The 72,089-nt window shown below is 40.9% G+C and overlaps 14 non-coding genes across 14 annotated transcripts; all 14 read right to left on the bottom strand.

Moving 5' to 3' along the window:
• Nucleotides 1-2,889: 2,889 nt before the first annotated feature.
• On the bottom strand, nucleotides 2,890-2,971 carry TRNAL-UAG (transfer RNA leucine (anticodon UAG)). Its single transcript has one exon. It is a non-coding gene; the product is annotated as a tRNA-Leu (tRNA).
• Nucleotides 2,972-5,811: 2,840 nt separating this feature from the next.
• On the bottom strand, nucleotides 5,812-5,893 carry TRNAL-UAG (transfer RNA leucine (anticodon UAG)). The gene has a single exon. It is a non-coding gene; the product is annotated as a tRNA-Leu (tRNA).
• Nucleotides 5,894-14,692: 8,799 nt separating this feature from the next.
• On the bottom strand, nucleotides 14,693-14,774 carry TRNAL-UAG (transfer RNA leucine (anticodon UAG)). The gene has a single exon. It is a non-coding gene; the product is annotated as a tRNA-Leu (tRNA).
• A 4,276-nt stretch (nucleotides 14,775-19,050) lies between these two features.
• On the bottom strand, nucleotides 19,051-19,132 carry TRNAL-AAG (transfer RNA leucine (anticodon AAG)). Its single transcript has one exon. It is a non-coding gene; the product is annotated as a tRNA-Leu (tRNA).
• A 7,218-nt stretch (nucleotides 19,133-26,350) lies between these two features.
• Nucleotides 26,351-26,432, bottom strand: TRNAL-UAG (transfer RNA leucine (anticodon UAG)). Its single transcript has one exon. It is a non-coding gene; the product is annotated as a tRNA-Leu (tRNA).
• Nucleotides 26,433-30,725: 4,293 nt separating this feature from the next.
• On the bottom strand, nucleotides 30,726-30,807 carry TRNAL-UAG (transfer RNA leucine (anticodon UAG)). Its single transcript has one exon. It is a non-coding gene; the product is annotated as a tRNA-Leu (tRNA).
• A 4,841-nt stretch (nucleotides 30,808-35,648) lies between these two features.
• TRNAL-AAG (transfer RNA leucine (anticodon AAG)) lies at nucleotides 35,649-35,730 on the bottom strand. Its single transcript has one exon. It is a non-coding gene; the product is annotated as a tRNA-Leu (tRNA).
• Nucleotides 35,731-38,567: 2,837 nt separating this feature from the next.
• TRNAL-UAG (transfer RNA leucine (anticodon UAG)) lies at nucleotides 38,568-38,649 on the bottom strand. The gene has a single exon. It is a non-coding gene; the product is annotated as a tRNA-Leu (tRNA).
• Nucleotides 38,650-44,409: 5,760 nt separating this feature from the next.
• TRNAL-UAG (transfer RNA leucine (anticodon UAG)) lies at nucleotides 44,410-44,491 on the bottom strand. The gene has a single exon. It is a non-coding gene; the product is annotated as a tRNA-Leu (tRNA).
• A 2,840-nt stretch (nucleotides 44,492-47,331) lies between these two features.
• Nucleotides 47,332-47,413, bottom strand: TRNAL-UAG (transfer RNA leucine (anticodon UAG)). Its single transcript has one exon. It is a non-coding gene; the product is annotated as a tRNA-Leu (tRNA).
• A 2,819-nt stretch (nucleotides 47,414-50,232) lies between these two features.
• TRNAL-UAG (transfer RNA leucine (anticodon UAG)) lies at nucleotides 50,233-50,314 on the bottom strand. Its single transcript has one exon. It is a non-coding gene; the product is annotated as a tRNA-Leu (tRNA).
• Nucleotides 50,315-63,443: 13,129 nt separating this feature from the next.
• Nucleotides 63,444-63,525, bottom strand: TRNAL-UAG (transfer RNA leucine (anticodon UAG)). Its single transcript has one exon. It is a non-coding gene; the product is annotated as a tRNA-Leu (tRNA).
• A 1,380-nt stretch (nucleotides 63,526-64,905) lies between these two features.
• Nucleotides 64,906-64,987, bottom strand: TRNAL-AAG (transfer RNA leucine (anticodon AAG)). The gene has a single exon. It is a non-coding gene; the product is annotated as a tRNA-Leu (tRNA).
• A 1,376-nt stretch (nucleotides 64,988-66,363) lies between these two features.
• On the bottom strand, nucleotides 66,364-66,445 carry TRNAL-AAG (transfer RNA leucine (anticodon AAG)). The gene has a single exon. It is a non-coding gene; the product is annotated as a tRNA-Leu (tRNA).
• Between the last annotated feature and the right edge of the window lie 5,644 nt (nucleotides 66,446-72,089).

The following is a 72,089-nucleotide window of genomic DNA, read 5'->3' on the forward strand; positions in this document are numbered from 1 at the left end:
CAGAGAGACTGGAGCCTAAATCTAGCACCTTGGACCGCTCAGCCACGCTACCTCTTACATATGTTTAAGGTTATTTATATCAAAAGTTTGCTTTTGATGTAAGTGGCAGAAAATATTTTATATCCAATAATACAAAAAGACAAATGTTATTATGCAACAGCAACGTAATTATCAGGGAATTGTTTGTACATTGACTCTGGGACACCATTTTACAAAACATATGACTTGTATCCAGATATTTAGCTAATCTTTCCTCTGTTGGCTCATCCGCTAATTTTTAGATATCACTGAATTAGATGGTATAGATTACTTGCTATGATCTCCCATATACAGGACCCTCAAACATGAAGGATTCCTACACCCCTGCCTGTACGTAACAGATAATCAGAAGCAGCAGCAAGGAGGACATTATACAGCAGTGCAGATCAGTGTAGCTATGAATCCATCACTAGGGTGACTTACTGGAAAGCAGCAGAAGCAGCATGGCTCTGTTTATGTTTGCTAATCACTCTACTCATCCTGTATTGATAATCCTAAAAAGGCAGCAGGGATATGAGCTAGCAGTTAGACTTCTTTTGACCAAGATTGATTTTGGCAAATTTTGAGAATGGTTGATCATTGATTGAACTGACATGGATGTAACATAGATGGTAAATTATGTAGTTAATTCTGATGCCTAAAGCCAACATGACTATTCATATGCCGTATTCATACGTATGACTTGCTCACATGTTCCTTTTCTTCTACAGCACAGTGAAGATCACTTGATGTTACATTTGATTTCTTAGAGAACACAGAAGCAAAATAGGAATTTAAAAGTTCAGTTTTCTCAACATCATTATTGACCACTTTACCCTTTTCATCCTTTAAAAATCCTATAGCATCTTTGGCTTTTCTTTAACTTTTGACTTACTTCCAAAAACCTTTCTTATTGCCTTTGGTCTCTCTTGCAAGCCTCACTTCATTACTGGCTCTAGCTCTTCTAATGCTAGCCCAGCTTTCCCTGCAGACAGCATTATATTCTTTAGATATGAACCCTTCTTTTCATTTGATATTCATATCTTTGCTCCTTTTTAGCAAGCTTTTAAGTTCAGTATTTAGCCATCCTTGTCTCCATAAATGCTTTCCATTCTTCCTTCTTTTCGGGATTGTTACTGATTGTGCAGTGAGAATTTAATTTAGCAAAATCTCCCATCCTTTCTGGACATTTCTTTCCTTTATAACATTCTACCTTTCCTTCCTTTTTACTGAGTCCATTAAAAACTGCCTTTCTACAGTCCAATCTTTAAATCTTAGTTTTCACAGGTTTTCCAACTTTTGCCGTTCAAAAGTAGAGGATAGAATTAACGCTGCCTCCTAAATTCTCAATCCCCTTTACTTCCTCAACTGTTTCCTAATTTTTGGTAAAAATTAGATCCAAATAAATAATGGCTGCGATGGGATTTGAACCCACGCCTCCACAGAGACTGGAGCCTTAATCCAGCGCATTAGACCGCTCAGCCACGATACCTCATACGGATGATCAAACTTATTTAAATCAGAAATTTGCTAATGATATAAGTGGCAGAAAACATTGTATATCTAATTAGACAAAAATACAAATGTTATTATGGATGAGCAACGTAGTTATCAGGGATTTGTTTTTACATTGACTCAGGGGCACCATTTTGCAAAACATATGACTTGTATCCAGATATTTACCTAATCTTTCCTCTGTTGGCTCATCCGCTAATTTTTAGATATAACTGAATTAGGTTGTATAGATTACTTGCTATGATTTCCCACATACAGGACACTCAAACATGAAGGATTCCTACACACCTGCCTGTACGTAACAGATAATCAGAAGCAGCAGCAAGTAAGACAATATACAGCAGTGCAGAGCAGTGTAGCTATGAGTTCATCACTAGGGTGACTTACTGGAAAGCAGCAGAAGCAGCATGGCTCTGTTTATGTTTGCTAATCGCTCTGCTCATCCTGTATTGATAATCCTATAAAGGCAGCAGGGATATGAGCTAGCAGTTAGACCTCATTTGACCAAGATTGATTTTGGCAAATTTTGAGAATGGTTGATCATTGATTGAACTGACATGGATGTAACATAGATGGTAAATTATGTAATTAATTCTGATGCCTAAAGCTAACATGAACACTCATATGCAATATTCATACGTATGACTTTTTCACGTGTTCCTTTTCTTCTACAGCACAGTGAAGATCACTTGATGCTACATTTGCTTCCTTAGAGAACAGAGAAGCCAAATAGGAATTTAAAAGTTCAGTCTTCTCAACATCATTATTGACCACATTACCCTTTTCATCTTTTAAAAATCCTATAGCATCTTTGGCTTTTCTTTAACTTTTGACTTACTTCCAAAATCCTTTCTTATTGCTTTTGGTCTCTCTTGCAAGCCTCAATTCATTACTGGCTTTAGCTCTTCTAACTCTAGCCCAGCTTTCCCTGTAGACAGCATTATATTCTTCTTTAGATATGAACCCTTCTTTCCATTTGATAATCATTTCTTTGCTCCTTTTCAGCAAGCTTTTAAGTTCAGTATTCAGCCATCCTGGTCTCAATAAATGCTTTCCATTCTTCCTTCTTTTCGGGATTGTTACTGATTGTGCAGTGAGAATTTAATTTAGCAAAATCTCCCATCTTTCCTGGACATTTCTTTCCTTTAGAACATCCTACCTTTCCTTACTTTTTACTGAGTCCATTAAAAACTGTCTTTCTACAGTCCAATCTTAAAATCTCAGTTTTCGCAGGTTTTCCTCCTTTTGTAGTTCAAAATTATAGGATACTATGATCGCTGCCTCCTAAGTTCTCAACCCCCTTTACTTCCTCAACCGTTTCCTAATTTTTGGTAAAAATTTGATCCAAATAAATAATGGCAGCGGGGGGATTTGAACCCACGCCTCCAGAGAGACTGGAACCTAAATCCAGCGCCTTAGACCGCTCGGCCACGCTACCTCTTACATATGTTTACAGTTATTTATATCAGTAGGTTGCTTTTGATGTAAGTGGCAGAAAATATTTTATATCCAATATGACAAAAAGACAAATGTTATTATGCAACAGCAACATAATTATCAGGGAATTGTTTGTACATTGACTCTGGGACACCATTTTACAAAACATATGACTTGTATCCAGATATTTAACTAATCTTTCCTCTGTTGGCTCATCCGCTAATTTTTAGATATCACTGAATTAGATGGTATAGATTACTTGCTATGATCTCCCATATACAGGACCCTCAAACATGAAGGATTCCTACACCCCTGCGTGTACGTAACAGATAATCAGAAGCAGCAGCAAGGAAGACATTATACAGCAGTGCAGAGCAGTGTAGCTATGAATCCATCACTAGGGTGACTTACTGGAAAGCAGCAGAAGCAGCATGGCTCTGTTTATGTTTGCTAATCACTCTACTCATCCTGTATTGATAATCCTAAAAAGGCAGCAGGGATATGAGCTAGCAGTTAGACTTCTTTTGACCAAGATTGATTTTGGCAAATTTTGAGAATGGTTGATCATTGATTGAACTGACATGGATGTAACATAGATGGTAAATTATGTAGTTAATTCTGATGCCTAAAGCCAACATGACTATTCATATGCCGTATTCATACGTATGACTTGCTCACATGTTCCTTTTCTTCTACAGCACAGTGAAGATCACTTGATGTTACATTTGCTTTCTTAGAGAACACAGAAGCAAAACAGGAATTTAAAAGTTCAGTCTTCTCAACATCATTATTGACCACTTTACCATTTTAATCCTTTAAAAATCCTATAGCATCTTTGGCTTTTCTTTAACTTTTGACTTACTTCCAAAATCCGTTCTTATTGCTTTTGGTCTCTCTTGCAATCCTCAATTCATTACTGGCTTTAGCTCTTTTAACGCTAGCCCAGCTTTCCATGCAGACAGCATTATATTCTTCTTTAGATATGAACCCTTCTTTTCACTTAATATTCATTTCTTTGTTCCTTTTTAGCAAGCTTTTTAGTTCAGTATTCAGCCATCCTGATCTCCATAAATACTTTCCATTCTTCCTTCTTTTCGGGATTGTTACTGATTGTGCAGTGAGAATTTTATTTAGCGAAATCTCCCATCCTTCCTGGACATTTCTTTCCTTTAGAACATTCTACCTTTCCTTCCTTTTTACTGAGTCCATTAAAAACTGCCTTTCTACAGTCCAATCTTAAAATCTCAGTTTTCGCAGGTTTTCCACCTTTTGTAGTTCAAAAGTATAGGATAGAATTATCGCTGCCTCCTAAATTCTCAATCCCCTTTACTTCCTCAACTGTTTCCTAATTTTTGGTAAAAATTAGATCCAAATAAATAATGGCTGCGATGGGATTTGAACCCACGTCTCCACAGAGACTGAAGCCTTAATCCAGCGCCTTAGACCGCTCGGCCACGGTACCTCATACGGATGATCAAACTTATTTAAATCAGAAATTTGCTATTGATATAAGTGGCAGAAAACATTGTATATCTAATTAGACAAAAATACAAATGTTATTATGCATGAGCAACGTAGTTATCAGGGATTTGTTTTTACATTGACTCAGGGGCACCATTTTGCAAAACATATGACTTGTATCCAGATATTTAACTAATCTTTCCTCTGTTGGCTCATCCGCTAATTTTTAGATATAACTGAATTAGGTGGTATAGATTACTTGCTATGATCTCCCACATACAGGACACTCAAACATGAAGGATTCCTACACACCTGCCTGTACGTAACAGATCATCAGAAGCAGCAGCAAGTAAGACAATATACAGCAGTGCAGAGCAGTGTAGCTATGAGTTCATCACTAGGGTGACTTACTGGAAAGCAGCAGAAGCAGCATGGCTCTGTTTATGTTTGCTAATCGCTCTGCTCATACTGTATTGATAATCCTAAAAAGGCAGCAGGGATATGAGCTAGCAGTTAGACCTCATTTGACCAAGATTGATTTTGGCAAATTTTGAGAATGGTTGATCAATGATTGAACTGACATGGATGTAACATAGATGGTAAATTATGTAATTAATTCTGATGCCTAAAGCTAACATGAACACTCATATGCAGTATTCAGACGTATGACTTTTTCACGTGTTCCTTTTCTTCTACAGCACAGTGAAGATCACTTGATGCTACATTTGCTTTCTTAGAGAACAGAGAAGCCAAATAGGAATTTAAAAGTTCAGTCTTCTCAACATCATTATTGACCACATTACCCTTTTCATCTTTTAAAAATCTTATAGCATCTTTGGCTTTTCTTTAACTTTTGACTTACTTCCAAAATCCTTTCTTATTGCTTTTGGTCTCTCTTGCAAGCCTCAATTCATTACTGGCTTTAGCTCTTCTAACTCTAGCCCAGCTTTCCCTGCAGACAGCATTATATTCTTCTTTAGATATGAACCCTTCTTTCTATTTGATAATCATTTCTTTGCTCCTTTTCAGCAAGCTTTTAAGTTCAGTATTCAGCCATCCTGGTCTCAATAAATGCTTTCCATTCTTCCTTCTTTTCGGGATTGTTACTGATTGTGCAGTGAGAATTTAATTTAGCAAAATCTCCCATCTTTCCTGGACATTTCTTTCCTTTAGAACGTCCTACCTTTCCTTACTTTTTACTGAGTCCATTAAAAACTGTCTTTCTACAGTCCAATCTTAAAATCTCAGTTTTCGCAGGTTTTCCTCCTTTTGTAGTTCAAAATTATAGGATACTATGATCGCTGCCTCCTAAGTTTTCAACCCCCTTTACTTCCTCAACCGTTTCCTAATTTTTGGTAAAAATTTGATCCAAATAAATAATAGCAGCGGTAGGATTTGAACCCACGCCTCCAGAGAGACTGGAGCCTAAATCCAGCGCCTTAGACCGCTCGGCCACGCTACCTGAAACATATGTTTACAGTTATTTATATCAGTAGTTTGCTTTTGATGTAAGTGGCAGAAAATATTTTATATCCAATATGACAAAAAGACAAATGTTATTATGCAACAGCAACGTAATTATCAGGGAATTGTTTGTACATTGACTTTGGGGCACCATTTTACAAAACATATAACTTGTATCCAGATATTTAACTAATCTTTCCTCTGTTGGCTCATCCGCCAATTTTTAGATATCACTGAATTAGGTGGTATAGATTACTTGCTATGATCTCCCATATACAGGACACTCAAACATGAAGGATTCCTACACCCCTGCCTCTACGTAACAGATAATCAGAAGCAGCAAGGAAGACATTATACAGCAGTGCAGAGCAGTGTAGCTATGAATTCATCACTAGGGTGACATACTGGAAAGCAGCAGAAGCAGCATGGCTCTGTTTATGTTTGCTAATCACTCTACTCATCCTGTATTGATAATCCTAAAAAGGCAGCAGGGATATGAGCTAGCAGTTAGACTTCTTTTGACCAAGATTGATTTTGGCACATTTTGAGAATGGTTGATCATTGATTGAACTGACATGGATGTAACATAGATGGTAAATTATGTAATTAATTCTGATGCCTAAAGCCAACATGACTATTCACATGCCGTATTCATACGTATGACTTGCTCACATGTTCCTTTTCTTCTACAGCACAGTGAAGATCACTTGATGTTACATTTACTTTCTTAGAGAACACAGAAGCCAAATAGGAATTTAAAAGTTCAGTCTTCTCAACATCATTATTGACCACTTTACCCTTTTCATCTTTTAAAAATCCTATAGCATCTTTGGCTTTTCTTTAACTTTTGACTTACTTCCAAAATCCTTTCTTATTGCTTTTGGTCTCTCTTGCAAGCCTCAATTCATTACTGGCTTTAGCTCTTCTAACGCTAGCCCAGCTTTCCCTGCAGACAGCATTATATTCTTCTTTCCATTTGATATTCATTTCTTTGTTCCTTTTTAGCAAGCTTTTCAGTTCAGTATTCAGCCATCCTGGTCTCCATATATGCTTTCAATTCTTCCTTCTTTTCGGGATTGTTACTGATTGTGCTGTGAGAATTTAATTTAGCAAAGTCTCCCATCCTTCCTGGACATTACTTTCCTTTAGAACATCCTACCTTTCCTTCCTTTTTACTGAGTCCATTAAAAACTGCCTTTCTACAGTCCAATCTTAAAATCTCAGTTTTCGCAGGTTTTCCTCCTCTTGTAGTTCAAAAGTATAGGATAGAATTACCGCTGCCTCCTAAAATCTCTATCCCCTTTACTTCCTCAACTGTTTCCTAATTTTTAGTTAAAATTAGATCCAAATAAATGATGGCAGTGGTGAGATTCGAAAGCATGCCTCCAGAGAGACTGAAGCCTAAATCCAGCACCTTAGACTGCTCGGCCACGCTACCTCTTACATATGTTTAATGTTATTTATATCAAAAGTTTGCATTTGATGTAAGTGGCAGAAAATATTTTATATCCAATAATGCAAAAAGACAAATGTTATTATGCAACAGCAACGTAATTATCAGGGAATTGTTTGTACATTGACTCTGGGGCACCATTTTACAAAACATATGACTTGTATCCAGATATTTAACTAATCTTTCCTCTGTTGGCTCATCCGCTAATTTTTAGATATCACTGAATTAGGTGGTATAGATTACTTGCTATGATCTCCCATATACAGGACCCTCAAATATGAAGGATTCCTACACCCCTGCCTGTACGTAACAGATAATCAGAAGCAGCAGCAAGGAAGACATTATACAGCAGTGCAGAGCAGTGTAGCTATGAGTTCATCAATAGGGTGACTTACTGGATAGCAGCAGAAGCAGCATGGCTATGTTTATGTTTGCTAATCACTCTACTCATCCTGTATTGATAATCCTAAAAAGGCAGCAGGGATATGAGCTAGCAGTTAGACTTCTTTTGACCAAGATTGATTTTGGCAAATTTTGAGAATGGTTGATCATTGATTGAACTGACATGGATGTAACATAGATGGTAAATTATGTAGTTAATTCTGATGCCTAAAGCCAACATGACTATTCATATGCCGTATTCATACGTATGACTTGCTCACATGTTCCTTTTCTTCTACAGCACAGTGAAGATCACTTGATGTTACATTTGCTTTCTTAGAGAACACAGAAGACAAATAGGAATTTAAAAGTTCAGTCTTCTCAACATCATTATTGACCACTTTACCCTTTTCATCTGTAACGGGTCCGGGAGGCGGAACCTCTGAGCTATTATACAAGGGGGCGGCCCTTGTAAGGGAGCGGGTGGCAGTCTCTGGGTGAACGGACAGGGAGTTACGGCAAGTGATCAGGGCAGTCTCTGGGTAAGGGGTAGGTACGACCTGTGATGGCAGAGCCTCCGGGTAGGCTAGCAGGCAGATGGTAGATGTGTGCTCCCAGGTGAGCAAGCGAGAGTCTCTGGAATAGCAGGTGGTCACGGCACGTGACGGCGGAACCTCCGGGCTGGCAGGCAGGTAGGTAACGGAGAAGCGCTCCCAGGTGAGCGGGCAAGAGTCTCTGGAATAGCTGGTGGTCACCGCACGTGACAACGGGACCTCCGGGCTGGCAAGTAGGCAGGTAACGGAGATGCGCTCCCAGGTGAGCGGGCAAGAGTCTCTGAGATAGCTGGTGGTCACAGCACGTGACAACGGAGCCTCCGGGCTGGCAAGCAGGCAGATAACGGAGAAGCGCTCCCAGGTGAGCGGGCAAGCTGGTCCATAGACAGACTGACCGGAGTAGTAAGGCAGACCGTCGGACCTCAGGCAAGCAGGCAGGTAGCTGATATGCGCTCCCAGGTGAGCGGGCAGGCTGGTCCTTTAGACAGACTGACAGGAGTAGTAAGGCAGACCGTCGGACCTCAGACTGGCAGACAGGTAACAAGTATTCAGGCAGGAATCAGGCAGGTAACTAGCAGGAAACTGGCAGGAAACTGGCAGGTAACTGGCAGGTAACTGGCAACGGGACCTGAGGGCTGAAGCACAGGTGAGACACAGGTGCAAACAACATTGCTCGGGCACCTCCATCTTGGAGGAGGTGCCTTATATATGATGAAGTCCTCCGGCCATTGGCCGGGGACTCCTTAGGACGACGCGCGCGGTCCCTTTAAGAGGAGGGGAGCGCGCGCGCACGCGCCCTAAGCACAGGGGCCGGGAAGGAGCGCGCGCTGAGAGCAGAGCGGGAGGAGGACGCCGGGAAGGAGCGCGCGCTGACAGCAGAGCAGGAGGAGGACGCCGGGACGGAGCGCGCGCTGACAGCAGAGCGGGGAGAGGACGCCGGGCACGGAGCAGAGCGGTGAGGGGAGCAGCGTCCCTGCCTAGCAGAGGGCAGGGACGCCAGCGCTACAGTACCCCCCCCTTTAGGCCCCCCCTTTTTTAGGCCAGACAGAAATTTAGCTAGGATGAGAGGGGCATGGATGTTCTCCCGGGGCTCCCACGTTCTCTCCTCAGGACCAAACCCCTTCCAATCTACCAGAAAAAAGGTCTTTCCTCTTACCCTTTTGGTGGCAAGAATGTTCTCTACCTCAAACTCATCCTCAGCAGAAACCGGAGCAGGAGGCGTACCTGTAGACTTGGAAAAAGAGTTAAGCACTACAGGTTTGAGGAGAGACACATGGAAGGAGTTAGGGATCCGTAAGTTGGCCGGGAGTTTCAATTTATAGGCCACCGGGTTGATCTGACTGATGACCTCCAGTGGGCCGATGAACCGAGGCCCTAACTTATAGGAAGGGATCTTGAGCCGGACATATTTGGACGAGAGCCAGACTTTATCCCCAGGGCGGAATTGAGGAGGGTCCAGACGTTTTTTGTCAGCGTGTCTTTTCATACGCTCGGATGACAGAAGGAGTGCGGACCGGGTACTCTCCCATATGGAGGAAAATTTGTTAACAAGAGATTCCGCAGCCGGATTGTCCGCCGAGGTGGAGACGGGAAACGGGATCCGAGGATGCTGACCGTAGACTATAAAAAACGGGGATTTGGAGGAAGACTCGCTCTCGTGATTGTTGTACGAGAATTCGGCCCATGGCAGGAGATCCACCCAGTCAGAATGGTGGGCATTAACGAAGTGCCGAAGGTAACTGGTCAGGTTCTGATTGATCCGCTCCACTTGACCATTAGACTGTGGGTGGTAAGCGGAGGAGAAGTCCAGGGTGACGTCCAGCAATTTACAAGTGGCTCTCCAGAAACGGGAAGTGAACTGTACCCCACGATCCGACACGATGTGACGGGGCAGGCCATGAAGACGGAAGATGTGGTGGATAAAGTCTTTAGCCAGCTCGGGTGCAGACGGAAGACCTGGCAGTGGAATGAAGTGAGCCATCTTGGAGAAGCGGTCAGCGACCACCCAAATGACCGTACAACCGGCAGAGACGGGTAGATCAGTAATGAAGTCCATCGCTATATGCTGCCAGGGGGCAGCAGGTACTGGCAGAGGTAGGAGGCGGCCGGCCGGCAGGTGTCTCGGAACTTTGTTGCGGGCGCAGGACACACAGGCAGAAACAAAGTCTATTACATCCTTGTGCAGGTTAGGCCACCAGTAGTGCCGGGTAATAAGCTGGAGGGTCTTTTTCTGACCGGCGTGGCCAGCTAGTTTAGACGAATGACCCCAGTGTAGGATCTTCTCCCGATCAGGTACTGGTACGAACGTCTTACCAGGAGGAAGACGATTTAGACTCACGGGAGCCACCTGCATTACTCTGGCGGGATCGATGATATGTTTCGGATCCTCCTCGAGATCAGACACCAGAAAGGACCGAGACAAGGCGTCCGCCTTGACGTTTTTGTCAGCCGGGCGAAAATGAAGGACAAAATCAAAACGAGCAAAAAACAAGGACCACCGGGCTTGGCGCGGGTTAAGTCTCTGGGCATGCTGGAGGTAAGCCAAGTTCTTGTGGTCAGTGTAAATTATTACCGGGTGAAGAGCCCCCTCGAGCAGGTAACGCCACTCCTCCAATGCCAGTTTGATGGCCAATAACTCTCGGTCTCCTATGGAATAGTTGCGCTCAGAGGAGGAGAAGAGTTTAGAGAAGAAGCCACAAGTTACCATCCTCCCGGAAGATGATTTTTGAGTAAGTACCGCTCCGGCTCCAGAGGAGGAGGCGTCAACTTCCAGGAAGAACTGTTTGTTGCCATCTGGGCGATGCAGCACCGGGGCGGAAGAGAAGGCCTGTTTAAGGGAAAGAAAGGCCTCCTCTGCTTCGGGTGGCCACTCTTTGGGATTAGTACCTTTACGGGTGAGCGCAGAAATTGGGGCCGTCCGGGAAGAGAAGTGTGGTATGAAGAGGCGGTAGTAGTTGGCGAAGCCCAGGAATCGCTGAATGGCCTTCAACCCCTCCGGTCGGGGCCATTTCTAGATGGCAGACAGTTTCTCAGGATCCATTTGTAGGCCGGTCTGAGAGATAATGTAGCCCAGAAACGGAAGCGAGGTCTGCTCAAAGAGGCACTTCTCAAATTTAGCGTAGAGATGGTTCTGCCTTAGCCTGAGCAGGACCTGACGAACGTCCCTCCGGTGAGTCTGGAGATCCGGAGAGAAGACCAAGATGTCGTCCAGGTACACCACTACGCAGGAGTAGAGAAGGTCCCGGAAGATGTCATTGACCAACTCTTGAAAGACGGCAGGAGCGTTACAGAGACCAAAGGGCATTACCAGGTATTCATAGTGGCCGTCCCGGGTGTTGAATGCCGTCTTCCATTCATCCCCCTGACGAATACGAACCAGGTTGTACGCCCCACGAAGGTCCAGTTTGGTGAAGATCCTAGCCCCCCTCAGGCGATCAAATAATTCTGGAATGAGCGGAAGGGGGTACTTATTCTTCACCGTGATCAGGTTTAGGCCTCTATAGTCTATACAGGGACGGAGAGAGCCGTCCTTCTTTTTGACGAAAAAGAAGCCTGCTCCCGCCGGGGAGGTAGATTTCCGGATGAATCCTCTGGCCAGATTCTCCTCAATATATTCGGACATTGACCGGGTCTCAGCAGCGGATAAAGGATAGATACGCCCACGGGGAGGAGTAGTACCGGGTAGCAGATCGATGGGACAGTCGTATGGTCTATGTGGTGGTAATGTCTCTGCCTCCTTTTTATTAAAGACATCTGCATAAGACCAATAAGGAATCGGAAGTCCAGGTAGATTAGCTGGGGTAGGAGAGGGACGGACGGGATGGACGGGAACCAGGCAGGTTTTATGACAGTCTTGTCCCCAGCGAAGGACCTCTCCGGTTTGCCAGTCTAGCACGGGTGCATGTCTCTGGAGCCAGGGCAGACCTAGCAAGAGGGCGTGAGAGAGTCCAGGCAGAACATGAAAGGAGATACTTTCAGAATGCAGCATTCCCACCTGCAGGGTAATGGATTCGGTGATGAGTTGAATGGGGCGAGGTAAGAGGCCCCCATCCACGGCAGCGACAGACAAGGGTACAGCCAGAGGTTTGGTAGGGATGCGGTATTTCTCAACCAGGGACTGTGAAATAAGGTTCCCGGCTGCTCCAGAGTCAAGTTGGGCTAGTTCGAAATAACGGTTCTCCCCGTAGATGATCGAAACTGACAACAGCAGGGATGGAGAGGATTTATTCTTGTCTAGGTGGACCTCTCTGAGCGAACCTAGACACAGGCGTTTCCCGACCTCTCCGGGCAGGCACGGATCCGGTGCTCCTTACTGCCACAGTAGAAGCAGCTCCCCTCGGCACGGCGTGAGTCCTGACGGGTTTTGACCATCTTGGTCTGGTCGACCTGCATAGGCTCAGGAGAGTGTACCTGGGGAGAGATGGAGGGAATGACGGGTTTCTGGAAAGTAGGAGCTAAACGTGGAATCCTTCTCTCACGGGTGACCTCTTTGGCACGCTCCTGGAACCGTAGGTCAATCCGGGTGGCAAGGGTTATTAGATCATCGAGAGAGGTAGGAATGTCCCGACCAGCAAGTTCATCTTTAATACGACCGGACAGACCCTCCCAGAAGACGGATACCAGAGCGTCGTTATCCCAGGCCAGCTCCGAGGCAAGGGTGCGGAACCGTATGGCATATTGGCCCGAGCAAACTGTAACGGGTCCGGGAGGCGGAACCTCTGAGCTATTATACAAGGGGGCGGCCCTTGTAAGGGAGCGGGTGGCAGTCTCTGGGTGAACGGACAGGGAGTTACGGCAAGTGATCAGGGCAGTCTCTGGGTAAGGGGTAGGTACGACCTGTGATGGCAGAGCCTCCGGGTAGGCTAGCAGGCAGATGGTAGATGTGTGCTCCCAGGTGAGCAAGCGAGAGTCTCTGGAATAGCAGGTGGTCACGGCACGTGACGGCGGAACCTCCGGGCTGGCAGGCAGGTAGGTAACGGAGAAGCGCTCCCAGGTGAGCGGGCAAGAGTCTCTGGAATAGCTGGTGGTCACCGCACGTGACAACGGGACCTCCGGGCTGGCAAGTAGGCAGGTAACGGAGATGCGCTCCCAGGTGAGCGGGCAAGAGTCTCTGAGATAGCTGGTGGTCACAGCACGTGACAACGGAGCCTCCGGGCTGGCAAGCAGGCAGATAACGGAGAAGCGCTCCCAGGTGAGCGGGCAAGCTGGTCCATAGACAGACTGACCGGAGTAGTAAGGCAGACCGTCGGACCTCAGGCAAGCAGGCAGGTAGCTGATATGCGCTCCCAGGTGAGCGGGCAGGCTGGTCCTTTAGACAGACTGACAGGAGTAGTAAGGCAGACCGTCGGACCTCAGACTGGCAGACAGGTAACAAGTATTCAGGCAGGAATCAGGCAGGTAACTAGCAGGAAACTGGCAGGAAACTGGCAGGTAACTGGCAGGTAACTGGCAACGGGACCTGAGGGCTGAAGCACAGGTGAGACACAGGTGCAAACAACATTGCTCGGGCACCTCCATCTTGGAGGAGGTGCCTTATATATGATGAAGTCCTCCGGCCATTGGCCGGGGACTCCTTAGGACGACGCGCGCGGTCCCTTTAAGAGGAGGGGAGCGCGCGCGCGCGCGCCCTAAGCACAGGGGCCGGGAAGGAGCGCGCGCTGAGAGCAGAGCGGGAGGAGGACGCCGGGAAGGAGCGCGCGCTGACAGCAGAGCAGGAGGAGGACGCCGGGACGGAGCGCGCGCTGACAGCAGAGCGGGGAGAGGACGCCGGGCACGGAGCAGAGCGGTGAGGGGAGCAGCGTCCCTGCCTAGCAGAGGGCAGGGACGCCAGCGCTACATCATCTTTTAAAAATCCTATAGCATCTTTGGCTTTTCTTTAACTTTTGACTTACTTCCAAAATCCTTTCTTATTGCTTTTGGTCTCTCTTGCAAGCCTCAATTCATTACTGGCTTTAGCTCTTCTAACTCTAGCCCAGCTTTCCCTGCAGACAGCATTATATTCTTCTTTAGATATGAACCCTTCTTTCCATTTGATACTCATTTCTTTGTTCCTTTTCAGCAAGCTTTTAAGTTCAGTATTCAGTCATCCTGGTCTCAATAAATGCTTTCCATTCTTCCTTCTTTTCGGGATTGTTACTGATTGTGCAGTGAGAATTTAATTTAGCAAAATCTCCCATCTTTCCTGGACATTTCTTTCCTTTAGAACATCCTACATTTCCTTACTTTTTACTGAGTCCATTAAAAACTGTCTTTCTACAGTCCAATCTTAAAATCTCAGTTTTCGCAGGTTTTCCTCCTTTTGTAGTTCAAAGTTATAGGATACTATGATCGCTGCCTCCTAAGTTCTCAACCCCCTTTACTTCCTCAACCGTTTCCTAATTTTTGGTAAAAATTTGATCCAAATAAAGAATGGAAGCAGTGGGATTTGAACCCACGCCTCCAGAGAGACTGGAGCCTAAATCCAGCGCCTTAGACCGCTCGGCCACACTACCTCTTACATACGTTTAAAGTTATTTATATCAGTAGTTTGATTTTGATGTAAGCGGCAGAAAATATTTTATATCCAATATGACAAAAATACAAATGTTATTATGCAACAGCAACGTAATTATCAGGGAATTGTTTGTACATTGACTTTGGGGCACCATTTTACAAAACATATGACTTGTATCCAGATATTTAACTAATCTTTCCTCTGTTGGCTCATCCGCTAATTTTTAGATATCACTGAATTAGGTGCTATAGATTACTTGCTATGATCTCCCATATACAGGACCATCAAACATGAAGGATTCCTACACCCCTGCCTGTACGTAACAGATAATCAGAAGCAGCAAGGAAGACATTACAGCAGTGCAGAGCAGTGTAGCTATGAATCCATCACTAGCGTGACATACTGGAAAGCAGCACAAGCAGCATGGCTCTGTTTATGTTTGCTAATCACTCTACTCATCCTGTATTGATAATCCTAAAAAGGCAGCAGGGATATGAGCTAGCAGTTAGACTTCTTTTGACCAAGATTGATTTTGGCACATTTTGAGAATGGTTGATCATTGATTGAACTGACATGGATGTAACATAGATGGTAAATTATGTAATTAATTCTGATGCCTAAAGCCAACATGACTATTCACATGCCGTATTCATACGTATGACTTGCTCACATGTTCCTTTTCTTCTACAGCACAGTGAAGATCACTTGATGTTACATTTACTTTCTTAGAGAACACAGAAGCCGAATAGGAATTTAAAAGTTCAGTCTTCTCTACATCATTATTGACCACTTTACCCTTTTCAACTTTTAAAAATCCTATAGCATCTTTGGCTTTTCTTTAACTTTTGACTTACTTCCAAAATCCTTTCTTATTGCTTTTGGTCTCTCTTGCAAGCCTCAATTCATTACTGGCTTTAGCTCTTCTAACGCTAGCCCAGCTTTCCCTGCAGACAGCATTATATTCTTCTTTCCATTTGATATTCATTTCTTTGTTCCGTTTTAGCAAGCTTTTCAGTTCAGTATTTAGCCATCCTGGTCTCCATATATGCTTTCAATTCTTCCTTCTTTTCGGGATTGTTACTGATTGTGCTGTGAGAATTTAATTTAGCAAAATCTCCCATCCTTCCTGGACATTACTTTCCTTTAGAACATCCTACCTTTCCTTCCTTTTTACTGAGTCCATTAAAAACTGCCTTTCTACAGTCCAATATTAAAATCTCAGTTTTCGCAGGTTTTCCTCCTTTTGTAGTTCAAAAGTATAGGATAGAATTACCGCTGCCTCCTAAAATCTCTATCCCCTTTACTTCCTCAACTCTTTCCTAATTTTTAGTAAAAATTAGATCCAAATAAATAATGGCAGTGGTGGGATTTGAACCCACACATCCAGAGAAACTGGAACCTTAATCCAGCGCCTTAGACTGCTCGGCCACGCTACCTCATACGGATGTTCAAACTTATTTAAATCAGAAATTTGCTAATGATATAAGTTGCGGAAAACATTGTATAACTAATTAGACAAAAATACAAATGTTATTACGCATGAGCAACGCAGTTATCAGGGATTTGTTTGTACATTGACTCTGGGGCACCATTTTACAAAACATATGACTTGTATCCAGATATTTAACTAATCTTTCCTCTGTTGGCTCATCCGCTAATTTTTAGATATCACTGAATTAGGTGCTATAGATTACTTGCTATGATCTCCCATATACAGGACCCTCAAACATGAAGGATTCCTACACCCCTGCCTGTACGTAACAGATAATCAGAAGGAGCAGCAAGGAAGACATTATACAGCAGTGCAGAGCAATGTAGCTATGAGTTCATCACTAGGGTGACTTACTGGAAAGCAGCAGAAGCAGCATGGCTCTGTGTATGTTTGCTAATCACTCTGCTCATCCTGTATTGATAATCCTAAAAAAGGCTGCAGGGATATGAGCTAGCAGTTAGACTTCATTTGACCAAGATTGATTTTGACAAATTTTGAGAATGGTTGATCATTGATTGAACTGACATGGATGTAACATAGATGGTAAATTATGTAATTAATTCTGATGCCTAAAGCTAACATGACCACTCATATGCAGTATTCATACGTATGACTTTTTCACATGTTCCTTTTCTTCTACAGCACAGTGAAGATCACTTGATATTACATTTGCTTTCTTAGAGAACAGAGAAGCTAAATAGGAATTTAAAAGTTCAGTCTTCTCAACATCATTATTGACCACATTACCCTTTTCATCTTTTAAAAATCCTATAGCATCTTTGGCTTTTCTTTAACTTTTGACTTACTTCCAAAATCCTTTCTTATTACTTTTGGTCTCTCTTGCAAGCCTCAATTCATTACTGGCTTTAGCTCTTCTAACGCTAGCCCAGCTTTCCCTGCAGACAGCATTATATTCTACTTTAGATATGAGCCCTTCTTTCTATTTGATACTAATTTCTTTGTTCCTTTTTAGCAAGCTTTTAAGTTCAGTATTCAGCCATCCTGGTCTCAATAAATGCTTTCCATTCTTCCTTCTTTTCGGGATTGTTACTGATTGAGCAGTGAGAATTAAATTTAGCAAAATCTCCCATCCTTCCTGGACATTTCTTTCCTTTAGAACATCCTACCTTTCCTTCCTTTTTACTGAGTCCATTAAAAACTGCCTTTCTACAGTCCAATCTTAAAATCTCAGTTTTCGCAGGTTTTCCTCCTTTTGTAGTTCAAAATTATAGGATAGCATTATCGCTGCCTCCTAAGTTCTCAACCCCCTTTACTTCCTCAACCGTTTCCTAATTTTTGGTAAAAATTAGATCCAAATAAATAATAGCAGTGTTTGGATTTGAACCCACACCTCCAGAGAGACTGGAGCCTAAATCTAGCACCTTGGACCGCTCAGCCACGCTACCTCTTACATATGTTTAAGGTTATTTATATCAAAAGTTTGCTTTTGATGTAAGTGGCAGAAAATATTTTATATCCAATAATACAAAAAGACAAATGTTATTATGCAACAGCAACGTAATTATCAGGGAATTGTTTGTACATTGACTCTGGGACACCATTTTACAAAACATATGACTTGTATCCAGATATTTAACTAATCTTTCCTCTGTTGGCTCATCCGCTAATTTTTAGATATCACTGAATTAGATGGTATAGATTACTTGCTATGATCTCCCATATACAGGACCCTCAAACATGAAGGATTCCTACACCCCTGCCTGTACGTAACAGATAATCAGAAGCAGCAGCAAGGAGGACATTATACAGCAGTGCAGAGCAGTGTAGCTATGAATCCATCACTAGGGTGACTTACTGGAAAGCAGCAGAAGCAGCATGGCTCTGTTTATGTTTGCTAATCACTCTACTCATCCTGTATTGATAATCCTAAAAAGGCAGCAGGGATATGAGCTAGCAGTTAGACTTCTTTTGACCAAGATTGATTTTGGCAAATTTTGAGAATGGTTGATCATTGATTGAACTGACATGGATGTAACATAGATGGTAAATTATGTAGTTAATTCTGATGCCTAAAGCCAACATGACTATTCATATGCCGTATTCATACGTATGACTTGCTCACATGTTCCTTTTCTTCTACAGCACAGTGAAGATCACTTGATGTTACATTTGATTTCTTAGAGAACACAGAAGCAAAATAGGAATTTAAAAGTTCAGTTTTCTCAACATCATTATTGACCACTTTACCCTTTTCATCCTTTTAAAAACCTATAGCATCATTGGCTTTTCTTTAACTTTTGACTTACTTCCAAAAACCTTTCTTATTGCCTTTGGTCTCTCTTGCAAGCCTCACTTCATTACTGGCTCTAGCTCTTCTAATGCTAGCCCAGCTTTCCCTGCAGACAGCATTATATTCTTTAGATATGAACCCTTCTTTTCATTTGATATTCATATCTTTGCTCCTTTTTAGCAAGCTTTTAAGTTCAGTATTTAGCCATCCTTGTCTCCATAAATGCTTTCCATTCTTCCTTCTTTTCGGGATTGTTACTGATTGTGCAGTGAGAATTTAATTTAGCAAAATCTCCCATCCTTTCTAGACATTTCTTTCCTTTATAACATTCTACCTTTCCTTCCTTTTTACTGAGTCCATTAAAAACTGCCTTTCTACAGTCCAATCTTTAAATCTTAGTTTTCACAGGTTTTCCAACTTTTGCAGTTCAAAAGTAGAGGATAGAATTACCGCTGTCTCCTAAATTCTCAATCCCCTTTAATTCCTCAACTGTTTCCTAATTTTTGGTAAAAATTAGATCCATATAAATAATGGCAGTGGTGGAATTTGAACCCACGCCTCCAGAGAGACTGGAGCCTTAATCCAGCGCCTTAGACCGCTCGGCCACGCTACCTCATACGGATGTTCAAACTTATTTAAATCAGATATTTGCTCATGATATAAGTGGCAGAAAACATTGTATATCTAATTAGACAAAAATATAAATGTTATTATGAATGAGCAACGTAATTATCAGGGATTTGTTTGTACATTGACTCTGGGGCACCATTTTGCAAAACATATGACTTGTATCCAGATATTTAACTAATCTTTCCTCTGTTGGCTCAACCGCTAATTTTTAGATATCACTGAATTAGGTGGTATAGATTACTTGCTATGATCTCCCACATACAGGACACTCAAACATGAAGGATTCCTACACCCCTGCCTGTACGTAACAGATAATCAGAAGCAGCAGCAAGGAAGACATTATACAGCAGTGCAGAGCAGTGTAGCTATGAATCCATCACTAGGGTGACTTACTGGAAAGCAGCAGAAGCAGCATGGCTCTGTTTATGTTTGCTAATCACTCTGCTCATCCTGTATTGATAATCCTAAAAAGGCAGCAGGGATATGAGCTAGCAGTTAGACTTCATTTGACCAAGATTGATTTTGGCAAATTTTGAGAATCGTTGATCATTGATTGAACTGACATCGATGTAACATAGATGGTAAATTATGTAATTAATTCTGATGCCTAAAGCCAACATGACTATTCATATGCCGTATTCATACGTATGACTTGCTCACATGTTCCTTTTCTTCTACAGCACAGTGAAGATCACTTGATGTTACATTTGCTTTCTTAGAGAACACAGAAGCAAAACAGGAATTTAAAAGTTCAGTCTTCTCAACATCATTGTTGACCTCTTTACCCTTTTCATCCTTTAAAAATCCTATAGCATCTTTGGCTTTTCTTTAACTTTTGACTTACTTCCAAAATCCTTTCTTATTGCTTTTGGTCTCTCTTGCAAGTCTCACTTCATTACTGGCTTTAGCTCTTCTAACGCTAGCCCACCTTTCCCTGCAGACAGCATTATATTCTTCTTTAGATATGAACCCTTCTTTTCATTTGATATTCATTTCTTTGTTCCTTTTTAGCAAGCTTTTAAGTTCAGTATTCAGCCATCCTGGTCTCCATAAATGCTTTCCATTCTTCCTTCTTTTTGGGATTGTTACTGATTGTGCAGTGAGAATTTAATTTAGCAAAATCTCCCATCCTTCCTGGACATTTCTTTCCTTTAGAACATCCTACTTTTCCTTCCTTTTTACTGAGTCCATTAAAAACTGCCTTTCTACAGTCCAATCTTAAAATCTCAGTTTTCGCAGGTTTTCCTCCTTTTGTAGTTCAAAATTATAGGATAGCATGATCGCTGCCTCCTAAGTTCTCAATCCCCTTTACTTCCTCAACCGTTTCCTATTTTTTGGTAAAAATTGGATCCAAATAAATAATGGCAGCAGTGGGATCTGACCCCATGCCTCCATAGAGACTGAAGCCTTAATCCAGTGCCTTAGACCGCTCGGCCACGCTACCTCATACGGATGCTCAATCTTATTTAAATCAGAAATTTGCTAATGATATAAGTTGCGTAAAACATTGTATAACTAATTAGACAAAAATACAAATGTTATTATGCATGAGCAACATAGTTATCAGGGATTTGTTTGTACATTGACTCTGGGGCACCATTTTACAAAACATATGACTTGTATCCAGATATTTAACTAATCTTTCCTCTTTTGGCTCATCCGCTAATTTTTAGATATCTCTGTATCAGGTGGTATAGATTACTTGCTATGATCTCCCATATACAGGACACTCAAACATGAAGGATTCCTACACCCCTGCCTGTATGTAATAGATAATCAGAAGCAGCAGCAAGGAAGACATTATACAGCAGTGCAGAGCAATGTAGCTATGAGTTCATCACTAGGGTGACTTATTGGAAAGCAGCAGAGGCAGCATGGCTCTGTGTATGTTTGCTAATCACTCTGCTCATCCTGTATTAATAATCCTAAAAAAGGCTGCAGGGATATGAGCTAGCAGTTAGACTTCATTTGACCAAGATTGATTTTGACAAATTTTGAGAATGGTTGATCATTGATTGAACTGACATGGATGTAACATAGATGGTAAATTATGTAATTAATTCTGATGCCTAAAGCTAACATGACCACTCATATGCAGTATTCATACGTATGACTTTTTCACATGTTCCTTTTCTTCTACAGCACAGTGAAGATCACTTGATATTACATTTGCTTTCTTAGAGAACAGAGAAGCTAAATAGGAATTTAAAAGTTCAGTCTTCTCAACATCATTATTGACCACATTACCCTTTTCATCTTTTAAAAATCCTATAGCATCTTTGGCTTTTCTTTAACTTTTGACTTACTTCCAAAATCCTTTCTTATTACTTTTGGTCTCTCTTGCAAGCCTCAATTCATTACTGGCTTTAGCTCTTCTAACGCTAGCCCAGCTTTCCCTGCAGACAGCATTATATTCTACTTTAGATATGAGCCCTTCTTTCTATTTGATACTAATTTCTTTGTTCCTTTTTAGCAAGCTTTTAAGTTCAGTATTCAGCCATCCTGGTCTCAATAAATGCTTTCCATTCTTCCTTCTTTTCGGGATTGTTACTGATTGAGCAGTGAGAATTAAATTTAGCAAAATCTCCCATCCTTCCTGGACATTTCTTTCCTTTAGAACATCCTACCTTTCCTTCCTTTTTACTGAGTCCATTAAAAACTGCCTTTCTACAGTCCAATCTTAAAATCTCAGTTTTCGCAGGTTTTCCTCCTTTTGTAGTTCAAAATTATAGGATAGCATTATCGCTGCCTCCTAAGTTCTCAACCCCCTTTACTTCCTCAACCGTTTCCTAATTTTTGGTAAAAATTAGATCCAAATAAATAATAGCAGTGTTTGGATTTGAACCCACACCTCCAGAGAGACTGGAGCCTAAATCTAGCACCTTGGACCGCTCAGCCACGCTACCTCTTACATATGTTTAAGGTTATTTATATCAAAAGTTTGCTTTTGATGTAAGTGGCAGAAAATATTTTATATCCAATAATACAAAAAGACAAATGTTATTATGCAACAGCAACGTAATTATCAGGGAATTGTTTGTACATTGACTCTGGGACACCATTTTACAAAACATATGACTTGTATCCAGATATTTAACTAATCTTTCCTCTGTTGGCTCATCCGCTAATTTTTAGATATCACTGAATTAGATGGTATAGATTACTTGCTATGATCTCCCATATACAGGACCCTCAAACATGAAGGATTCCTACACCCCTGCCTGTACGTAACAGATAATCAGAAGCAGCAGCAAGGAGGACATTATACAGCAGTGCAGAGCAGTGTAGCTATGAATCCATCACTAGGGTGACTTACTGGAAAGCAGCAGAAGCAGCATGGCTCTGTTTATGTTTGCTAATCACTCTACTCATCCTGTATTGATAATCCTAAAAAGGCAGCAGGGATATGAGCTAGCAGTTAGACTTCTTTTGACCAAGATTGATTTTGGCAAATTTTGAGAATGGTTGATCATTGATTGAACTGACATGGATGTAACATAGATGGTAAATTATGTAGTTAATTCTGATGCCTAAAGCCAACATGACTATTCATATGCCGTATTCATACGTATGACTTGCTCACATGTTCCTTTTCTTCTACAGCACAGTGAAGATCACTTGATGTTACATTTGATTTCTTAGAGAACACAGAAGCAAAATAGGAATTTAAAAGTTCAGTTTTCTCAACATCATTATTGACCACTTTACCCTTTTCATCCTTTTAAAAACCTATAGCATCATTGGCTTTTCTTTAACTTTTGACTTACTTCCAAAAACCTTTCTTATTGCCTTTGGTCTCTCTTGCAAGCCTCACTTCATTACTGGCTCTAGCTCTTCTAATGCTAGCCCAGCTTTCCCTGCAGACAGCATTATATTCTTTAGATATGAACCCTTCTTTTCATTTGATATTCATATCTTTGCTCCTTTTTAGCAAGCTTTTAAGTTCAGTATTTAGCCATCCTTGTCTCCATAAATGCTTTCCATTCTTCCTTCTTTTCGGGATTGTTACTGATTGTGCAGTGAGAATTTAATTTAGCAAAATCTCCCATCCTTTCTAGACATTTCTTTCCTTTATAACATTCTACCTTTCCTTCCTTTTTACTGAGTCCATTAAAAACTGCCTTTCTACAGTCCAATCTTTAAATCTTAGTTTTCACAGGTTTTCCAACTTTTGCAGTTCAAAAGTAGAGGATAGAATTAACGCTGCCTCCTAAATTCTCAATCCCCTTTACTTCCTCAACTGTTTCCTAATTTTTGGTAAAAATTAGATCCAAATAAATAATGGCTGCGACGGGATTTGAACCCACGCCTCCACAGAGACTGGAGCCTTAATCCAGCGCCTTAGACCGCTCAGCCACAGTACCTCATACGGATGACCAAACTTATTTAAATCAGAAATTTGCTAATGATATAAGTGGCAGAAAACATTGTATATCTAATTAGACAAAAATACAAATGTTATTATGCATGAGCAACGTAGTTATCAGGGATTTGTTTTTACATTGACTCTGGGGCACCATTTTGCAAAACATATGACTTGTATCCAGATATTTACCTAATCTTTCCTCTGTTGGCTCATCCGCTAATTTTTAGATATAACTGAATTAGGTGGTATAGATTACTTGCTATGATCTCCCACATACAGGACACTCAAACATGAAGTCTTCCTACACCCCTGCCTGTACGTAACAGATAATCAGAAGCAGCAGCAAGGAAGACATTATACAGCAGTGCAGAGCAGTGTAGCTATGAGTTCATCTCTAGGGTGACTTACTGGAAAGCAGCAGAAGCAGCATGTCTCTGTTTATGTTTGCTAATCACTCTGCTCATCCTGTATTGATAATCCTAAAAAGGCAGCAGGGATATGAACTAGCAGTTAGACTTCATTTGACCAAGATTGATTTTGGCAAATTTTGAGAATCGTTGATCACTGATTGAACTGACATCGATGTAACATAGATGGTAAATTATGTAATTAATTCTGATGCCTAAAGCCAACATGACTATTCATATGCCGTATTCTTATGTATGACTTGCTCACATGTTCCTTTTCTTCTACAGCACAGTGAAGATCACTTGATGCTACATTTGCTTTCTTAGAGAACACAGAAGCAAAATAGGAATTTAAAAGTTCAGTTTTCTCAACATCATTATTGACCACTTTACCCTTTTCATCCTTTAAAAATCCTATAGCATCTTTGGCTTTTCTTTAACTTTTGACTTACTTCCAAAAACCTTTCTTATTGCCTTTGGTCTCTCTTGCAAGCCTCACTTCATTACTGGCTCTAGCTCTTCTAATGCTAGCCCAGCTTTCCCTGCAGACAGCATTATATTCTTTAGATATGAACCCTTCTTTTCATTTGATATTCATATCTTTGCTCCTTTTTAGCAAGCTTTTAAGTTCAGTATTTAGCCATCCTGGTCTCCATAAATGCTTTCCATTCTTCCTTCTTTTCGGGATTGTTACTGATTGTGCAGTGAGAATTTAATTTAGCAAAATCTCCCATCCTTTCTGGACATTTCTTTCCTTTATAACATTCTACCTTTCCTTCCTTTTTACTGAGTCCATTAAAAACTGCCTTTCTACAGTCCAATCTTTAAATCTTAGTTTTCACAGGTTTTCCAACTTTTGCAGTTCAAAAGTATAGGATAGAATTAACGCTGCCTCCTAAATTCTCAATCCCCTTTACTTCCTCAACTGTTTCCTAATTTTTGGTAAAAATTAGATCCAAATAAATAATGGCCGCGATGGGATTTGAACCCACGTCTCCACAGAGACTGAAGCCTTAATCCAGCGCATTAGACCGCTCGGCCACGGTACCTCATACGGATGATCAAACTTATTTAAATCAGAAATTTGCTAATGATATAAGTGGCAGAAAACATTGTATATCTAATTAGACAAAAATACAAATGTTATTATGCATGAGCAACGTAGTTATCAGGGATTTGTTTTTACATTGACTCAGGGGCACCATTTTGCAAAACATATGACTTGTATCCAGATATTTAACTAATCTTTCCTCTGTTGGCTCATCCGCTAATTTTTAGATATAACTGAATTAGGTGGTATAGATTACTTGCTATGATCTCCCACATACAGGACACTCAAACATGAAGGATTCCTACATACCTGCCTGTACGTAACAGATCATCAGAAGCAGCAGCAAGTAAGACAATATACAGCAGTGCAGAGCAGTGTAGCTATGAGTTCATCACTAGGGTGACTTACTGGAAAGCAGGAGAAGCAGCATGGCTCTGTTTATGTTTGCTAATCGCTCTGCTCATCCTGTATTGATAATCCTAAAAAGGCAGCAGGGATATGAGCTAGCAGTTAGACCTCATTTGACCAAGATTGATTTTGGCAAATTTTGAGAATGGTTGATCATTGATTGAACTGACATGGATGTAACATAGATGGTAAATTATGTAATTAATTCTGATGCCTAAAGCTAACATGAACACTCATATGCAGTATTCATACGTATGACTTTTTCACGTGTTCCTTTTCTTCTACAGCACAGTGAAGATCACTTGATGCTACATTTGCTTTCTTAGAGAACAGAGAAGCCAAATAGGAATTTAAAAGTTCAGTCTTCTCAACATCATTATTGACCACATTACCCTTTTCATCTTTTAAAAATCTTATAGCATCTTTGGCTTTTCTTTAACTTTTGACTTACTTCCAAAATCCTTTCTTATTGCTTTTGGTCTCTCTTGCAAGCCTCAATTCATTACTGGCTTTAGCTCTTCTAACTCTAGCCCAGCTTTCCCTGCAGACAGCATTATATTCTTCTTTAGATATGAACCCTTCTTTCTATTTGATAATCATTTCTTTGCTCCTTTTCAGCAAGCTTTTAAGTTCAGTATTCAGCCATCCTGGTCTCAATAAATGCTTTCCATTCTTCCTTCTTTTCGGGATTGTTACTGATTGTGCAGTGAGAATTTAATTTAGCAAAATCTCCCATCTTTCCTGGACATCTCTTTCCTTTAGAACGTCCTACCTTTCCTTACTTTTTACTGAGTCCATTAAAAACTGTCTTTCTACAGTCCAATCTTAAAATCTCAGTTTTCGCAGGTTTTCCTCCTTTTGTAGTTCAAAATTATAGGATACTATGATCGCTGCCTCCTAAGTTCTCAACCCCCTTTACTTCCTCAACCGTTTCCTAATTTTTGGTAAAAATTTGATCCAAATAAATAATGGCAGCTGTAGGATTTGAACCCACGCCTCCAGAGAGACTGGAGCCTAAATCCAGCGCCTTAGACCGCTCGGCCACGCTACCTGTAACATATGTTTACAGTTATTTATATGAGTAGTTTGCTTTTGATGTAAGTGGCAGAAAATATTTTATATCCAATATGACAAAAAGACAAATGTTATTATGCAACAGCAACGTAATTATCAGGGAATTGTTTGTACATTGACTTTGGGGCACCATTTTACAAAACATATAACTTGTATCCAGATATTTAACTAATCTTTCCTCTGTTGGCTCATCCGCCAATTTTTAGATATCACTGAATTAGGTGGTATAGATTACTTGCTATGATCTCCCATATACAGGACACTCAAACATGAAGGATTCCTACACCCCTGCCTCTACGTAACATATAATCTGAAGCAGCAAGGAAGACATTATACAGCATTGCAGAGCAGTGTAGCTATGAATTCATCACTAGGGTGACATACTGGAAAGCAGCAGAAGCAGCATGGCTCTGTTTATGTTTGCTAATCACTCTACTCATCCTGTATTGATAATCCTAAAAAGGCAGCAGGGATATGAGCTAGCAGTTAGACTTCATTTGACCAAGATTGATTTTGACAAATTTTGAGAATGGTTGATCATTGATTGAACTGACATGGATGTAACATAGATGGTAAATTATGTAATTAATTCTGATGCCTAAAGCTAACATGACCACTCATATGCAGTATTCATACGTATGACTTTTTCACATGTTCCTTTTCTTCTACAGCACAGTGAAGATCACTTGATGTTACATTTGCTTTCTTAGAGAACAGAGAAGCTAAATAGGAATTTAAAAGTTCAGTCTTCTCAACATCATTATTGACCACATTACCCTTTTCATCTTTTAAAAATCCTATAGCATCTTTGGCTTTTCTTTAACTTTTGACTTACTTCCAAAATCCTTTCTTATTACTTTTGGTCTCTCTTGCAAGCCTCAATTAATTACTGGCTTTAGCTCTTCTAACGCTAGCCCAGCTTTCCCTGCAGACAGCATTATATTCTACTTTAGATATGAGCCCTTCTTTCTATTTGATACTCATTTCTTTGTTCCTTTTTAGCAAGCTTTTAAGTTCAGTATTCAGCCATCCTGGTCTCAATAAATGCTTTCCATTCTTCCTTCTTTTCGGGATTGTTACTGATTGAGCAGTGAGAATTAAATTTAGCAAAATCTCCAATCCTTCCTGGACATTTCTTTCCTTTTGAACATCCTACCTTTCCTTCCTTTTTACTGAGTCCATTAAAAACTGCCTTTCTACAGTCCAATCTTAAAATCTCAGTTTTCGCAGGTTTTCCTCCTTTTGTAGTTCAAAATTATAGGATAGCATTATCGCTGCCTCCTAAGTTCTCAACCCCCTTTACTTCCTCAACCGTTTCCTAATTTTTGGTAAAAATTAAATCCAAATAAATAATAGCAGTGTTTGGATTTGAACCCACACCTCCAGAGAGACTGGAGCCTAAATCTAACACCTTGGACCGCTCAGCCACGCTACCTCTTACATATGTTTAAGGTTATTTATATCAAAAGTTTGCTTTTGATGTAAGTGGCAGAAAATATTTTATATCCAATAATACAAAAAGACAAATGTTATTATGCAACAGCAACGTAATTATCAGGGAATTGTTTGTACATTGACTCTGGGACACCATTTTACAAAACATATGACTTGTATCCAGATATTTAACTAATCTTTCCTCTGTTGGCTCATCCGCTAATTTTTAGATATCACTGAATTAGATGGTATAGATTACTTGCTATGATCTCCCATATACAGGACCCTCAAACATGAAGGATTCCTACACCCCTGCCTGTACGTAACAGATAATCAGAAGCAGCAGCAAGGAGGACATTATACAGCAGTGCAGAGCAGTGTAGCTATGAATCCATCACTAGGGTGACTTACTGGAAAGCAGCAGAAGCAGCATGGCTCTGTTTATGTTTGCTAATCACTCTACTCATCCTGTATTGATAATCATAAAAAGGCAGCAGGGATATGAGCTAGCAGTTAGACTTCTTTTGACCAAGATTGATTTTGGCAAATTTTGAGAATGGTTGATCATTGATTGAACTGACATGGATGTAACATAGATGGTAAATTATGTAGTTAATTCTGATGCCTAAAGCCAACATGACTATTCATATGCCGTATTCATACGGATGACTTGCTCACATGTTCCTTTTCTTCTACAGCACAGTGAAGATCACTTGATGTTACATTTGATTTCTTAGAGAACACAGAAGCAAAATAGGAATTTAAAAGTTCAGTTTTCTCAACATCATTATTGACCACTTTACCCTTTTCATCCTTTAAAAATCCTATAGCATCTTTGGCTTTTCTTTAACTTTTGACTTACTTCCAAAAACCTTTCTTATTGCCTTTGGTCTCTCTTGCAAGCCTCACTTCATTACTGGCTCTAGCTCTTCTAATGCTAGCCCAGCTTTCCCTGCAGACAGCATTATATTCTTTAGATATGAACCCTTCTTTTCATTTGATATTCATATCTTTGCTCCTTTTTAGCAAGCTTTTAAGTTCAGTATTTAGCCTTCCTTGTCTCCATAAATGCTTTCCATTCTTCCTTCTTTTCGGGATTGTTACTGATTGTGCAGTGAGAATTTAATTTAGCAAAATCTCCCATCCTTTCTGGACATTTCTTTCCTTTATAACATTCTACTTTCCTTCCTTTTTACTGAGTCCATTAAAAACTGCCTTTCTACAGTCCAATCTTTAAATCTTAGTTTTCACAGGTTTTCCAACTTTTGCAGTTCAAAAGTAGAGGATAGAATTAACGCTGCCTCCTAAATTCTCAATCACTTTACTTCCTCAACTGTTTCCTAATTTTTGGTAAAAATTAGATCCAAATAAATAATGGCTGCGATGGGATTTGAACCCACGCCTCCACAGAGACTGGAGCCTGAATCCAGCGCCTTAGACCGCTCAGCCACGGTACCTCATACGGATGATCAAACTTATTTAAATCAGAAATTTGCTAATGATATAAGTGGCAGAAAACATTGTATATCTAATTAGACAAAATTACAAATGTTATTATGCATGAGCAACGTAGTTATCAGGGATTTGTTTTTACATTGACTCATTGGCACCATTTTGCAAAACATATGACTTGTATCCAGATATTTACCTAATCTTTCCTCTGTTGGCTCATCCGCTAATTTTTAGATATAACTGAATTAGTTGGTATAGATTACTTGCTATGATTTCCCACATACAGGACACTCAAACATGAAGGATTCCTACACACCTGCCTGTACGTAACAGATAATCAGAAGCAGCAGCAAGTAAGACAATATACAGCAGTGCAGAGCAGTGTAGCTATGAGTTCATCACTAGGGTGACTTACTGGAAAGCAGCAGAAGCAGCATGGCTCTGTTTAGGTTTGCTAATCGCTCTGCTCATCCTGTATTGATAATCCTATAAAGGCAGCAGGGATATGAGCTAGCAGTTAGACATCATTTGACCAAGATTGATTTTGGCAAATTTTGAGAATGGTTGATCATTGATTGAACTGACATGGATGTAACATAGATGGTAAATTATGTAATTAATTCTGATGCCTAAAGCTAACATGAACACTCATATGCAGTATTCATACGTATGACTTTTTCACGTGTTCCTTTTCTTCTACAGCACAGTGAAGATCACTTGATGCTACATTTGCTTCCTTAGAGAACAGAGAAGCCAAATAGGAATTTAAAAGTTCATTCTTCTCAACATCATTATTGACCACATTACCCTTTTCATCTTTTAAAAATCCTATAGCATCTTTGGCTTTTCTTTAACTTTTGACTTACTTCCAAAATCCTTTCTTATTGCTTTTGGTCTCTCTTGCAAGCCTCAATTCATTACTGGCTTTAGCTCTTCTAACTCTAGCCCAGCTTTCCCTGTAGACAGCATTATATTCTTCTTTAGATATGAACCCTTCTTTCCATTTGATAATCATTTCTTTGCTCCTTTTCAGCAAGCTTTTAAGTTCAGTATTCAGCCATCCTGGTCTCAATAAATGCTTTCCATTCTTCCTTCTTTTCGGGATTGTTACTGATTGTGCAGTGAGAATTTAATTTAGCAAAATCTCCCATCTTTCCTGGACATTTCTTTCCTTTAGAACATCCTACCTTTCCTTACTTTTTACTGAGTCCATTAAAAACTGTCTTTCTACAGTCCAATCTTAAAATCTCAGTTTTCGCAGGTTTTCCTCCTTTTGTAGTTCAAAATTATAGGATACTATGATCGCTGCCTCCTAAGTTCTCAACCCCCTTTACTTCCTCAACCGTTTCCTAATTTTTGGTAAAAATTTGATCCAAATAAATAATGGCAGCGGTGGGATTTGAACCCACGCCTCCAGAGAGACTGGAGCCTAAATCCAGCGCCTTAGACCGCTCGGCCACGCTACCTCTTACATATGTTTACAGTTATTTATATCAGTAGGTTGCTTTTGATGTAAGTGGCAGAAAATATTTTATATCCAATATGACAAAAAGACAAATGTTATTATGCAACAGCAACATAATTATCAGGGAATTGTTTGTACATTGACTCTGGGACACAATTTTACAAAACATATGACTTGTATCCAGATATTTAACTAATCTTTCCTCTGTTGGCTCATCCGCTAATTTTTAGATATCACTGAATTAGATGGTATAGATTACTTGCTATGATCTCCCATATACAGGACCCTCAAACATGAAGGATTCCTACACCCCTGCGTGTACGTAACAGATAATCAGAAGCAGCAGCAAGGAAGACATTATACAGCAGTGCAGAGCAGTGTAGCTATGAATCCATCACTAGGGTGACTTACTGGAAAGCAGCAGAAGCAGCATGGCTCTGTTTATGTTTGCTAATCACTCTACTCATCCTGTATTGATAATCCTAAAAAGGCAGCAGGGATATGAGCTAGCAGTTAGACTTCTTTTGACCAAGATTGATTTTGGCAAATTTTGAGAATGGTTGATCATTGATTGAACTGACATGGATGTAACATAGATGGTAAATTATGTAGTTAATTCTGATGCCTAAAGCCAACATGACTATTCATATGCCGTATTCATACGTATGACTTACTTACATGTTCCTTTTCTTCTACAGCACAGTGAAGATCACTTGATGTTACATTTGCTTTCTTAGAGAACACAGAAGCAAAACAGGAATTTAAAAGTTCAGTCTTCTCAACATCATTATTGATCACTTTACCATTTTAATCCTTTAAAAATCCTATAGCATCTTTGGCTTTTCTTTAACTTTTGACTTACTTCCAAAATCCTTTCTTATTGCTTTTGGTCTCTCTTGCAAGCCTCAATTCATTACTGGCTTTAGCTCGTCTAACGCTAGCCCAGCTTTCCATGCAGACAGCATTATATTCTTCTTTAGATATGAACCCTTCTTTTCACTTAATATTCATTTCTTTGTTCCTTTTTAGCAAGCTTTTAAGTTCAGTATTCAGCCATCCTGGTCTCCATAAATGCTTTCCATTGTTCCTTCTTTTCGGGATTGTTACTAGTGTTGAGCCACCCCCGTAGTGTTCGGGTTCGGTTCGGTTCGTCGAACACCGGGATGTTCGAGGAACTGTTCGTCGAACTGTTCGTCGAACACCTTAGAACACCGTCGAACACCGTTAAAACCAATGGCAGGCAAACAAAAACACATAGAAACACATAGAAAACACCTGCAAAGGTGTCCAAAAGCTGACAAACTGCTCAGAAGACACTCTCTTTAAAAAAGCCGGCCGGCAAATTCAGCAGCGGCATACACCGGTACCCGACAATTTAGACAAGAAGGAATAGAGCATCACACATAGATTAGATAGATAGAAACATGTCAGTCACACATATAAGAAGCACAGTGACAGTGTTGCTTACTGTACTTGTCATTTAGTGTAAAGGATTTATCAAAAAAAATATTAGTGTTTTCATGCACCGTCTCTTTAAAGAAGCCGGCCGGCAATTCAGCATCTGTACCCGACAATTTAGAACAGAAAGAATAGAGCTTCACACATAGATTAGATAGATAGAAACATGTCAGTCACATATATAATAAGTACAGTGATAGTGTTGCTTACTGTACTTGTCATTTAGTGTAAAGGATTTATTTAAAAAAATAATAGTGTTTTCATGCACTGTCTCTTTAAAAAAGCCGGCCGGCAATTCAGCAGCGGTACCCGACAATTTAGAACAGAAAGATAGAGCATCACACATAGATTAGATAGATAGAAACATGTCAGTCACATATATATGAAGTACAGTGATAGTGTTGGTTACTGTACTTGTCATTTAGTATTAAAATAAAGGATTTATTATTAAAAAAATTGGCGTGGGGTTCCCCTTAATTTTAGGCTCTAGCGGAGGTTAAGCAGACGGCTGGGGCAGATGTTTGAAGCCTGGGAAGGGGGTAATACCCACGGAGCTTCCCAGGCTACTAATATCAGCCCCCAGCTGAATACATAGCCTTTACTAGCTATTAAAATGGGGGACCGCCCAAAAAAAATGACGTGGGGTCCCCCCTAATTTAATAGCTAGCAAAGGCTAGGCAGACAGCTGGGGGCTGATATTAATAGCCCAGGAAGGGAGCCATGAATATTGGCCCCCTCCCAGGCTAGAAACACCAGCCGTCAGCCGCCCCAGAAATGGCGCATTCATAGGATGCGCCAATTCTGGCACTTAGCCTTGCTCTTCCACGCTGCCCTGGTGCGGTGGCAGGGGGTAATAGGGTTGGGGTTGATGTCAGCTTTATTGTTCTAAATTAAACCATACTTACCATCACACCCATTCCAGCTGAAGCCAACGATCTCCTGCAATAAAAGTAAAATAATAAACCAACCTCATCCTTACCTTTCCATGGTTCCCACGACAGCTTCAGCTCTGCTACATCGAGATGACTGGCTGGACCGCAGCAGAACGCTGCCATCCAGTCTGTCATCCCGCAGACACTGAGAAGCGCAGGCATGCTTGCGCTCCTCACTGTCTCGCTGTGACGGCATCCAGATGAGCCGAGGTCATGTCCAATGAACTCGGCTCACCTCATGCACGTCACTGACAGCGTGGGAAAATTCTCACGCTGAAGTGCTGAGTGCAGGAGAATTCTCCCACGCTGTCAGTGATGTGCATGAGGTGAGCTCATGTATGAACTCAGCTCACCTCCTGCACGTCACTGACAGCGTGGGAAAATTCTCCTGCAATCAGCGCTTCAGCGTGAGAATTTTCCCACGCTGTCAGTGACGTGCATGAGGTGAGCCGAGTTCATTGGACATGAACTCGGCTCATCTGGATGTCGTCACAGAGAGACGCTGAGCAGCGCAAGCAAGCCTGCGCTTCTCAGTGTCTGCGGGATGACAGGCTGGATGGCAGCGTTCTGCTGCGGTCCAGCCTGTCATCTCGATGTAGCAGAGCTGAAGCTGTCGTGGGAACCATGGAAAGGTAAGGATGAGGTTGCTTTATTATTTTTCTTTTATTGCAGGAGATCGTTGGCTTCAGCTGGAATGGGCGTGATGGTAAGTATGGTTTAATTTAGAACAATAAAGGATTGTGTCTTTATTTCAATTAAAGGACTTTATTCTGGGTGTTTGTGTTTTTTTTAACTTTGACTATGGGGTTAGTAATGGGGGTGTCTTATAGACGCCTCTCCATTACTAACCTGGGCTTGATGTCAGCTGGCATTATAAGCTGACATCAACCCCAACCCTATTACCCCCTGCCACCGCACCAGGGCAGCGTGGAAGAGCGAGGCTAAGTGCCAGAATTGGCGCATCCTATGAATGCGCCATTTCTGGGGCGGCTGACGGCTGGTGTTTCTAGCCTGGGAGGGGGCCAATATTCATGGCTCCCTTCCTGGGCTATTAATATCAGCCCCCAGCTGTCTGCCTAGCCTTTGCTAGCTATTAAATTAGGGGGGACCCCACGTCATTTTTTTGGGCGGTCCCCCATTTTAATAGCTAGTAAAGGCTATGTATTCAGCTGGGGGCTGATATTAGTAGCCTGGGAAGCTCCGTGGGTATTACCCCCTTCCCAGGCTTCAAACATCTGCCCCAGCCGTCTGCTTAACCTCCGCTAGAGCCTAAAATTAAGGGGAACCCCACGCCAATTTTTTTAATAATAAATCCTTTATTTTAATACTAAATGACAAGTACAGTAACCAACACTATCACTGTACTTCATATATATGTGACTGACATGTTTCTATCTATCTAATCTATGTGTGATGCTCTATCTTTCTGTTCTAAATTGTCGGGTACCGCTGCTGAATTGCCGGCCGGCTTTTTTAAAGAGACAGTGCATGAAAACACTATTATTTTTTTAAATAAATCCTTTACACTAAATGACAAGTACAGTAATCAACACTGTCACTGCACTTCTTATATATGTGACTGACATGTTTCTATCTATCTAATCTATGTGTGATTCTCTATTCCTTCTATTCTAAATTGTCGGGTACCGCTGCTGAATTGCCGGCCGGCTTTTTTAAAGAGACGGTGCCTGAAAACACTATTATTTTTTTTGATAAATCCTTTACGCTAAATGACAAGTACAGTAAGCAGCACTTTCACTGTACTTCGTATATATGTGTGACTGACATGTTTATATCTATCTAATCTATGTGTGAAGCTCTATTCTTTCGGTTCTAAATTGTCGGGTACAGGTGTATGCCGCTGCTGAATTGCCGGCTTTTCATGTTTCACTGTTGGCACTGTTCCCATCGATTTGGGCAATCACTGTAATGCCACAACCACCATGGCTGTGGCATTACAGTGAGTGGCAGGCAATCCCTGCATGATTGGTGCTCTAAATAGCGCCAGACATGCAGGACACGCTTTTGGTGCACGAACAGTTATCGAACATAACCTCGAACAGCCGAATTTTTTGCAAATCGTTCGGGTTCGTCGAACAACTCGAACACCGCACAAAACAGCTCGAATTTGAGATTGGCGAACAGTTCTAGTCGAACACCGCTCATCTCTAATTGTTACTGATTGTGCAGTGAGAATTTTATTTAGCGAAATCTCCCATCCTTCCTGGACATTTCTTTCCTTTAGAACATTCTACCTTTCCTTCCTTTTTACTGAGTCCATTAAAAACTGCCTTTCTACAGTCCAATCTTAAAATCTCAGTTTTCGCAGGTTTTCCACCTTTTGTAGTTCAAAAGTATAGGATAGAATTATCGCTGCCTCCTAAATTCTCAATCCCCTTTACTTCCTCAACTGTTTCCTAATTTTTGGTAAAAATTAGATCCAAATAAATAATGGCAGTGGTGGGATTTGAACCCACGCCTCCAGAGAGACTGGAGCCTTAATCCAGCGCCTTAGACCGCTCGGCCACGCTACCTCATACGGATGCTCAAACTTATTTAAATCAGATATTTGCTAATGATATAAGTGGCAGAAAACATTGTATATCTAATTAGACAAAAATAAAAATGTTATTATGCATGAGCAACGTAATTATCAGGGATTTGTTTGTACATTGACTCTGGGGCACCATTTTGCAAAACATATTACTTGTATCCAGATATTTAACTAATCTTTCCTCTGTTGGCTCAACCACTAATTTTTAGATATCACTGAATTAGGTGGTATAGATTACTTGCTATGATCTCCCACATACAGGACACTCAAACATGAAGGCTTCCTACACCCCTGCCTGTACGTAACAGATAATCAGAAGCAGCAGCAAGGAAGACATTATACAGCAGTGCAGAGCAGTGTAGCTATGAGTTCATCTCTAGGGTGACTTACTGGAAAGCAGCAGAAGCAGCATGGCTCTGTTTATGTTTGCTAATCACTCTGCTCATCCTGTATTGATAATCCTAAAAAGGCAGCAGGGATATGAACTAGCAGTTAGACTTCATTTGACCAAGATTGATTTTGGCAAATTTTGAGAATCGTTGATCACTGATTGAACTGACATCGATGTAACATAGATGGTAAATTATGTAATTAATTCTGATGCCTAAAGCCAACATGACTATTCATATGCCGTATTCTTATGTATGACTTGCTCACATGTTCCTTTTCTTCTACAGCACAGTGAAGATCACTTGATGCTACATTTGCTTTCTTAGAGAACACAGAAGCAAAATAGGAATTTAAAAGTTCAGTTTTCTCAACATCATTATTGACCACTTTACCCTTTTCATCCTTTAAAAATCCTATAGCATCTTTGGCTTTTCTTTAACTTTTGACTTACTTCCAAAAACCTTTCTTATTGCCTTTGGTCTCTCTTGCAAGCCTCACTTCATTACTGGCTCTAGCTCTTCTAATGCTAGCCCAGCTTTCCCTGCAGACAGCATTATATTCTTTAGATATGAACCCTTCTTTTCATTTGATATTCATATCTTTGCTCCTTTTTAGCAAGCTTTTAAGTTCAGTATTTAGCCATCCTGGTCTCCATAAATGCTTTCCATTCTTCCTTCTTTTCGGGATTGTTACTGATTGTGCAGTGAGAATTTAATTTAGCAAAATCTCCCATCCTTTCTGGACATTTCTTTCCTTTATAACATTCTACATTTCCTTCCTTTTTACTGAGTCCATTAAAAACTGCCTTTCTACAGTCCAATCTTTAAATCTTAGTTTTCACAGGTTTTCCAACTTTTGCAGTTCAAAAGTATAGGATAGAATTAACGCTGCCTCCTAAATTCTCAATCCCCTTTACTTCCTCAACTGTTTCCTACTTTTTGGTAAAAATTAGATCCAAATAAATAATGGCTGCAATGGGATTTGAACCCACGCCTCCACAGAGACTGGAGCCTTAATCCAGCGCCTTAGATCGCTCGGCCACGCTACCTCATACGGATGCTCAAACTTATTTAAATCAGATATTTGCTAATGATATAAGTGGCAGAAAACATTGTATATCTAATTAGACAAAAATAAAAATGTTATTATGCATGAGCAACGTAATTATCAGGGATTTGTTTGTACATTGACTCTGGGGCACCATTTTGCAAAACATATGACTTGTATCCAGATATTTACCTAATCTTTCCTCTGTTGGCTCATCCGCTAATTTTTAGATATAACTGAATTAGGTGGTATAGATTACTTGCTATGATTTCCCACATACAGGACACTCAAACATGAAGGATTCCTACACACCTGCCTGTACGTAACAGATAATCAGAAGCAGCAGCAAGTAAGACAATATACAGCAGTGCAGAGCAGTGTAGCTATGAGTTCATCACTAGGGTGACTTACTGGAAAGCAGCAGAAGCAGCATGGCTCTGTTTATGTTTGCTAATCGCTCTGCTCATCCTGTATTGATAATCCTATAAAGGCAGCAGGAATATGAGCTAGCAGTTAGACCTCATTTGACCAAGATTGATTTTGGCAAATTTTGAGAATGGTTGATCATTGATTGAACTGACATGGATGTAACATAGATGGTAAATTATGTAATTAATTCTGATGCCTAAAGCTAACATGAACACTCATATGCAGTATTCATACGTATGACTTTTTCACGTGTTCCTTTTCTTCTACAGCACAGTGAAGATCACTTGATGCTACATTTGCTTCCTTAGAGAACAGAGAAGCCAAATAGGAATTTAAAAGTTCAGTCTTCTCAACATCATTATTGACCACATTACCCTTTTCATCTTTTAAAAATCCTATAGCATCTTTGGCTTTTCTTTAACTTTTGACTTACTTCCAAAATCCTTTCTTATTGCTTTTGGTCTCTCTTGCAAGCCTCAATTCATTACTGGCTTTAGCTCTTCTAACTCTAGCCCAGCTTTCCCTGTAGACAGCATTATATTCTTCTTTAGATATGAACCCTTCTTTCCATTTGATAATCATTTCTTTGCTCCTTTTCAGCAAGCTTTTAAGTTCAGTATTCAGCCATCCTGGTCTCAATAAATGCTTTCCATTCTTCCTTCTTTTCGGGATTGTTACTGATTGTGCAGTGAGAATTTAATTTAGCAAAATCTCCCATCTTTCCTGGACATTTCTTTCCTTTAGAACATCCTACCTTTCCTTCCTTTTTACTAAGTCCATTAAAAACTGTCTTTCTACAGTCCAATCTTAAAATCTCAGTTTTCGCAGGTTTTCCTCCTTTTGTAGTTCAAAATTATAGGATACTATGATCACTGCCTCCTAAGTTCTCAACCCCCTTTACTTCCTCAACCGTTTCCTAATTTTTGGTAAAAATTTGATCCAAATAAATAATGGCAGCGGTGGGATTTGAACCCACGCCTCCAGAGAGACTGGAGCCTAAATCCAGCGCCTTAAACCGCTCGGCCACGCTACCTCTTACATATGTTTACAGTTATTTATATCAGTAGGTTGCTTTTGATGTAAGTGGCAGAAAATATTTTATATCCAATATGACAAAAAGACAAATATTATTATGCAACAGCAACATAATTGTCAGGGAATTGTTTGTACATTGACTCTGGGACACCATTTTACAAAACATATGACTTGTATCCAGATATTTAACTAATCTTTCCTCTGTTGGCTCATCCGCTAATTTTTAGATATCACTGAATTAGATGGTATAGATTACTTGCTATGATCTCCCATATACAGGACCCTCAAACATGATGGATTCCTACACCCCTGCGTGTACGTAACAGATAATCAGAAGCAGCAGCAAGGAAGACATTATACAGCAGTGCAGAGCAGTGTAGCTATGAATCCATCACTAGGGTGACTTACTGGAAAGCAGCAGAAGCAGCATGGCTCTGTTTATGTTTGCTAATCACTCTACTCATCCTGTATTGATAATCCTAAAAAGGCAGCAGGGATATGAGCTAGCAGTTAGACTTCTTTTGACCAAGATTGATTTTGGCAAATTTTGAGAATGGTTGATCATTGATTGAACTGACATGGATGTAACATAGATGGTAAATTATGTAGTTAATTCTGATGCCTAAAGCCAACATGACTATTCATATGCCGTATTCATACGTATGACTTGCTCACATGTTCCTTTTCTTCTACAGCACAGTGAAGATCACTTGATGTTACATTTGCTTTCTTAGAGAACACAGAAGCAAAACAGGAATTTAAAAGTTCAGTCTTCTCAACATCATTATTGACCACTTTACCATTTTAATCCTTTAAAAATCCTATAGCATCTTTGGCTTTTCTTTAACTTTTGACTTACTTCCAAAATCCTTTCTTATTGCTTTTGGTCTCTCTTGCAAGCCTCAATTCATTACTGGCTTTAGCTCTTCTAACGCTAGCCCAGCTTTCCATGCAGACAGCATTATATTCTTCTTTAGATATGAACCCTTCTTTTCACTTAATATTCATTTCTTTGTTCCTTTTTAGCAAGCTTTTAAGTTCAGTATTCAGCCATCCTGGTCTCCATAAATGCTTTCCATTCTTCCTTCTTTTCGGGATTGTTACTGATTGTGCAGTGAGAATTTTATTTAGCGAAATCTCCCATCCTTCCTGGACATTTCTTTCCTTTAGAACATTCTACCTTTCCTTCCTTTTTACTGAGTCCATTAAAAACTGCCTTTCTACAGTCCAATCTTAAAATCTCAGTTTTCGCAGGTTTTCCACCTTTTGTAGTTCAAATTTATAGGATAGCATGATCGCTGCCTCCTAAGTTCTCAATCCCCTTTACTTCCTCAACCGTTTCCTATTTTTTGGTAAAAATTGGATCCAAATAAATAATGGCAGCAGTGGGATCTGACCCCATGCCTCCATAGAAACTGAAGCCTTAATCCAGTGCCTTAGACCGCTCGGCCACGCTACCTCATACGGATGCTCAATCTTATTTAAATCAGAAATTTGCTAATGATATAAGTTGCGTAAAACATTGTATAACTAATTAGACAAAAATACAAATGTTATTATGCATGAGCAACATAGTTATCAGGGATTTGTTTGTACATTGACTCTGGGGCACCATTTTACAAAACATATGACTTGTATCCAGATATTTAACTAATCTTTCCTCTTTTGGCTCATACGCTAATTTTTAGATATCTCTGTATCAGGTGGTATAGATTACTTGCTATGATCTCCCATATACAGGACACTCAAACATGAAGGATTCCTACACCCCTGCCTGTACGTAATAGATAATCAGAAGCAGCAGCAAGGAAGACATTATACAGCAGTGCAGAGCAATGTAGCTATGAGTTCATCACTAGGGTGACTTATTGGAAAGCAGCAGAAGCAGCATGGCTCTGTGTATGTTTGCTAATCACTCTGCTCATCCTGTATTGATAATCCTAAAAAAGGCTGCAGGGATATGAGCTAGCAGTTAGACTTCATTTGACTAAGATTGATTTTGACAAATTTTGAGAATGGTTGATCATTGATTGAACTGACATGGATGTAACATAGATGGTAAATTATGTAATTAATTCTGATGCCTAAAGCTAACATGACCACTCATATGCAGTATTCATACGTATGACTTTTTCATATGTTCCTTTTCTTCTACAGCACAGTGAAGATCACTTGATGTTACATTTGCTTTCTTAGAGAACAGAGGAGCTAAATAGGAATTTAAAAGTTCAGTCTTCTCAACATCATTATTGACCACATTACCCTTTTCATCTTTTAAAAATCCTATAGCATCTTTGGCTTTTCTTTAACTTTTGACTTACTTCCAAAATCCTTTCTTATTACTTTTGGTCTCTCTTGCAAGCCTCAATTCATTACTGGCTTTAGCTCTTCTAACGCTAGCCCAGCTTTCCCTGCAGACAGCATTATATTCTACTTTAGATATGAGCCCTTCTTTCTATTTGATACTCATTTCTTTGTTCCTTTTTAGCAAGCTTTTAAGTTCAGTATTCAGCCATCCTGGTCTCAATAAATGCTTTCCATTCTTCCTTCTTTTCGGGATTGTTACTGATTGAGCAGTGAGAATTAAATTTAGCAAAATCTCCAATCCTTCCTGGACATTTCTTTCCTTTAGAACATCCTACCTTTCCTTCCTTTTTACTGAGTCCATTAAAAACTGCCTTTCTACAGTCCAATCTTAAAATCTCAGTTTTCGCAGGTTTTCCTCCTTTTGTAGTTCAAAATTATAGGATAGCATTATCGCTGCCTCCTAAGTTCTCAACCCCCTTTACTTCCTCAACCGTTTCCTAATTTTTGGTAAAAATTAGATCCAAATAAATAATAGCAGTGTTTGGATTTGAACCCACACCTCCAGAGAGACTGGAGCCTAAATCTAGCACCTTGGACCGCTCAGCCACGCTACCTCTTACATATGTTTAAGGTCATTTATATCAAAAGTTTGCTTTTGATGTAAGTGGCAGAAAATATTTTATATCCAATAATACAAAAAGACAAATGTTATTATGCAACAGCAACGTAATTATCAGGGAATTGTTTGTACATTGACTCTGGGACACCATTTTACAAAACATATGACTTGTATCCAGATATTTAACTAATCTTTCCTCTGTTGGCTCATCCGCTAATTTTTAGATATCACTGAATTAGATGGTATAGATTACTTGCTATGATCTCCCATATACAGGACCCTCAAACATGAAGGATTCCTACACCCCTGCCTGTACGTAACAGATAATCAGAAGCAGCAGCAAGGAGGACATTATACAGCAGTGCAGATCAGTGTAGCTATGAATCCATCACTAGGGTGACTTACTGGAAAGCAGCAGAAGCAGCATGGCTCTGTTTATGTTTGCTAATCACTCTACTCATCCTGTATTGATAATCCTAAAAAGGCAGCAGGGATATGAGCTAGCAGTTAGACTTCTTTTGACCAAGATTGATTTTGGCAAATTTTGAGAATGGTTGATCATTGATTGAACTGACATGGATGTAACATAGATGGTAAATTATGTAGTTAATTCTGATGCCTAAAGCCAACATGACTATTCATATGCCGTATTCATACGTATGACTTGCTCACATGTTCCTTTTCTTCTACAGCACAGTGAAGATCACTTGATGTTACATTTGATTTCTTAGAGAACACAGAAGCAAAATAGGAATTTAAAAGTTCAGTTTTCTCAACATCATTATTGACCACTTTACCCTTTTCATCCTTTAAAAATCCTATAGCATCTTTGGCTTTTCTTTAACTTTTGACTTACTTCCAAAAACCTTTCTTATTGCCTTTGGTCTCTCTTGCAAGCCTCACTTCATTACTGGCTCTAGCTCTTCTAATGCTAGCCCAGCTTTCCCTGCAGACAGCATTATATTCTTTAGATATGAACCCTTCTTTTCATTTGATATTCATATCTTTGCTCCTTTTTAGCAAGCTTTTAAGTTCAGTATTTAGCCATCCTTGTCTCCATAAATGCTTTCCATTCTTCCTTCTTTTCGGGATTGTTACTGATTGTGCAGTGAGAATTTAATTTAGCAAAATCTCCCATCCTTTCTGGACATTTCTTTCCTTTATAACATTCTACCTTTCCTTCCTTTTTACTGAGTCCATTAAAAACTGCCTTTCTACAGTCCAATCTTTAAATCTTAGTTTTCACAGGTTTTCCAACTTTTGCCGTTCAAAAGTAGAGGATAGAATTAACGCTGCCTCCTAAATTCTCAATCCCCTTTACTTCCTCAACTGTTTCCTAATTTTTGGTAAAAATTAGATCCAAATAAATAATGGCTGCGATGGGATTTGAACCCACGCCTCCACAGAGACTGGAGCCTTAATCCAGCGCATTAGACCGCTCAGCCACGATACCTCATACAGATGATCAAACTTATTTAAATCAGAAATTTGCTAATGATAAAAGTGGCAGAAAACATTGTATATCTAATTAGACAAAAATACAAATGTTATTATGGATGAGCAACGTAGTTATCAGGGATTTGTTTTTACATTGACTCAGGGGCACCATTTTGCAAAACATATGACTTGTATCCAGATATTTACCTAATCTTTCCTCTGTTGGCTCATCCGCTAATTTTTAGATATAACTGAATTAGGTGGTATAGATTACTTGCTATGATTTCCCACATACAGGACACTCAAACATGAAGGATTCCTACACACCTGCCTGTACGTAACAGATAATCAGAAGCAGCAGCAAGTAAGACAATATACAGCAGTGCAGAGCAGTGTAGCTATGAGTTCATCACTAGGGTGACTTACTGGAAAGCAGCAGAAGCAGCATGGCTCTGTTTATGTTTGCTAATCGCTCTGCTCATCCTGTATTGATAATCCTATAAAGGCAGCAGGGATATGAGCTAGCAGTTAGACCTCATTTGACCAAGATTGATTTTGGCAAATTTTGAGAATGGTTGATCATTGATTGAACTGACATGGATGTAACATAGATGGTAAATTATGTAATTAATTCTGATGCCTAAAGCTAACATGAACACTCATATGCAATATTCATACGTATGACTTTTTCACGTGTTCCTTTTCTTCTACAGCACAGTGAAGATCACTTGATGCTACATTTGCTTCCTTAGAGAACAGAGAAGCCAAATAGGAATTTAAAAGTTCAGTCTTCTCAACATCATTATTGACCACATTACCCTTTTCATCTTTTAAAAATCCTATAGCATCTTTGGCTTTTCTTTAACTTTTGACTTACTTCCAAAATCCTTTCTTATTGCTTTTGGTCTCTCTTGCAAGCCTCAATTCATTACTGGCTTTAGCTCTTCTAACTCTAGCCCAGCTTTCCCTGTAGACAGCATTATATTCTTCTTTAGATATGAACCCTTCTTTCCATTTGATAATCATTTCTTTGCTCCTTTTCAGCAAGCTTTTAAGTTCAGTATTCAGCCATCCTGGTCTCAATAAATGCTTTCCATTCTTCCTTCTTTTCGGGATTGTTACTGATTGTGCAGTGAGAATTTAATTTAGCAAAATCTCCCATCTTTCCTGGACATTTCTTTCCTTTAGAACATCCTACCTTTCCTTACTTTTTACTGAGTCCATTAAAAACTGTCTTTCTACAGTCCAATCTTAAAATCTCAGTTTTCGCAGGTTTTCCTCCTTTTGTAGTTCAAAATTATAGGATACTATGATCGCTGCCTCCTAAGTTCTCAACCCCCTTTACTTCCTCAACCGTTTCCTAATTTTTGGTAAAAATTTGATCCAAATAAATAATGGCAGCGGGGGGATTTGAACCCACGCCTCCAGAGAGACTGGAACCTAAATCCAGCGCCTTAGACCGCTCGGCCACGCTACCTCTTACATATGTTTACAGTTATTTATATCAGTAGGTTGCTTTTGATGTAAGTGGCAGAAAATATTTTATATCCAATATGACAAAAAGACAAATGTTATTATGCAACAGCAACATAATTATCAGGGAATTGTTTGTACATTGACTCTGGGACACCATTTTACAAAACATATGACTTGTATCCAGATATTTAACTAATCTTTCCTCTGTTGGCTCATCCGCTAATTTTTAGATATCACTGAATTAGATGGTATAGATTACTTGCTATGATCTCCCATATACAGGACCCTCAAACATGAAGGATTCCTACACCCCTGCGTGTACGTAACAGATAATCAGAAGCAGCAGCAAGGAAGACATTATACAGCAGTGCAGAGCAGTGTAGCTATGAATCCATCACTAGGGTGACTTACTGGAAAGCAGCAGAAGCAGCATGGCTCTGTTTATGTTTGCTAATCACTCTACTCATCCTGTATTGATAATCCTAAAAAGGCAGCAGGGATATGAGCTAGCAGTTAGACTTCTTTTGACCAAGATTGATTTTGGCAAATTTTGAGAATGGTTGATCATTGATTGAACTGACATGGATGTAACATAGATGGTAAATTATGTAGTTAATTCTGATGCCTAAAGCCAACATGACTATTCATATGCCGTATTCATACGTATGACTTGCTCACATGTTCCTTTTCTTCTACAGCACAGTGAAGATCACTTGATGTTACATTTGCTTTCTTAGAGAACACAGAAGCAAAACAGGAATTTAAAAGTTCAGTCTTCTCAACATCATTATTGACCACTTTACCATTTTAATCCTTTAAAAATCCTATAGCATCTTTGGCTTTTCTTTAACTTTTGACTTACTTCCAAAATCCGTTCTTATTGCTTTTGGTCTCTCTTGCAATCCTCAATTCATTACTGGCTTTAGCTCTTCTAACGCTAGCCCAGCTTTCCATGCAGACAGCATTATATTCTTCTTTAGATATGAACCCTTCTTTTCACTTAATATTCATTTCTTTGTTCCTTTTTAGCAAGCTTTTTAGTTCAGTATTCAGCCATCCTGGTCTCCATAAATGCTTTCCATTCTTCCTTCTTTTCGGGATTGTTACTGATTGTGCAGTGAGAATTTTATTTAGCGAAATCTCCCATCCTTCCTGGACATTTCTTTCCTTTAGAACATTCTACCTTTCCTTCCTTTTTACTGAGTCCATTAAAAACTGCCTTTCTACAGTCCAATCTTAAAATCTCAGTTTTCGCAGGTTTTCCACCTTTTGTAGTTCAAAAGTATAGGATAGAATTATCGCTGCCTCCTAAATTCTCAATCCCCTTTACTTCCTCAACTGTTTCCTAATTTTTGGTAAAAATTAGATCCAAATAAATAATGGCTGCGATGGGATTTGAACCCACGTCTCCACAGAGAGTGAAGCCTTAATCCAGCGCCTTAGACCGCTCGGCCACGGTACCTCATACGGATGATCAAACTTATTTAAATCAGAAATTTGCTAATGATATAAGTGGCAGAAAACATTGTATATCTAATTAGACAAAAATACAAATGTTATTATGCATGAGCAACGTAGTTATCAGGGATTTGTTTTTACATTGACTCAGGGGCACCATTTTGCAAAACATATGACTTGTATCCAGATATTTAACTAATCTTTCCTCTGTTGGCTCATCCGCTAATTTTTAGATATAACTGAATTAGGTGGTATAGATTACTTGCTATGATCTCCCACATACAGGACACTCAAACATGAAGGATTCCTACACACCTGCCTGTACGTAACAGATCATCAGAAGCAGCAGCAAGTAAGACAATATACAGCAGTGCAGAGCAGTGTAGCTATGAGTTCATCACTAGGGTGACTTACTGGAAAGCAGCAGAAGCAGCATGGCTCTGTTTATGTTTGCTAATCGCTCTGCTCATACTGTATTGATAATCCTAAAAAGGCAGCAGGGATATGAGCTAGCAGTTAGACCTCATTTGACCAAGATTGATTTTGGCAAATTTTGAGAATGGTTGATCAATGATTGAACTGACATGGATGTAACATAGATGGTAAATTATGTAATTAATTCTGATGCCTAAAGCTAACATGAACACTCATATGCAGTATTCATACGTATGACTTTTTCACGTGTTCCTTTTCTTCTACAGCACAGTGAAGATCACTTGATGCTACATTTGCTTTCTTAGAGAACAGAGAAGCCAAATAGGAATTTAAAAGTTCAGTCTTCTCAACATCATTATTGACCACATTACCCTTTTCATCTTTTAAAAATCTTATAGCATCTTTGGCTTTTCTTTAACTTTTGACTTACTTCCAAAATCCTTTCTTATTGCTTTTGGTCTCTCTTGCAAGCCTCAATTCATTACTGGCTTTAGCTCTTCTAACTCTAGCCCAGCTTTCCCTGCAGACAGCATTATATTCTTCTTTAGATATGAACCCTTCTTTCTATTTGATAATCATTTCTTTGCTCCTTTTCAGCAAGCTTTTAAGTTCAGTATTCAGCCATCCTGGTCTCAATAAATGCTTTCCATTCTTCCTTCTTTTCGGGATTGTTACTGATTGTGCAGTGAGAATTTAATTTAGCAAAATCTCCCATCTTTCCTGGACATTTCTTTCCTTTAGAACGTCCTACCTTTCCTTACTTTTTACTGAGTCCATTAAAAACTGTCTTTCTACAGTCCAATCTTAAAATCTCAGTTTTCGCAGGTTTTCCTCCTTTTGTAGTTCAAAATTATAGGATACTATGATCGCTGCCTCCTAAGTTTTCAACCCCCTTTACTTCCTCAACCGTTTCCTAATTTTTGGTAAAAATTTGATCCAAATAAATAATGGCAGCGGTAGGATTTGAACCCACGCCTCCAGAGAGACTGGAGCCTAAATCCAGCGCCTTAGACCGCTCGGCCACGCTACCTGAAACATATGTTTACAGTTATTTATATCAGTAGTTTGCTTTTGATGTAAGTGGCAGAAAATATTTTATATCCAATATGACAAAAAGACAAATGTTATTATGCAACAGCAACGTAATTATCAGGGAATTGCTTGTACATTGACTTTGGGGCACCATTTTACAAAACATATAACTTGTATCCAGATATTTAACTAATCTTTCCTCTGTTGGCTCATCCGCCAATTTTTAGATATCACTGAATTAGGTGGTATAGATTACTTGCTATGATCTCCCATATACAGGACACTCAAACATGAAGGATTCCTACACCCCTGCCTCTACGTAACAGATAATCAGAAGCAGCAAGGAAGACATTATACAGCAGTGCAGAGCAGTGTAGCTATGAATTCATCACTAGGGTGACATACTGGAAAGCAGCAGAAGCAGCATGGCTCTGTTTATGTTTGCTAATCACTCTACTCATCCTGTATTGATAATCCTAAAAAGGCAGCAGGGATATGAGCTAGCAGTTAGACTTCTTTTGACCAAGATTGATTTTGGCACATTTTGAGAATGGTTGATCATTGATTGAACTGACATGGATGTAACATAGATGGTAAATTATGTAATTAATTCTGATGCCTAAAGCCAACATGACTATTCACATGCCGTATTCATACGTATGACTTGCTCACATGTTCCTTTTCTTCTACAGCACAGTGAAGATCACTTGATGTTACATTTACTTTCTTAGAGAACACAGAAGCCAAATAGGAATTTAAAAGTTCAGTCTTCTCAACATCATTATTGACCACTTTACCCTTTTCATCTTTTAAAAATCCTATAGCATCTTTGGCTTTTCTTTAACTTTTGACTTACTTCCAAAATCCTTTCTTATTGCTTTTGGTCTCTCTTGCAAGCCTCAATTCATTACTGGCTTTAGCTCTTCTAACGCTAGCCCAGCTTTCCCTGCAGACAGCATTATATTCTTCTTTCCATTTGATATTCATTTCTTTGTTCCTTTTTAGCAAGCTTTTCAGTTCAGTATTCAGCCATCCTGGTCTCCATATATGCTTTCAATTCTTCCTTCTTTTCGGGATTGTTACTGATTGTGCTGTGAGAATTTAATTTAGCAAAGTCTCCCATCCTTCCTGGACATTACTTTCCTTTAGAACATCCTACCTTTCCTTAATTTTTACTGAGTCCATTAAAAACTGCCTTTCTACAGTCCAATCTTAAAATCTCAGTTTTCGCAGGTTTTCCTCCTCTTGTAGTTCAAAAGTATAGGATAGAATTACCGCTGCCTCCTAAAATCTCTATCCCCTTTACTTCCTCAACTGTTTCCTAATTTTTAGTTAAAATTAGATACAAATAAATGATGGCAGTGGTGAGATTCGAACCCATGCCTCCAGAGAGACTGAAGCCTAAATCCAGCACCTTAGACTGCTCGGCCACGCTACCTCTTACATATGTTTAATGTTATTTATATCAAAAGTTTGCATTTGATGTAAGTGGCAGAAAATATTTTATATCCAATAATGCAAAAAGACAAATGTTATTATGCAACAGCAACGTAATTATCAGGGAATTGTTTGTACATTGACTCTGGGGCACCATTTTACAAAACATATGACTTGTATCCAGATATTTAACTAATCTTTCCTCTGTTGGCTCATCCGCTAATTTTTAGATATCACTGAATTAGGTGGTATAGATTACTTGCTATGATCTCCCATATACAGGACCCTCAAATATGAAGGATTCCTACACCCCTGCCTGTACGTAACAGATAATCAGAAGCAGCAGCAAGGAAGACATTATACAGCAGTGCAGAGCAGTGTAGCTATGAGTTCATCAATAGGGTGACTTACTGGATAGCAGCAGAAGCAGCATGGCTATGTTTATGTTTGCTAATCACTCTACTCATCCTGTATTGATAATCCTAAAAAGGCAGCAGGGATATGAGCTAGCAGTTAGACTTCTTTTGACCAAGATTGATTTTGGCAAATTTTGAGAATGGTTGATCATTGATTGAACTGACATGGATGTAACATAGATGGTAAATTATGTAGTTAATTCTGATGCCTAAAGCCAACATGACTATTCATATGCCGTATTCATACGTATGACTTGCTCACATGTTCCTTTTCTTCTACAGCACAGTGAAGATCACTTGATGTTACATTTGCTTTCTTAGAGAACACAGAAGACAAATAGGAATTTAAAAGTTCAGTCTTCTCAACATCATTATTGACCACTTTACCCTTTTCATCTTTTAAAAATCCTATAGCATCTTTGGCTTTTCTTTAACTTTTGACTTACTTCCAAAATCCTTTCTTATTGCTTTTGGTCTCTCTTGCAAGCCTCAATTCATTACTGGCTTTAGCTCTTCTAACTCTAGCCCAGCTTTCCCTGCAGACAGCATTATATTCTTCTTTAGATATGTACCCTTCTTTCCATTTGATACTCATTTCTTTGTTCCTTTTCAGCAAGCTTTTAAGTTCAGTATTCAGTCATCCTGGTCTCAATAAATGCTTTCCATTCTTCCTTCTTTTCGGGATTGTTACTGATTGTGCAGTGAGAATTTAATTTAGCAAAATCTCCCATCTTTCCTGGACATTTCTTTCCTTTAGAACATCCTACATTTCCTTACTTTTTACTGAGTCCATTAAAAACTGTCTTTCTACAGTCCAATCTTAAAATCTCAGTTTTCGCAGGTTTTCCTCCTTTTGTAGTTCAAAGTTATAGGATACTATGATCGCTGCCTCCTAAGTTCTCAACCCCCTTTACTTCCTCAACCGTTTCCTAATTTTTGGTAAAAATTTGATCCAAATAAAGAATGGAAGCAGTGGGATTTGAACCCACGCCTCCAGAGAGACTGGAGCCTAAATCCAGCGCCTTAGACCGCTCGGCCACACTACCTCTTACATACGTTTAAAGTTATTTATATCAGTAGTTTGATTTTGATGTAAGCGGCAGAAAATATTTTATATCCAATATGACAAAAATACAAATGTTATTATGCAACAGCAACGTAATTATCAGGGAATTGTTTGTACATTGACTTTGGGGCACCATTTTACAAAACATATGACTTGTATCCAGATATTTAACTAATCTTTCCTCTGTTGGCTCATCCGCTAATTTTTAGATATCACTGAATTAGGTGCTATAGATTACTTGCTATGATCTCCCATATACAGGACCATCAAACATGAAGGATTCCTACACCCCTGCCTGTACGTAACAGATAATCAGAAGCAGCAAGGAAGACATTATACAGCAGTGCAGAGCAGTGTAGCTATGAATCCATCACTAGCGTGACATACTGGAAAGCAGCACAAGCAGCATGGCTCTGTTTATGTTTGCTAATCACTCTACTCATCCTGTATTGATAATCCTAAAAAGGCAGCAGGGATATGAGCTAGCAGTTAGACTTCTTTTGACCAAGATTGATTTTGGCACATTTTGAGAATGGTTGATCATTGATTGAACTGACATGGATGTAACATAGATGGTAAATTATGTAATTAATTCTGATGCCTAAAGCCAACATGACTATTCACATGCCGTATTCATACGTATGACTTGCTCACATGTTCCTTTTCTTCTACAGCACAGTGAAGATCACTTGATGTTACATTTACTTTCTTAGAGAACACAGAGGCCGAATAGGAATTTAAAAGTTCAGTCTTCTCAACATCATTATTGACCACTTTACCCTTTTCAACTTTTAAAAATCCTATAGCATCTTTGGCTTTTCTTTAACTTTTGACTTACTTCCAAAATCCTTTCTTATTGCTTTTGGTCTCTCTTGCAAGCCTCAATTCATTACTGGCTTTAGCTCTTCTAACGCTAGCCCAGCTTTCCCTGCAGACAGCATTATATTCTTCTTTCCATTTGATATTCATTTCTTTGTTCCGTTTTAGCAAGCTTTTCAGTTCAGTATTTAGCCATCCTGGTCTCCATATATGCTTTCAATTCTTCCTTCTTTTCGGGATTGTTACTGATTGTGCTGTGAGAATTTAATTTAGCAAAATCTCCCATCCTTCCTGGACATTACTTTCCTTTAGAACATCCTACCTTTCCTTCCTTTTTACTGAGTCCATTAAAAACTGCCTTTCTACAGTCCAATCTTAAAATCTCAGTTTTCGCAGGTTTTCCTCCTTTTGTAGTTCAAAAGTATAGGATAGAATTACCGCTGCCTCCTAAAATCTCTATCCCCTTTACTTCCTCAACTCTTTCCTAATTTTTAGTAAAAATTAGATCCAAATAAATGACGGCGGCGGTGGGATTTGAACCTATGCCTCCAGAGAGACTGAAGCCTAAATCCAGCACCTTAGAATGCTCGGCCACGCTACTTCTTACATATGTTTATTGTTATTTATATCAAAAGTTTGCTTTTGATGTAAGTGGCAGAAAATATTTTATATCCAATAATACAAAAAGACAAATGTTATTATGCAACAGCAACGTAATTATAAGGGAATTGTTTGTGCATTGACTCTGGGGCAACATTTTACAAAACATATGACTTGTATCCAGATATTTAACTAATCTTTCCTCTGTTGGCTCATCCGCTAATTTTTAGATATCACTGAATTAGGTGGTATAGATTACTTGCTATGATCTCCCATATACAGGACCCTCAAATATGAAGGATTCCTACACCCCTGCCTGTACGTAACAGATAATCAGAAGAAGCAGCAAGGAAGACATTATACAGCAGTGCAGAGCAGTGTAGCTATGAGTTCATCAATAGGGTGACTTACTGGATAGCAGCAGAAGCAGCATGGCTCTGTTTATGTTTGCTAATCACTCTACTCATCCTGTATTGATAATCCTAAAAAGGCAGCAGGGATATGAGCTAGCAGTTAGACTTCTTTTGACCAAGATTGATTTTGGCAAATTTTGAGAATGGTTGATCATTGATTGAACTGATATGGATGTAACATAGATGGTAAATTATGTAGTTAAATCTGATGCCTAAAGCCAACATGACTATTCATATGCCGTATTCATACGTATGACTTGCTCACATGTTCCTTTTCTTCTACAGCACAGTGAAGATCACTTGATGTTACATTTGCTTTCTTAGAGAACACAGAAGCAAAACAGGAATTTAAAAGTTCAGTCTTCTCAACATCATTATTGACCACTTTAGCCTTTTCATCCTTTAAAAACCCTATAGCATCTTTGGCTTTTCTTTAACTTTTGACTTGCTTCCAAAATCCTTTCTTATTGCTTTTGGTCTCTCTTGCAAGCCTCACTTCATTACTGGTTTTAGCTCTTCTAGCGCTAGCCCACCTTTCCCTGCAGACTAGTGTTGAGCCATCCCCTTAGTGTTTGGGTTCGGTTCGGTTCGTCGAACACCAGGATGTTCGAGGAACTGTTCGTCGAACTGTTCGTCGAACACCTTAGTACACCGTCGAACACCGTTAAAACCAATGGCAGGCAAACAAAAACACATAGGAACACATAGAAAACACCTTCAAAGGTGTCCAAAAGCTCACAAACTGCTCAGAATACCCTTTCTTTAAAAAAGCCGGCCGGCAATTCAGCAGCGGCATACACCGGTACCCGACAATTTAGACATGAAGGAATAGAGCATCACACATAGATTAGATAGATAGAAACATGTCAGTCACATATATATGAAGTACAGTGACAGTGTTGCTTACTGTACTTGTCATTTAGTGTAAAGGATTTATTAAAAAATATAATGGTGTTTTCGTGCACCGTCTCTTTACAAAAGCCGGCCGGCAATTCAGCATCTGTACCCGACAATTTATAACAGACAGAATAGAGCTTCACACATAGATTAGATAGATAGAAACATGTCAGTCACATATATATGAAGTACTGTGACAGTGTTGCTTACTGTACTTGTCATTTACTGCAAAGGATTTATTAAAAAAAATAACAGTGTTTTCATGCACCGTCTCTTTAAAAAAGCCGGCTGGCAATTCAGCATCTGTACCCGACAATTTAGAATAGAAGGAATAGAGAATCACACATAGATTAGATAGATAGAAACATGTCAGCCACATATATACGAAGTACAGTGACAGTGTTGCTTACTGTAATTGTCATTTAGTGTAAAGGATTTATCAAAAAAAATAATAGTGTTTTCATGCACCGTCTCTTTAAAAAAGCCGGCCGGCAATTCAGCATCTGTACCCGACAATTTATAACAGACAGAATAGAACTTCATACATAGATTAGATAGATAGAAACATGTCAGTCACATATATAATAAGTACAGTGATAGTGTTGGTTACTGTACTTGTTATTTAGTATTAAAATAAAGGATTTATTATTAAAAAAAATTGGCGTGGGGTTTCCCGTAATTTTAGTCTCTAGCGGAGGTTAAGCAGACAGCTGGGGCAGATGTTTGAAGCCTGGGAAGGGGGTAATACCCACGGAGCTTCCCAGGCTACTAATATCAGCCCCCAGCTGAATACCTAGCCTTTACTAGCTATTAAAATGGGGGACCCCCCCAAAAAAAATGACGTGGGGTCCCCCCTAATTTAATAGCTAGCAAAGGCTAGGCAGACAGCTGGGGGCTGATATTAATAGCCCAGGAAGGGAGCCATGAATATTGGCCCCCTCCCAGGCTAGAAACACCAGCCGTCAGCCACCCCAGAAATGGCTCATCCATAGGATGCGCCAATTCTGGCACTTAGCCTCGCTCTTCCACGCTGCCCTGGTGCTGTGGCAGGGGGTAATAGGGTTGGGGTTGATGTCAGCTTATAATGCCAGCTGACATCAAGCCCAGGTTAGTAATGGAGAGGCGTCTATAAGACACCCCCATTACTAACCCCATAGTGAAAGTTAAAAAAAAAACACAAACACCCAGAATAAAGTCCTTTAATTGAAATAAAGACACAATTCTTTATTGTTCTAAATTAAACCATACTTACCATCACGCCCATTCCAGTTGAAGCCAACGATCTCCTGCAATAAAAGAAAAATAATAAAGCAACCTCATCCTTACCTTTCCATGGTTCCCAGGACAGCTTCAGCTCTGCTACATCGAGATGACAGGCTGGACCGCAGCAGAACGCTGCCATCCAGCTTGCCATGCCGCACACACTGAGAAGCGCAGGCATGCTTGCGCTACTCAGTGTCTGACTGTGACGGCATCCAGATGAGCCGACAATGAACTCAGCTCACCTCATGTACGTCACTGACAGCGTGGGAAAATTCTCCTGCACTCAGCGCTTCAGCGTGAGAATTTTCCCACGCTGTCAGTGACGTGCATGAGGTGAGCCGAGTTCATTGGACATGACCTCGGCTCATCTGGATGCCGTCACAGCCAGACACTGAGTAGCGCAAGCATGCCTGCGCTTCTCAGTGTCTGCGGGATGACAGGCTGGATGGCAGCGTTCTGCTGCGGTCCAGCCTGTCATCTCGATGTAGCAGAGCTGAAGCTGTTGTGGGAGCCATGGAAAGGTAAGGATGATGTTGCTTTATTATTTTTCTTTTATTTCAGGAGATCGTTGGCTTCAGCTGGAATGGGCGTGATGGTAAGTATGGTTTAATTTAGAACAATAAAGAATTGTGTGTTTATTTCAATTAAAGGACTTTTTTCTGGGTGTTTGTGTTTTTTTTAAATACTTTACTAGAAATTCATGGTGGTCATGTCTAATATTGGCGTGACCCCATGAATTTCGGGCTTAGGGCCAGCTGATAATGCCAAGCTGGCCTTAACTCCTTTATTACCCAGTGAGCCACCGCACCAGGCCCCTGGATGAGTTGGGTACAGCGCCAGAAGATGGCGCTTCTATGAACGCGCCATTTTCCGGGGCGGCTGCGGACTGCAATTTGCAGCGGGTGGGGCTCAGAAAGCTTGGGCCTCCCTACGCTGCAGATTCCAGCCCCCAGCTGCCTAGTTGTACCTGGCTGGACACAAAAATAGGGCGAAGCTCCACGTATTTTTTTTTTTAATTCATGAAATTCATAGAATAATTAAGAAAAAAAGTGCTTCCCTATATTGTTGTGTCCGGCTAGGTACAATTAGGCAGCTGGTGGTTGGGAGCAGCCCGTTCCTGCCTGCTGTACCTGACTGGTCACAAATATAGGGCGAAGCCCCACATCAATTTTTTTTTCATTATTTCATGAATTTCCTGAAATAATTAAAAAAAAATTGACGCCCTATATTTGTGTCCAGTCAGGTACAGCAGGCAGGAACGGGCTGCCCCCAACCACAAGCTGCCTATTTGTACCTGGCCAGACACAACAATATAGGGAAGCCCTTTTTTAAAAAAATTATTTCATGAAATAATTTAAAAAAAATTGACGTGGGGCTTCGCACTATATTTGTGTCCAGCCAGGTACAGCAGGCAGGGACGGGCTGCCCCCAACCACCAGCTGCCTATTTGTACCTGGTTGGACACAACAATATAGGGAAGCCCTTTTTTTCTTAATTATTCCATGAATTTCATGAAATAATTTAAAAAAAAAATGCGTGGGGCTTCGCCCTATTTTTGTGCCCAGCCAGGTACAACTAGGCAGCTGGGAGCTGGAATCCGCAGCGCAGGGAGGCCCAAGCTTTCTGGGCCCCACCCGCTGCAAATTGCAGTCCGCAGCTGCCCCAGAAAATGGCGAGTTCATAGAAGCGCCATCTTCTGGCGCTGTACCCAACTCATCCAGTGCCCTGGTGCGGTGGCTCACTGGGTAATAAAGGGGTTAAGGCCAGCTTGGCATTATCAGCTGGCCCTAAGCCCGAAATTCATGGAGTCACGCCAATATTAGACATGACCACCATGAATTTCTAGTAAAGTATTTAAAAAAACACAACACCCAGAATAAAGTCCTTTAATTGAAATAAACACACAATTCTTTATTGTTCTAAATTAAACCATACTTACCGTCACGCCCATTCCAGCTGAAGCCAATGACTTCTGCAATAAAAGTAAAATAATAAAGCAACCTCATCCTTACCTTTCCATGGTTCCCACGACAGCTTCAGCTCTGCTACATCGAGACGACAGGCTGGACCGCAGCAGAACGCTGCCATCCAGCCTGTCATCCCGCGGACACTGAGAAGCGCAGGCATGCTTGCGCTCCTCAGTGTCTCGCTGTGACGGCATAAAGATGAGACAAGTTCATGTCCAATGAACTCGGCGCACCTCATGCACGTCACTGACAGAGTGGGAGAATTCTCCTGCACTCAGCACTTCAGCGTGAAAATTCTCCCACGCTGTCAGTGACGTGCATGAGGTGAGCTCATTCATGTCCAATGAACTCAGCTGACCTCATGTACGTCACTGACAGCGTGGTAGAATTCTCACGCTGAAGTGCTGAGTGCAGGAGAATTCTCCCACGCTGTCAGTGACGTGCATGAGGTGCGCCGAGTTCATTGGACATGAAATCGTCTCATCTTTATGCCGTCACAGCCAGACACTGCAGAGCGCAAGCATGCCTGCGCTTCTCAGTGTCTGTGGGATGACAGGCTGGATGGCAGCGTTCTGCTGCGGTCCAGCCTGTTATCTCGATGTAGCAGAGCTGAAGCTGTCGTGGGAACCATGGAAAGGTAAGGATGAGGTTGCTTTATTATTTTTCTTTTATTGCAGGAGATCGTTGGCTTCAACTGGAATGGGCGTGATGGTAAGTATGGTTTAATTTAGAACAATAAAGGAATGTTTCTTTATTTCAATTAAAGGACTTTATTCTGGGTGTTTGTGTTTTCTTTTAACTTTGACTATGGGGTTAGTAATGGGGGTGTCTTATAGACGCCTCTCCATTACTAACCTGGGCTTGATGTCAGCTGGCATTATAAGCTGACATCAACCCCAACCCTATTACCCCACTGCCACCGCTACAGGGCAGTGGGAAGAGCGAGGCTAAGTGCCAGAATTGGCGCATCCTAAGGATGCGCCATTTCTGGGGCGGCTGACGGCTGGTGTTTCTAGCCTGTGAGGGGGCCAATATTCATGGAACACTTCCTGGGCTATAATATCAGCCCCCAGCTGTCTGCCTAGCCTTTGCTAGCTATTAAAATAGGTGGGACCCCACGTCATTTTTTTGGGGGGTCCCCCATTTTAATAGCTAGTAAAGGCTAGGTATTCCGCTGGGGGCTGATATTAGTAGCCTGGGAAGCTCTGTGGGTATTACCCCCTTCCCAGGCTTCAAACATTTGCCCCAGCTGTCTGCTTAACCTCCGCTAGAGCCTAAAATTATGGAGATCCCCACGCCAATTTTTTTTTAAATAAATCCTTTATTTTAACACTAAATGACAAGTACAGTAATCAACACTGTCACTGTACTTCATATATATGTGACTGACATGTTTCTATCTATCTAATCTATGTGTGATTCTCTATTCCTTCTATTCTAAATTGTCGGGTACAGATGCTGAATTGCTGGCCGGCTTTTTTAAAGAGACGGTGCATGAAAACACTATTATTTTTTTTTAATAAATCCTTTACACTAAATAACAAGTACAGTAAGCAACACTGTCACTGTACTTCATATATATGTGACTGACATGTTTCTATCTATCTAATCTATGTGTGATTCTCTATTCCTTCTATTCTAAATTGTCGGGTACAGATGCTGAATTGCCGGCCGGCTTTTTTAAAGAGACGGTGCATGAAAACACTATTATTTTTTTTAATAAATCCTTTACTCTAAATGACAAGTACAGTAATCAACACTGTCACTGTACTTCATATATATGTGACTGACATGTTTCTATCTATCTAATCTATGTATGAAGCTCTATTCTGTCTGTTATAAATTGTCAGGTACCGCTGCTGAATTGCCGGCCGGCTTTTTTAAAGAGACGGTGCATGAAAACACTATTATTTTTTTTGATAAATTCTTTACACTAAATGACAAGTACAGTAAGCAACACTGTCACTGTACTTCATATATATGTGACTGACATGTTTCTATCTATCTAATCTATGTGTGAAGCTCTATTCTTTCGGTTCTAAATTGTACCGGTGTATGCCGCTGATGAATTGCCTGCTTTTCATGTTTCACTGTTGGCACTGTTCCCATCGATTTAGGCAATCACTGTAATGCCACAACCACCATGCCTGTGGCATTACAGTGAGTGGCAGACAATCCCTGCATGATTGGTGCTCTAAATAGCGCCAGACATGCAGGACACGCTTTTGGTGCACGAACAGTTATCGAACATAACCTCGAACAGCCGAATTTTTTGCAAATCGTTAGGGTTCGTCGAACAACTCGAACACTGCCCAAAACAGCTCGAATTTGAGATTGGCGAACAGTTCTAGTTGAACACCGCTCATCTCTACTGCAGACAGCATTATATTCTTCTTTAGATATGAACCCTTCTTTCCATCTGATATTCATTTCTTTGTTCCTTTTTAGCAAGCTTTTAAGTTCAGTATTCAGCCATCCTGGTCTCCATAAATGCTTTCCATTCTTCCTTCTTTTTGGGATTGTTACTGATTGTGCAGTGAGAATTTAATTTAGCAAAATCTCCCATCCTTCCTGGACATTTCTTTCCTTTAGAACATCCTACTTTTCCTTCCTTTTTACTGAGTCCATTAAAAATTGCCTTTCTACAGTCCAATCTTAAAATCTCAGTTTTCGCAGGTTTTCCACCTTTTGTAGTTCAAAAGTATAGGATAAAATTAACGCTGCCTCCTAAATTCTCAACCCCCTATACTTCCTCAACTGTTTCCTAATTTTTGGTAAAAATTAGATCCAAATAAATAATGGCAGTGGTGGGATTTGAACCCACGCCTCCAGAGAGACTGGAGCCTTAATCCAGCGCCTTAGACACGCTACCTCATACAGATGCTCAAACTTATTTAAAGCACAAATTTGCTAAAGATATAAGTTGCGGGAAACATTGTATAATTAATTAGACAAAAATACAAATGTTATTATGCATGAGCAAAGCAGTTATCAGGGATTTGTTTGTACATTGACTCTGGGGCACCATTTTACAAAACATATGACTTGTATCAAGATATTTAACTAATCTTTCCTCTGTTGGCTCATCCGCTAATTTTTAGATATCACTGAATTAGGTGGTATAGATTACTTGCTATGATCTCCCATATACAGGACCCTCAAACATGAAGGATTCCTACACCCCTGCCTGTACGTAACAGATAATCAGAAGCAGCAAGGAAGACATTATACAGCAGTGCAGAGCAGTGTAGCTATGAATCCATCACTAGGGTGACTTACTGGAAAGCAGCAGAAGCAGCATGGCTCTGTTTATGTTTGATAATCACTCTACTCATCCTGTACTGATAATCCTAAAAAGGCAGCAGGGATATGAGCTAGCAGTTAGACTTCTTTTGACCAAGATTGATTTTGGCAAATTTTGAGAATGGTTGATCATTGATTGAACTGACATGGATGTAACATAGATGGTAAATTATGTAGTTAATTCTGATGCCTAAAGCCAACATGACTATTCATATGCCGTATTCATACGTATGACTTGCTCACATGTTCCTTTTCTTCTACAGCACAGTGAAGATCACTTGATGTTACATTTTCTTTCTTAGAGAACACAGAAGCAAAACAGGAATTTAAAAGTTCAGTCTTTTCAACATCATTATTGACCACTTTACCCTTTTCATCCTTTAAAAATCCTATAGCATCTTTGGCTTTTCTTTAACTTTTGACTTACTTCCAAAATCCTTTCTTATTGCCTTTGGTCTCTCTTGCAAGCCTCAATTCATTACTGGCTTTAGCTCTTCTAACGCTAGCCCAGCTTTCCATGCAGACAGCATTATATTCTTCTTTAGATATGAACCCTTCTTTTCACTTAATATTCATTTCTTTGTTCCTTTTCAGCAAGCTTTTAAGTTCAGTATTCAGCCATCCTGGTCTCCATAAATGCTTTCCATTCTTCCTTCTTTTCGGGATTGTTACTGATTGTGCAGTGAGAATTTAATTTAGCAAAATCTCCCATCCTTCCTGGACATTTCTTTCCTTTAGAACATTCTACCTTTCCTTCATTTTTACTGAGTCCATTAAAAACTGCCTTTCTACAGTCCAATCTTAAAATCTCAGTTTTCGCAGGTTTTCCACCTTTTGTAGTTCAAAAGTATAGGATAGAATTACCGCTGCCTCCTAAATTCTCAATCCCCTTTACTTCCTCAACTGTTTCCTAATTTTTGGTAAAAATTAGATCCAAATAAATAATTGCAGGGAGGGATTTGAACCCACATCTCCAGAGAGACTGGAGGCTTAATCCAGCGCCTTAGACCGCTCGGCCACGCTACCTCATACGGATGTTCAAACTTATCTAAATTAGATATTTGCTAATGATATAAGTGGCAGAAAACATTGTATATCTATTTAGACAAAAATACAAATGTTATTATGCATGAGCAACGTAATTATCAGGGATTTGTTTGTACATTGACTCTGGGGCACCATTTTACAAAACATATGACTTGTATCCAGATATTTAACTAATCTTTCCTCTGTTGGCTCATCTGCTAATTTTTAGATATCACTGTATTAGGTGGTATAGATTACTTGCTATGATCTCCCACATACAGGACACTCAAACATGAAGGATTCCTACACCCCTGCCTGTACGTAACAGATAATCAGAAGCAGCAGCAAGGAAGACATTATACAGCAGTGCAGAGCAATGTAGCTATGAGTTCATCACTAGGGTGACTTATTGGAAAGCAGCAGAAGCAGCATGGCTCTGTGTATGTTTGCTAATCACTCTGCTCATCCTGTATTGATAATCCTAAAAAGGCAGCAGGGATATGAGCTAGCAGTTAGACCTCATTTGACCAAGATTGATTTTGGCAAATTTTGAGAATGGTTGATCATTGATTGAACTGACATGGATGTAACATAGATGGTAAATTATGTAATTAATTCTGATGCCTAAAGCCAACATGACTATTCACATCCTGTATTCATACGTATGACTTGCTCACATGTTCCTTTTCTTCTACAGCACAGTGAAGATCACTTGATGTTACATTTACTTTCTTAGAGAACACAGAAGCCAAATAGGAAATTAAAAGTTCAGTCTTCTCAACATCATTATTGACCACTTTACCCTTTTCATCTTTTAAAAATCCTAAAGCATCTTTGGCTTTTCTTTAACTTTTGACTTTCTTCCAAAATCCTTTCTTATTGCTTTTGGTCTCTCTTGCAAGCCTCAATTCATTACTGGCTTTAGCTCTTCTAATGCTAGCCCAGCTTTTCCTGCAGACAGCATTATATTCTTCTTTCCATTTGATATTCATTTCTTTGTTCCTTTTTAGCAAGCTTTTAAGTTCAGTATTCAGCCATCCTGGTCTCCATAAATGCTTTCCATTCTTCCTTCTTTTCGGGATTGTTACTGATTGTGCTGTGAGAATTTAATTTAGCAAAATCTCCCATCCTTCCTGGACATTACTTTACTTTAGAACATCCTACCTTTCCTTCCTTTTTACTGAGTCCATTAAAAACTGCCTTTCTACAGTCCAATCTTAAAATCTCAGTTTTCGCAGGTTTTCCTCCTTTTGTAGTTCAAAAGTATAGGATAGAATTACCGCTGCCTCCTAAAATCTCTATCCCCTTTACTTCCTCAACTGTTTCCTAATTTTTGGTAAAAATTAGATCCAAATAAATGATGGCAGCGGTGGGAATTCAACCCAAGCCTCCAGAGAGACTGAAGCCTAAATCCAGCACCTTAGACCACTCGGCCACGCTACCTCATATGGATGTTCAAACTTATTTAAATTAGATATTTGCTAATGATATAAGTGGCAGAAAACATTGTATATCTAATTAGACAAAAATACAAATGTTATTATGCATGAGCAACGTAATTATCAGGGATTTGTTTGTACATTGACTCTGGGGCACCATTTTGCAAAACATATGACTTGTATCCACATATTTAACTAATCTTTCCTCTGTTGGCTCATCCGCTAATTTTTAGATATCACTGTATTAGGTGGTATAGATTACTTGCTATGATCTCCCACATACAGGACACTCAAACATGAAGGATTCCTACACCCCTGCCTGTACGTAACAGATAATCAGAAGCAGCAGCAAGGAAGACATTATACAGCAGTGCAGAGCAATGTAGCTATGAGTTCATCACTAGGGTGACTTATTGGAAAGCAGCAGAAGCAGCATGGCTCTGTGTATATTTGCTAATCACTCTGCTCATCCTGTATTGATAACCCTAAAAAAGGCAGCAGGGATATCAGCTAGCAGTTAGACTTCATTTGACCAAGATTGATTTTGGCAAATTTTGAGAATGGTTGATCATTGATTAAACTGACATGGATGTAACATAGATGGCAAATTATGTAATTATTCTGATGCCTAAAGCTAACATGACCACTCATATGCAGTATTCATACGTATGACTTTTTCACATGTTCCTTTTCTTCTACAGCACAGTGAAGATCACTTGATGTTACATTTGCTTTCTTAGAGAACAGAGAAGCCAAATAGGAATTTAAAAGTTCAGTCTTCTCAACATCATTATTGACCACATTACCCTTTTCATCTTTTAAAAATCCTATAGCATCTTTGGCTTTTCTTTAAGTTTTGACTTACTTACAAAATCCTTTCTTATTGCTTTTGGTCTCTCTTGCAAGCCTCAATTCATTACTGGCTTTAGCTCTTCTAACGCTAGCCCAGCTTTCCATGCAGACAGCATTATATTCTTCTTTAGATATGAACCCTTTTTTCACTTGATATTCATTTCTTTGTTCCTTTTTAGCAAGCTATTAAGTTCAGTATTCAGCCATCCTCGTCTCAATAAATGCTTTCCATTCTTCCTTCTTTTCGGGATTGTTACTGATTGAACAGTGAGAATTAAATTTAGCAAAATCTCCCATCCTTCCAGGACATTTCTTTCCTTTAGAACATCCTACCTTTCCTTCCTTTTTACTGAGTCCATTAAAAACTGCCTTTCTACAGTCCAATCTTAAAATCTCAGTTTTCGCAGGTTTTCCTCCTTTTGTAGTTCAAAATTATAGGATAGTATGATCGCTGCCTCCTAAGTTCTCAATCCCCTTTACTTCCTCAACCATTTCCTAATTTTTGGTAAAAATTAGATCCAAATAAATAATGGCAGTGGTGGGATTTGAACCCACACCTCCAGAGAGACTGGAGCCTAAATCCAGCGCCTTGGACCCCTCGGCCACGCTACCTCTTACATATGTTTAAGGTTATTTATATCAAAAGTTTGCTTTTGATGTAAGTGGCAGAAAATATTTTATATCCAATAATACAAAAAGACAAATGTTATTATGCAACAGCAACGTAATTATCAGGGATTTGTTTGTACATTGACTCTGCGGCACCATTTTACAAAACATATGACTTGTATCCAGATATTTAACTAATCTTTTCTCTGTTGGCTCATCCGCTAATTTTTTAGATATCACTGAATTAGGTGGTATAGATTACTTGCTATGATCTCCCATATACAGGACCCTCAAACATGAAGGATTCCTACACCGCTGCCTGTACGTAACAGATAATCAGAAGCAGCTGCAAGGAAGACATTATACAGCAGTGCAGAGGAGTAAAGCTATGAATCCATCACTAGGGTGACTTACTGGAAAGCAGCAGAAGCAGCGTGGCTCTGTTTATGTTTGCTAATCACTCTACTCATCCTGTATTGATAATCCTAAAAAGGCAGCAGGTATATGAGCTAGCAGATAGACTTCTTTTGACCAAGATTGATTTTGGCACATTTTGAGAATGGTTGATCATTGATTGAACTGACATGGATGTAACATAGATGGTAAATTATGTAGTTAATTCTGATGCCTAAAGCCAACATGACTATTCATTTGCCGTATTCATACGTATGACTTGCTCACATGTTCCTTTTCTTCTACAGCACAGTGAAGATCACTTGATGTTACATTTGCTTTCTTAGAGAACACAGAAGCAAAACAGGAATTTAAAAGTTCAGTCTTCTCAACATCATTATTGACCACTTTACCCTTTTCATCCATTAAAAATCCTATAGCATCTTTGGCTTTTCTTTAACTTTTGACTTACTTCCAAAATCCTTTCTTATTGCTTTTGGTCTCTCTTGCAAGCCTCAATTCATTACTGGCTTTAGCTCTTCTAACGCTAGCCCAGCTTTCCATGCAGACAGCATTATATTCTTCTTTAGATATGAACCCTTCTTTTCACTTAATATTCATTTCTTTGTTCCTTTTTAGCAAGCTTTTAAGTTCAGTATTCAGCCATCCTGGTCTCCAAAAATGCTTTCCATTCTTCCTTCTTTTCGGGATTGTTACTGATTGTGCAGTGAGAATTTAATTTAGCAAAATCTCCCATCCTTCCTGGACATTTCTTTCCTTTAGAACATTCTACCTTTCCTTCATTTTTACTGAGTCCATTAAAAACTGTCTTTCTACAGTCCAATCTTAAAATCTCAGTTTTCGCAGGTTTTCCACCTTTTGTAGTTCAAAAGTATAGGATAGAATTACCGCTGCCTCCTAAATTCTCAATCCCCTTTACTTCCTCAACTGTTTCCTAATTTTTGGTAAAAATAAGATCCAAATAAATAATGGCAGTGGTGGGATTTGAACCCACGCCTCCAGAGAGACTGGAGCCTTAATCCAGCGCCTTATACCGCTCGGCCACGCTAGCTCATACGGATGTTTTAACTTATTTAAATCAGATATTTGCTAATGATATAAGTGGCAGAAAACATTGTATATCTAATTAGACAAAAATACAAATGTTATTATGCATGAGCAACGTAATTATCAGGGATTTGTTTGCACATTGACTCTGGGGCACCATTTTGCAAAACATATGACTTGTATCAAGATATTTAACTAATCTTTCCTCTGTTGGCTCAACCGCTAATTTTTAGATATCACTGAATTAGGTGGTATAGATTACTTGCTATGATCTCCCACATACAGGACACTCAAACATGAAGGATTCCTACACCCCTGCCTGTACGTAACAGATAATCAGAAGCAGCAGCAAGGAAGACATTATACAGCAGTGCAGAGCAGTGTAGCTATGAGTTCATCACTAGGGTGACTTACTGGAAAGCAGCAGAAGCAGCATGGCTCTGTTTATGTTTGCTAATCACTCTGCTCATCCTGTATTGATAATCCTAAAAAGGCAGCAGGGATATGAGCTAGCAGTTAGACTTCATTTGACCAAGATTGATTTTGGAAAATTTTGAGAATCGTTGATCATTGATTGAACTGACATCGATGTAACATAGATGGTAAATTATGTAATTAATTCTGATGCCTAAAGCCAACATGACTATTCATATGCCGTATTCTTATGTATGACTTGCTCACATGTTCCTTTTCTTCTACAGCACAGTGAAGATCACTTGATGTTACATTTGCTTTCTTAGAGAACACAGAAGCAAAATAGGAATTTAAAAGTTCAGTCTTCTCAACATCATTATTGACCACTTTACCCTTTTCATCCTTTAAAAATCCTATAGCATCTTTGGCTTTTCTTTAACTTTTGACTTACTTCCAAAAACCTTTCTTATTGCCTTTGGTCTCTCTTGCAAGCCTCACTTCATTACTGGCTTTAGCTCTTCTAATGCTAGCCCAGCTTTCCCTGCAGACAGCATTATATTCTTTAGATATGAACCCTTCTTTTCATTTGATATTCATTTCTTTGTTCCTTTTTAGCAAGCTTTTAAGTTCAGTATTTAGCCATCCTGGTCTCCATAAATGCTTTCCATTCTTCCTTCTTTTCGGGATTGTTACTAATTGTGCAGTGAGAATTTAATTTAGCAAATTCTCCCACCCTTCCTGGACATTTCTTTCCTTTATAACATTATACCTTTCCTTCCTTTTTACTGAGTCCATTAAAAACTGCCTTTCTACAGTCCAATCTTAAAATCTCAGTTTTCACAGGTTTTCCACCTTTTGTAGCTCAAAAGTATAGGATAGAATTAACGCTGCCTCCTAAATTCTCAATCCCATTTACTTCCTCAACTGTTTCCTAATTTTTGGTAAAAATTAGATCCAAATAAATAATGGCAGCGGTGTGATTTGAACCCACGCCTCCAGAGAGACTGGAGCCTTAATCCAGCGCCTTAGACTGCTCGGCCACGCTACCTCATACGGATGTTCAAATTTATTTAAATCAGAAATTTGCTAATGATATAAGTGGCAGAAATCATTGTATATCTAATTAGACAAAAATACAAATGTTATTATGCATGAGCAACGTAGTTATCAAGGATTTGTTTGTACATTGACTCTGGGGCACCATTTTGCAAAACATATGACTTGTATCCAGATATTTAACTAATCTTTCCTCTGTTGGCTCATCCGCTAATTTTTAGATATCACTGAATTAGGTGGTATAGATTATTTGCTATGATCTCCCACATACAGGACACTCAAACATGAAGGATTCCTACACCCCTGCCTGTACGTAACAGATAATCAGAATCAGCAGCAAGGAAGACATTATACAGCAGTGCAGAGCAGTGTAGCTATGAGTTCATCACTAGGGTGACTTACTGGAAAGCAGCAAAAGCAGCATGGCTCTGTTTATGTTTGCTAATCACTCTGCTCATCCTGTATTGATAATACTAAAAAGGCAGCAGGGATATGAGCTAGCAGTTAGACTTCATTTGACCACGATTGATTTTGGCAAATCTTGAGTATCGTGGATCATTGATTGAACGGACAACGATGTAACATAGATGGTAAATGTAACATACCTGGCGGCGTCCTTGCATAGTAGTCCATCTCCCACTGTGCAAGAGCGCGCACTTGATCTCCAGTCCAGAATGTCTCTCTGGCTTCCCTCCATGCTGTCTGTTTGTGTCTGTTTCTGCTGCTTAAGGGCAGCGCCCGATCACTTCCTGATTTTTGTACTTGCTACAGGCACACCCCTTGTGCGTCCTCAGCCTATTGCTGTCTGTCACCTGGTACTTAAACCAGCTGCTCCAATTAACCCATGTCTGAGCATTGTGTTTCATTTAGTGTGGTCTTGCACTCTGAATGTGCCAGGTCCGTTCTGTGTTCTCTTGTCTGCCTATCCTGGAGGCTGTATTTCCAGGCCTGTCTGAACATGCTCCTATCCTGTTCCTCTCGCCCTCTAGGGGCTGCATTCCTAGACCCGCTCCTGTATCTAGTCTGTCCTGTCTCAACACACTCCTATCGTGTTCCTCCCGCCTTCTAGGGGCCGATTACCTAGATCCGCTCCTGTATCTTGCCTGTCCTGTCTGAACACGCTTCTAGCTTGTTCCTCCCGCCATCTAGGGGCTTCTACCTAGACCCGCTCCTGTATCTTGCTGCTGTGTCTGTTCTTGTCTGTATACTCTCCTAGCCTGTTTTCCTGTGTTTCTCTATGTCCGTTCCTTTCCTTTTTCTGCAGAGTCTGAGCTCGTACCTAACTCCTGCTTGTTGTCTCTGTTCTCCCGTTTGTGAGTTTGTGGTCCACTCGGTACTTCACTGCAAGTACCCTGTGGGTATCGGGCTCTGTCTTTCCCTTCCTGTCTGTTCTGTGTGAACAGAGCCCTGTCCCCCCTGCTCTGCCTTGCTCACCGCTCCGGCGGTTCTAGTCTGCTCTGCCTCCTTTGCTCACGGCTCTGGCGGTTCTAGCCTGCTCTGACTCCTTTGCTCACCGCTCCGGCGTTTCTAGCCTTCTCTGACTCCTTTGCTCACCGATTTGGCGGTTCTAGCCTGCTCTGACTCCTTTGCTCACCGCTCCGGCGGTTCAAGCCTGCTCTGACTCCTTTGCTCACCGCTCCGGTGCTTCTAGCCTGCTCTGACTCCTTTGCTCACCGCTCCGGCACTTCTAGCCTGCTTTGACTCCTTTGCTCACCCCTCCGGCGGTTCTAGCCTGCTCTGACTCCTTTGCTCACTGCTCTGGCAGTCTCGCTCTGCTCTGACTCCTTTGCTAACTGCTCCGGCAGTCTCGCTCTGCTCTGACTCCTTTGCTCACTGCTCCGGCAGTCTCGCTCTGCTCTGACTCCTTTGCTCACTGCCCCGGCAGTCTCGCTCAGCTCTGGCCCTTTGCTCACCGCTCCAGGCGGCCTTGTCCTGCTCTACTCATGCTCACCGCTCCAGGCGCCATTGTCCTGCCCTACTCTTGCCTACCGCTCCAGGCGGCATTGTCCTGCTCTACTCTTGCTCACTGCTCCAGGCGGCCTCGTCCTGCTCTACTCTTGCTCACTGCTCCAGGTGGTCTCGTCCTGCACTCGCTCACCTCTCTGGGCGGCCTCACTCTGCTGTGTTTGTCCGCCACATCTGTGGTTCTGTTCCTGAGTCACAGTGTGTACTGGGTCCTATCCCGCCTGTGTTCCTACCTGCTAGTGCCTGCCTGTCTGCACTCTACCTGTGCTTGCCTGTACCTCCCGGCCTGCATACCCGCCTGCCTGCATACCACTCGTGCCTGCCTATTCCCACCAGTCTGTGTGCCAGCCTAACCAGTCTGTTCCTTTATTCCCCTGTGTGGGTCAACAGCCGTGTCCGGGGTCTGTCCTGGAGTAGCACCTGGTCCCTCTGCTCGGTTCCTCCTTGGTACACTGGCGTCGTATGCCGTCGTGCGACCCTGGTCGGATCGGGTGAATACCTAGTTACGCCCCTCCAGGCATTCACTCTCCGGCACGGTCCAGTGGAATCACACGCACACGCCGCTCAGCCCGGGCGTGTGCATTACAGCATGCTCAGGCCATGGTTCCCGTTGAGCCCCACGGCCTTCGCTTTCTGAGACGTTCTCCAGCGAATACGTGCATTAAAAATGAATAAATAAAAAATTTTTTTTCCTTAGCTGAGTTCCAGGCAAATTACGCACGCGTCCAGATGGATCTTTCTGCTTTCGTTCCTGCGGATCCGCCACGTTACTATGGGAATCCAAGACAGAGTCGTGAATTTGTGGAGCAATGCATGCTACACTTCAAGTTCTACCCTCTATGTTTTCCCACAGATCGGGCTAAGGTGGGATTCATGATGTCTTACCTAGCGGGTGATGCCTTGAATTGGATCACCCCCCTATGGGACGCACAGGATCCTATCGTCCTGGACATAATGGCCTTCCTGGTGGCCTTTCTAATGGTCTTCGATGATCCTAACCCGGAGGCTCCTGCTGAAGCTTCACTTCCCAATATCCCGGAGCAGCCCCGATGGGTAATGTGTGTAGGTAGCGCAATAGTCCTCCAGCCCAATGAGACTACTGCCCACCCAGAATCCTCAAAGGGTGACTACGCTCTCCGGAATACTTCTCCCAACCTCAAGAGGCAGTCCAGACGTGCTAGACGTAGAGGCAAGCCGTCACGCCAGTGTTTGTCCTCCCTGAGACCTCCTGACCCCCACCTTGAAGTCCCTACTGAAGCTTAATCTCCCTGTATCCCGGAGAAGCCCCAAAGGGTAATGTGCGTGGGTAGTGCACCAGTTCTCCTGCCCGAAGAGACTGCTGCCCACCCAGAATCCACACCGGAGGACCCCCTGTTGCCTCCTGAATCCCCCGGATACCACTTGATGACAATTGGAGAGAGACTTCCCTATACTCTGCACCTGATACCTCGCCCGCTTCATCCAGTGAGTCCGTTCTAGTGTTCTCCGAAGCAGAGGTTACCCCAGAGTCTCTACACCCCTCCGATCAGGCGGAGGATCTCCGGTTGTCTCCTGAACCCTTCGGGCTGCTACCTGGTTGCGAATGGACAGAGACTCTCCTATACTCTGTACCTGATACCTTGCTCGCTTTGTCCAGTGAGTCCAACCTACTGTACTCCAAAGCAAAGGTTACTCCCGAGTCTCTACACCCCTCCGACCAGGCGGAGGACCTCCAGTTGTCTCCAGAACCCTTCGGGGTGCCACCTGGTGGTGAATGGACAGAGACTTTCCTATATCCTGGAGCTGATACCTCGCTCGCTTCGCCTAGTGAGTCTAACCTAGTGTACTCCAAAGCAGAGGTTATTCATGAGTCTCTACACCCCTCCAACGAGGCGGAGGACCTCCAGTTGTCTCCAGAACCCTTTGGGGTGCCACCTGGTGGTGAACGGACAGAGACTTTTCTATACTCGGCACCCGATACCTCGCCTGCTTCGTCCAGTGAGTCCGACCTAGTGTATCCTGAAGCAGATGTTTTCCCCGAGCCTCTGCACTCTTCTGACCCGGCGGAGGACCTCCAGTTGTTTCCTGAATCCTCCGGGGTACCACCAGATAACAAAGAGACAGTGACTTTTCCTCACCCTGTACCTGATAACCCGTCTATTTCTTCCTGTGAGCTTGACAAGATGTACCTCGAAGCAGAGATTACCCCCAAGTCTCTGCTCCCCTCCAACCCAGTGGAGGACTTCCAGTTGTCTCCTGTACCCTCTGGGGTGCCACCTGAAAATATATGGAGAGAGACTTCCTTATGTGCTGTTCCTGGTACTCCACCCGTTTCGTCTGTTGCTGAGGATGGCTGGATAGGAGGTAGCATCCTAGCTACCCAGAGGAGACCAGTTTTTCCGGTGGACAGTGGAAGTGATCTCCTTTAAGTGAAGGATTGGTCCTCGAATTCCCTGCGGAACATTCTGGCTGGCCTGAAGAAGAGGGTGCGTAAGGGGGGGGTTACTGTAACATACCTGGCGGCGTCCTTGCATAGTGGTCCATCTCCCACTGTGCAAGAGCGCGCACTTGATCTCCAGTCCAGAATGTCTCTCTGGCTTCCCTCCATGCTGTCTGTTTGTGTCTGTTTCTGCTGCTTAAGGGCGGCGCCCGATCACTTCCTGCTTTTTGTACTTACTACAGGCACACCCCTTGTGCGTCCTCAGCCTATTGCTGTCTGTCACCTGGTACTTAAACCAGCTGCTCCAATTAACCCATGCCTGAGCATTGTGTTTCATTTATTGTGCTCTTGCACTCTGAATGTGACAGGTCCGTTCTGTGTTCTCTTGTCTGCCTATCCTGGAGGCTGTATTTCCTGGCCTGTCTGAACACGCTCCTAGCCTGTTCCTCTCGCCCTCTAGGGGCTGCATTCCTAGACCCGCTCCTGTATCTAGTCTGTCCTGTCTGAACACGCTCCTTGCCTCTTCCTCCCGCCTTCTAGGGGCCGATTACCTAGACCCGCTCCTGTATCTTGCCTGTCCTGTCTGAACACGCTCCTAGCCTGTTCCTCCCGCCATCTAGGGGCTGCTACCTAGACCCGCTCCTGTATCTTGCTGCTGTGTCTGTTCTTGTCTGTATACTCTCCTAGCCTGTTTTACTGTGTTTCTCTATGTCCATTCCTTTCCTTTTTCTGCAGAGTCTGAACTCGTACCTAACTCCTGCTTGTTGCCTCTGTACTCCCGTTTGTGAGTTTGTGGTCCACTCGCTACTTCACTGCAAGTACCCTGTGGGTATCTGGCTCTGTCTTTCCCTTCCTGTCTGTTCCGTGTGAACAGAGCCCTGTCCCCCCTGCTCTGCCTTGCTCACCGCTCCGGCGGTTCTTGCCTGCTCTGCCTCCTTTGCTCACCGCTCCGGCGGTTCTTGCCTGCTCTGCCTCCTTTGCTCACCGCTCCGGTGGTTCTAGCCTGCTCTGACTCCTTTGCTCACCGCTCCCGCGCTTCTAGCCTGCTCTGACTCCTTTGCTCACCGATCCGGCGGTTCTAGCCTGCTCTGACTCCTTTGTACACCGCTCCGGCGCTTCTAGCCTGCTCTGACTCCTTTGCTCACCGCTCCGGCGGTTCTAGCCTGCTCTGACTCCTTTGCTCACCCCTCCGGCGGTTCTAGCCTGCTCTGACTCCTTTGATCACTGCTCCGGCAGTCTCGCTCTGCTCTGA

The sequence above is a fragment of the Phyllobates terribilis genome, unplaced genomic scaffold (assembly GCF_046119375.1).
Source record: "Phyllobates terribilis strain yellow unplaced genomic scaffold, ASM4611937v1 Scaffold_11__3_contigs__length_659146591, whole genome shotgun sequence".
NCBI lineage: Eukaryota > Metazoa > Chordata > Amphibia > Anura > Dendrobatidae > Phyllobates > Phyllobates terribilis.